Here is a 72,089-nt window from a genome sequence, read left to right on the forward strand (position 1 = left end):
ACTTGCAGCGGAATATAAACTAACAAGTTTTTCACAAGAGAAAAACCTAAATATGCTAGGCTCAACTAGTGCACAATCACCCTAAATAAGTGTGGAAATTACAATCCTAAGGTGACAAAAATTACTCAATTCTAGCTAGAGATATGCAATAAAACTTAAATTGAAAAAGGCTGAAAATACTGTTCATATACCTAGAATTACTGTTCATCCGGAGTATCCGGTGTAGTCCGGATACTCCGGTGTGTACAGGTCCGGAAACTCCGGTAAAGGCCGGATTCTCCGGGTTCTGTACAGAACTGAGCCCGAAACTGAATGAAATTAATGAGTAGAGGGTTCTAGCTCAAACCAAGTGATGTCGTGTGTTCCCGGAGATGATTTCAAGCAGATTCACGAAGAACCTACACTCAAATACACACAAACAAGTATATCGAGCAATATGCACAAAGATTTGAGTAAGAACTTAAAAGTAAGGAAACAAGAGAGGAGACGCAAAAATTTGTTTCCCGAAGTTCGGATTCACCACCGTGAATCCTACGTCTCCGTTGAGGAAGCTCTAACGAACCGGGTCTCTTTCAACCGCTTTCCTCTCCAAGCTCGGTCACACTTGAGCTCGGTTTCCACTAACTTGATCTCTTTCCTTCCGGAGGCGAGATCGACCTTCACAAACTTTCCGCGGCTCACCACAAGCACGGGAGCTCACCGGCGACACCTAGCCGGCTAGGAGGCTTCACCTCCAAGAGTAACAAACGCTTCGAGAACTTCTTGTCAAGAACTCAAGTGCTCAAGATTGAATTTTAGCTTACTTGCACTCAATCTTCCAATCTCTCAACCCAACTAACTTTTCTTCTCAAATCACACACTAGAATGGAGTGGGAGAGGTTCTTTTGGCTCTAAAAATGTGTTCTTTCGTGCCCCATGCCGCAGCCCCAAAGGATGGGGTGAGTGGGGTATAAATAGCCCACTCCAAACAACTAGCCGTTACTGTTTTTGACAGAACTAGCTGGAGTATCCGGTGAACACCGGAGTATCCGGCCCTAAATCCAAATACGACGTCAGAACGATCACAGAATGTGTCAGAACTAGCCGTTACGCTCTTTTCTGGACTTTTACCGGAGAATCCGGCCTACACCGGAGTCTCCGGTCGGCACTTAACCCAGAAAACAGCCCCGGAGACTTCCTGGAGTCTCTGGCCACTCCAGGTACCGGAGTATCCGGACTTCACCGGAGTCTCCGGCCTTTCCAGGTACCGGAGAATCCGGTCTTCACCGGAGTCTCCGAGTACAGCACAGCTGACCTCCGAAAAACGGCGATAACTTTTGATCCCGGAGTCCGATTTCGACGATTTTGGACTCTATGGAAAGCTTATTCAGAGGGCTACACATCCCAACTGAATTCATGACCTAAAACACAAAGGATAAAATTAGGAACACTCCAAAACCCATTTTGGACACTTCCCCACTTTCCGCTCCGGACTCTTAACAACAAACTCTCACTTTGGGTTTGGTTGGGAACTCTTGAGCACTGAGACGCGACAATTATCTCACGTTGCATCCCTCTTAATAGTGCGGCATACCTATACACAAATTCAAAGATAAAACTCGTTTGAACCACTTTGAGCATTTGAAAACTTTCAAATACCGCTTCTTTTTCTTTCAAACCTTGAGGGTTGCCAACTTCCATATATTCTTCACTCCATCTCTTCTTGATTCTTCATATGATTGATGTGAATCATCCATAGCTTCACATAGCCTCGCACGGTCCATCGGCGCAAAGCCTTCACTCGCTCTTCACCACTGCCTTGGTCCTTCGGCGCCAAGCCATTTGCTTGCCCTTCACCACGGATGGTCCATCGCAGCCGAGTCTTACTTGCCCTTCACCGTCTTGCCATAGAAAACCACTTTGTACTCGACATCTTCAAGGAATTCATTTTTTCATATATGGAGTCCACTCTTGTTCTTCACTCTTGGCATATATGATTTCAATTCAACTTATGCCTTTTTATGGATCCTAACCCCAACTCACTCTCAAGCACAAAGTACATGGGTTAGTCCATAAAACTTAAATGACAAAATTTATACCTTAAGTTACTTAACCTCCACAAGTAACTTATTAGCCTTCATGCATATTGTCAATCTTCATATAGAACTTAACCCCACTCATTCTTAAACACATAGCACACGGGTTAGTCCATAAAACTCTATTAACAAGTCATACCTTTAGTTACTTGATCTCCACAAGTAACTTAGCATTCAAGCTTATTGCTAATCTTATTGAGCTTCTTCTTCTTCTTATGAGCATCACTAAAAGCTCATTTATTTAGATGCCTATTTCTCCTCCATGCATCACATCCGAGCATCACCTAGAGCTCATTCATCTTGATGTACTTTCAATCTTCCCATTCACCTAGAGTTCATGCATGTCTCTTCTCCATGCATCACCTATTGAACAACCTACTAACAATCTCAACAACATTGTTAGTCCATATGTATTGTCATTAATTACCAAAACCACAAATAGGGGCTAGATGCACTTTTACTCCCGTACGGCGAGATGACGCTCACACTCGAGGACGTATCTCTGCCGATGGACCTGCCTTGCGCGGGTGTCACTGTTGGAGTGAGGGACGTGAGCGTGGAATGGCACGACGAGTTGCTAAGATGCTTCTGTGTCCTCCAACAGAGGGATGACCTAGCCATGTTAAGGGCTTTTTCAAGGTCTGAGAAGCATGGCTTGATGAAGGTATTTCTCGTTTAGTTTGTGGTAAGTTTGTCTTGTACTATTTTCTCATCTCCTTTACGTTACTAATCGATGAATACATTTGTAATTATTTCTTCTTTGATAGGTGAACAATATCCACCTACTGGCAGGTGACGAGGACGTCTCCTGCCACTTAGAGGCGTATCTTCTATGGTTGTTCGGGCAGATCCTATTCACCAAGACCCACGGTAACACGATCTTGAGGAGCATGACCTCCTACGCCAGAGAGATTGTGAACAACGACTCGGGGGAGGTCCCACAGTGCAGCTGGGCTTCTGCTGTGCTGGCTATTATGTACCGTGGTCTGTGTGAAGTTTGCATGAAGACCGATGACAACGCGATTCTCACCGGGTGTCCCCTGCTGCTTCAAATGTGGTTATACGAGCGTTTTTCCATTAGCAGGCCCCTTATGGATCATAGCATGTACCAGTTCCCTGCCAACGGTGTCAACGTCCCAACCATGGGCTCATTGTGGTTCAGACGTAGGATAAGAGATCTGAACTATGCATATATTTGTTCATTACTTCCTTTGTTGGTTTGTCTAACTTAGTTTGGTTGCACAGCCGACTTGGTCCAGTGTGTAAACACATCGTGCATACCCGAACTTCGTTCACTAGTTCGATGAGCTGACGATGAACGACGTCCATTGGAGGTCATACATGGAGGAGGATGTACCTCAACGCGCTCCGCTTGGACTTTCGGTGTTGTGCTTACAGGACCAGGAGTATTGATTCATGCAGTGCACTCTCGTCTGCGACATCTATGTCGAAAAGTACTCACCGCATTGCGTGATGCAACAGTTTGGAAAGTTGCAGGCGTTCTCGCTCACGCTGACTATGATGGTGCCTTGCAACATACACATGTGTGTAACGTTGTAATTACTTTTTAATTGGAGACACCGTTGCACCTTTTTTCATGTGCTTATGTTTTTGCAAGTTGATGCACAAGGGGGCTTAGAGCATGAACACGTTTGTGTCTTATGTGCACACGTGGGTTGACAAATAGACCTAGAGCACATTTAGATAGAATTTGATATAGATTTATCTTCTGAAGCTTTTAGAGCCAATTAGGTTTTAAGTGACCTAATTCACCTCCCCCTCTTAGGATGTCTCCGATCTCCCTTCACAAGCTTTTTAGAAGTAGTCTTTTTAGCTGATATGACCACGCCTTACTGCAGAATCAATTGCTTTCTCAGGACCAATTTTAGTGGACTTAATTAATGCACCAACACGAATCCACTATATAAATAGATGATCTCCTGGCCACATGTACAACCAAACGAATAGCCTCAACCTCCACAACTCTGGCGAAAATGACATCTGATCATTTCCCTAAGAAATACTTGGCAAATAGTACGCCTGATGGGTCAAAGTACCTATGTGCTGATGTGGAGATCTTTGTAGGGCTATGAAGTATTCTGAGTTCTTCTACACCTACGGAAGGAAGTTCTCCATGTGTTGTAACTACGAGTACGATCCACTGTATGGAAGCACCAATGTTGGCTCCCGCCGCTATTTAATAACTTTTGGCCAAATTACTCTAAAAATAACTAAGATTTACCATTTAATATTTTAATCTTCATTGCAGTCGCCGCCACCATTATGTGACTTCTCACAGTGGCTGGATATTGAGTAGTTGGAATTCGAAGTGTTCCTCCTCCACACTTAGCACCGCGCCGCTTGGAGACGCTTCCATGAGATGGAAACCAGCAAGAGGGGAGGCTATGCGCAAGCAAATTCAGGAGGAGCAATAGAAGATGAGGGAGGACCATAACCATATAATGGCAGAGGCATGGGAGGTGGGGAGGGAGAGGAAGCATGGACGCGTGAGGCAGGACCGAAAGTGGTGAAGAAGGGAAGGTACCCACGTTGCACTCAGTAGATCAGATGTTGTAATTTTGTTGTTTACATTCCTTAAGGCATGTTAGGTTTAGACACGGAATTTGTTTAGGTTATAATGATCGTGTACCATGCATGCTATTATTTGTGTATGTCGAAATTCCTATTAAATTTACTATGTTTAACTTTCCGTTTCCATAAAATCCGGGTATCCAAAAAATCATACAAACATCTAATGGCACTGGACGATTCGACAAAAAAAAAATTATGACGCACATATGCCTATTTTGCCACAAATAAATTTAAATTCAGCTACAGAAAGGTGTTGCCCGTTGACTGTATGAGACCAATGTGTTGCTCGTTCACCGGGCAATAGCAATGTCTTGCCCAGTCAACGGGCGACACGTTGTACGTCACCTGATTTTCTATTACCTGGTAGGCAGGGCCCATAAAGAGCTGCTCATTTATGGGATGAGATCTTGCTCTCGCCCAATGGATGAGCGACAGTAGCCTATTGTTGCAAATATTTAAAACGGGTGTGTAATTTTGAATATATATGTATATATATATATATTCCAATATATGGGTGTGAAGAGGGGGTGCCCTATTAGGGGGTCCACACTGGCAAAATCCAGTTTTCAGTTGATATTATCAAGATCATGACCCCACCGCGTGACCAGTCCCCTGGTTGCAGAAGGAAACTCTACGACTAGCCCTTGCTGGTCGCAGAGCAGGTACTCACATCACCAGTCTAATCTCATTTAATATCATCCAGTCAAGTATTTTTCTTTCCTATGCATCTCCTGTCAGCAAGTAAAGTCGTGACCGACACAGAGGGAACAAGTTCATCCAAGTCGTAAGAAAATACATGTGATGTAGGGTTGTTATCCCATAGGAAGTCTGAACCTGAACCTGGGTAATTTCTTATGTTCTTGAGTTTCCTTCGACACATACATATCCATCGAAAACATTGATCATGTACCCGTCGCTCGGTACATTCTAGAAACATTATCAGAGATTAACCCTCGACACAATCGATAGAGTCCAGTCGCCCAGTGGGCGAGCTATGTCGATTATGGACTTATTTGGATCAGCCGGCTATAAAGGGTTCTGTCATTCCGTGAACAGAGGGGTGCAACAGTAGACCGACAGAACAGGAACAAAAATTGATCTATTTTTCTAGAGAGAAAATAGAGAGGAAAATTAGGTTTCATGGGAGAAACTTTCAGGATGCTTTGGAGACACATCTTATAACCCATCAATACAATATAGTGCAATTTTCATAAGTTTTTTCTTCGTGCTTTTCGTGTTCGTTGTTTTATGGTGATTTTTGGTGGATCCTTCTATCATCGTGATTTGTATTATTTGATCCCCCCAAAATCATCCTAAGGCATCAAGTTAACTGTGTGAAGAGTTTGATTGTCGAATTTTAGTAATTATTGCACTATTTACGTTTGATTTATTTTTATCATAGTCTGTTTGTGAATTTTATATATTTAAATCCATATATCTGATTACCTGATTCTTATGGTATTAGTTTCCCATTATTATCTAGTTTATACCCTAAAATGTTTAGGACAATCTAACGGTTGGATCTTTCGGCGTCGTTTTTAGTGACGTGATAGCTGTTTCTCGAACTAAATTTTGTGAATAAATTAAATATTTGATTATGATGATTTAAAATTTGAATTTATTTTTTGTAATCATTTACCCCTCTAATTTGGTAATTTGCGCATATTAGATCCTATAGCACTGGTTTCATGAAATAAGTGATGATAACGGGAGAAAATGGAAGTCCCTGCTAGAACTGAGCATTATGCAACTTTTTTGGGGCCCAAAATCTCCTGACAGGCCCATCCAGTAGTCCCACTAGGCCAGCGAAATTTGGGCTCGGCCTGGGCGGACCGCTTCAGTTTTTTTCTTCTGTAAAACACTATGTTGGCCCAAGCTTTCGTCGGGACTAAGGTGTTTAGGCCTGCTGTCCTCTGCCAAAATTCGTCTTGTAAGTATCATCGAGCCTTTATGGGTAAGCTTTTTTGGCAGAGCTTGGTCTGGGCAAAAATTGCTCAGTGAAGCGTCTGTTTGATTCGTGTCTAATTTTGTCATGTTTAAGGTTAAATAAGTGTGATCTACTATAAAAAACATATCTAATAAATTCTTAGCCATAAGTAAGATATAATTAATCAAAAAATTGAGTATATAAGGTGTATCTTACTACAATTATAACAACCAACCAAACAGTTGCCTAAATATATATGTCAGAGCAAATCATAAACATGATAAATTTAGACACGAACCAAACATATGCATAGTCTATACCATCAAATTTTACGACAACATAAATTGGTGGCTGCTCATGGATAACATCAACTGAGCTGAGTGCGTCTCGTGATGCTAAGATGTACTCTCTATTTTTCTTTTTATAGGATGTATTAGATTTTTAAAATATCTTTAAAATTATACTTTAATTATTAATTTTTTATAATATATTATCAATTGCTATATCAGTAATATCATATTAAAAGATCTACGAAATATGGATATATTTATATAACTTTTATACATTAAATAAGTAATATAATTTGATTAATTGTTAGTTAAAACTTACAAAGTTTGACATTTTGAAATCCTAATACGTCGTATAAAAAGAAGAGGGAGTAACATGCAATTTGTACTCTTTGAAACAGTTGCTCAATGTTTGTATGCCAAGTCTAGAAGTTATCAATCTATGTAAAATTGATAATTATCTGTATTTTTAAGTTATAGTTTTATGGATATGCTCACCAAAGGTAATGCCACTTTTTCAAAAGTTACATATTTTCCAACCCCAAATGAAAGATCAGTTAAAGAAACACCAGTATAACTGCAGAAGGCATTCGGAGGACAATCCAGTTTAAACGCGTCCATAATTCATTCAGTCGTTACCTCCCGGCTTGGTTGAGTTTGCAATAATCCGTTTGGATCATTATTACATACCTAAATTTGTTGTCCATAAGTAAATGCAACTAATTTTTAAGGAGAAGCAACCACCAATAATTTAAGCCTATTCGGCTATGTTCCAATAATTTTTTGCAATGGAAATAGCTGGAGTATTACTTGTTAAAGAGAGTATTCTCAAGAAGAAAAAATATTTCAAAAGAGAATAGAGGGGATTACGCAAAAGCCCATGTAGCACCATAGGGATAGAAACGGTTTGTTCGTGCGTCGTAGGAGGAGATGGCAGATAGGCAGGTAAGAACTAGGTGTGATCGACGCCTAAGGTATTCGTGGCCTGCGCCAAGCGGCAGCCATACGAGTCAGCAAGGTCGGCTTGTAGACGTGTGGGTAGTGCTTAGAGCAACAGGTGTGGAAAAAGGATTAGAACTATCCCTCGTACTGGCTCACCCATCAACTCTTTTAGTTATGATTTGTGAAATTTAAGAATTCATGTTTCTGCTAACATTAGTCAAGCTTATTCTTCTTGTTTTAATGTGGCTTCATAACTATGTTTCATGCATAAGATGCTCCATCCCAACAAAAAAAGAAGTAATGGTGATCTTTGTCGCCCTACTCCACTCGCGAACAGGTATGATTTTCCAAGTTTAATTTTATCTGAAATGAGGGGGGGGGGGATAAAGTAGAACCCTGACATCTTCCGCCCCCTTGATCTTTACCAGATGTGTTGAACGCTTGTAACTTCTTTTCCTTCAAGTGATTTATTCACTCATAGTCACTTAGATTTCCTTGAGTACGATATATTTACAAACTTTTAGGTATCATGAAGAATTAATAAGGAGTGTATTTATTTTTTCTGGGTCAGCTTACATGAATTAATTGGTGAAATTGGTTTTGTAGCTCTAAAGTAGTTTGAGATAGCAATAGGTTAAGCAAAATTCTAATATGTGGATTAGCATTTTGGTAAATTGAAAATGTCATTTATGCCCATTTTTAGTTACCACTTTAAACTTTTTTCTCTTTAAGTTTGCAGGTTGATCCTGAAGATGTTTCAAATTTAGTCGAGTACTAATTTCAGCTTGAGCTGTTTTGACTTTTTGATGTGTTCAACAGCTGAAACAACATTCACTTAGCAAAAAGTTATCTGACTGACAGCTTAAAAGACTTGATATGATCTTAATTAGTTTGATTATCTTCTTTTCAAAAAATTATTGTGTATTATTTGTCTTCCTCGTGTTTAACCCAAATTTTCTCTTGGGTTTTGGGTGCCACACTAGAAGAAATCAATTGCATTAATCTGAAATACACCAAATTTAAATACCTGCAACTCAACCCTTGGTGTTGATTGTTTTCTTATGTTTTGTGATTGAAATATGCTATTACTTCTTCCTTTTTCTCCTACTATATTATCTATAAGAGATTAGTACTTATTTCCAGGCTTATATAGTAACAGTGTGCACAAAACAATTCTTTGATCGGTGTGAGCATTTCTGACTTATTTTATCAATCATATATTTTAAAAGTCAAATTTTATTTTTAAACTCACTTGCCTTCACCTGGTCTTTGTTTATAATTTAATTTGCATCTATTTTAGTGTCAATGTGTAAGTTTCATGGTTGGCATGGACAAGCTTGTATGGAAGGTAGGAAAATGATGCAATGGTTTTTTTAGTCCTAAATATTTTTATTTTTATTGTAACATATGAGTATTTAACTAATATTTTAAAAGAGAATAGGAGGCATTTCACAAAAGTCCATGTAGTACCATGGGGATAAAAACGGTTTGTCCTATATAACTATACATAGTGATATCGTCGTTGATAAAAAATTGGCTTAGGTATCAACAACCACATCACGGTGCAGAGTTACAGATGATCTCCTTCCGGGACGGGGGTGTATCTGATCAAGCCGATCACAATCCGACGGCTGCCATCCACACCTCGTAAACCCGTGCTAAACCTCTCAGCCGCAGCTCCTTCCCTTCCCCAGTGCCGAATAGCTTCTAGGGTTTCCCCGTCTCACCCCAGCCCGCCAACTGCCGCCGCCTCCGCCTCCAGCTTACCCTCCTAGCAGGCGCGCCGCGCGGGACCCGATCCGTCGTCGTGGGGATTCGATCTCGCTGGGGAAGTGGAGATGAAGCCGGTGGTGGGGATCGTGGTGTCAAACAAGATGCAGAAGTCGGTGGTGGTGGCTGTGGACCGCCTCTTCCACAACAAGGTGTACAACCGCTACGCCAAGCGCACCTCCAAGTTCATGGCGCACGATGAGGCCGACGCCTGCAACATCGGCGACCGGGTCGGTAATCTCACCTCCCCATCGACCCCTCTCAAGCCCCTGCCCTACGTTCTAATATTGTATTCCTGCGACGTGATTCGTCAATCGATTAGACTGGTGCTGATTCGTTATTGGGTCCTCTTATTGCGACTCCTTGGTTGGGATTTTGGTTTCAGTTCAACTAATTGATTTAGTGGAAGTTACATTTCTACGCTCCCTTGTTGAATCCATGGAAGGGGGATAGAAATGAAAGCAATGCTAGCGTTCCTGTATACTGCACTGTTACAAGTTTTAGACAATCTTCCATTTGGCCTTGCTGATTAGGTTGGACACCTCATGGTAATAATCTAGATCCGTTATCGTGTATTAGGGCCACTTAGATGTGTGGATGTGTGTGGCTGTTATCGTGTATTAGGGATCTCTGGACTGGTGTGCTTGACTGTTTGAATGAGGTTTGATGGATAATTTCAATTATATGGTTACTGGGGATGACACTTGATCGGTGTAGGTGGGCTAGGCAGGTATCAGGTGCTATGCTAAGCAGGAGGGTCGCCTAGCACCTAGGAGCTGCCTAGGCAGACTAGTGGCTGGCTTTTCAAACATTATCAGTAGACCATTTGCTATAAATGTACTAGTAATATACTAATGTCGGAACACAAAAACTACTGTTATCTGTGATGTTGACACTACTGGCGCTCTTGTAGTTATGATTTTGTGTTTTTTCTGTTCTGATGGATATAAATTTATCTTACACCTTTTGTTATTGCCATTCTAATTGCATAGTTAGGCGAACCTCTTGTAGTTTAGAAATGTGGGAATCCATCAAAACCATGAAGAGGACTTCTTCCTATTGTTTGAAGCTTTTCATGGCATATTCAAATTGAATGAGAATGAGAGCCAACGCAACAACAATTGTATTGATCTCCGGTGTTTATAATACAAAGTACAAGCACCAACGTGCGGCTAACTAACCGCTAATTGAATCCTAGTCTAACGGATTAGGTTAACAGAAGAGCCGTTATGTGGCGAGCGGAACGAGTCCATGGCGTGCACGAGAGTCTCACTAACACCCCGCTGCAGCCTCGACGTCGTTGGTGTCGATGCATAGGATGGTTCTGAAGTCCTGAAACGCTGCAGTTGGAAGATCCTTTGTCATTATATCTGCAAACTGCTACCCTGTAGGAACATGAATCACTCGAATGTGCCAAGGGCCACCTTTTCCCTGACAAAATGGATGTCCAGTTCAATGTGCTTGGTCCGCCGATGGTGGACAGGGTTGGCCACCATGTAGACTGTAGAAATATTATCACAATATACAATGGTTGCCTTTTGAACAGTGCAGTGTAGCTCACCTAGTAGTTGCTTCACCCAAACACACTCAGCCACCACATTTGCAACTGTCCGATTTCAGCTTCTGCACTCGATCGGGACACCGTTGCTTGCCTCTTTGAAGACCAAGAAACCAATGATTCACCAAGAAAAACGCAGTAACTGGACGTTGATTGCCGAGTGTCAGGGCACCTAGCCCAATCGGTGTCGGAGTACACTGTGATGTCACTTGACGAAGATGTTCAGATGTGAAGGCCATGTCCTGTTGTGCTGCGAACATACCGGAGCACTCGCTTGATCATTGCTAAGTGACAGTCCCTTGGATCATGCATGTGAAGACATATTTGTTGGACTGCATAGGCTAAGTCAGGTCGAGTTACCGTAAGGTATTGGAGAGCTCCGGCCATGCTCCAGTAATGGCCTGGATCAAAGGGTTTTTTGCCGCTTGAGCTCGAGACCTTCGGCTTAGTATCCATGGGCATTGAAATCGGCTTGCAATTAGCCATGCTGGTGTGCTCTAGAAGATCTTCAACATACTGTGATTGACAGAGGAAGAAGCCATTCTTGGAGCGCTGAACATCGATGCCGAGAAAGACCCGAAGAGGTCCCATGCCCTTTAGCTTGAATTCTTGTTGGAGGCGTTGAACGAGGTGGTGAAGAAGAGCGTCAGAGGAGGCTGTCAACACCATGTCGTCAATGTACAATAGTAAAAATGCCGTTTGATTCACACACCATAGTACAAACAACGAGGAATCAGACTGCGTCGAGACGAAGCTGAGCGTGGTGATGAAGTTGGTGAAGCGGAGGTACCAAGCGCGCAACGCTTGTTTTAAGCCGTAGAGGGACTTGGTGAGGCAACACACTGCATCGAGTTGAGACGGGTCGACGAAGCCAACAGGTTGTTGACAGAACACCTATTCGTTGAGCGTACCGTGAAGAAAGGCGTTGGACACATCAAGTTGATGTGTCGGCCAATGTCGAGAGGCGACATGGTGAAGCATAGTCCAGATCATCGCTGGTTTGACGACTAGACTAAATGTCTCACTGAAGTCTATCCTTGGCCACTACGAGAGTCCACAGATGACCCACCTTGCCTTGTAGCGATCAAGGCTCCTGTCCGGTTTCAGCTTATGCCGAAAGATCCATTTCCCACTGACGGCATGACGTGAACACCGCATGGTCGTTGCACCAAGGTCCAAGTCCCGTTCGCACGAAGGGCATCGAACTCAGCTTGCATAGCGCCTCGCCAATGTGGATCCTTCAGTGCAGCGCAGACAGAGGATGGTATTGGTGAGATGGTGTCGGTGGTGGCCATGGTGGCGTACCGAGGGTTAGGCTTGAAAACCCCAGCTCTCGCGCGGGTCACCATGTGGTGTCGCAGCTTCGAGGTGCTTGACGAGTAGTCGTCACGGGAGGTGGGCATGCTGGGCCGGAGCTAGCTGCGATCGTCAACGGATGTGGTACGACGGTTGGCGTGTCGTCGAGCACATGAGGTGTGTACGATACAGGTTGCTGGCGCGACAGGCCGGATGCAGAAGCTGGCGAATCGTAGAACACTAGTGGTGCCCGCGGGATTGGTAATGGTGATGCTTGTATAGGAGCAGAGCCTGGTGAAAATTGCGATCTTGTCAAATGCGTGCATGGGGACGAGGCACTTGTGGTCGCTGGTGCAGGACCATGCACTGCTGGTGTAGAGCCTTGTCGTGGTTCGTCACACACACTTCCACTAAGTGCGCCGAGATGCATGCGTTGGAGAGGTAGGTCTTGCAGATCGTCCTGAGGCGTCGCTGGGTAATGGCGTGCTGCGAGCCCTTGTTGTCGGCCGTTGTACAGTCGGGTGCGCCGGCATAAGGACGATGTCAATCTCAGCTAGCCGTGCATCAGCCGGAGGTGATGAGCTTGCCAGTGGACTGCAAGCGCCGGCGATGTTGGGGAAGGTCGATTCGACGAAGATAACATGCCGTGACGTGATGACGCAACCTGTAGCTGGATTGTAACACCTGTATCCTTTTTGATCGGGTGAGTAACCAAGAAAAACGTAGGGTACAAAGCGTGGTGCCAACTTGTGAGGTGTGGTGGCAGTGAGATTCAGAGAGCACAAGTATCCAAATACGCGCAAGTGATCATATACGGGAGGTGTGCCGAGAAGAGTTTGGTAGGGAGTGAGGATCCAGTGAAGTGCACGTTCATCTATTGACGAGGTAAGTTGCCATAGCGAGAGCCTCAACCCAAAATGCAAGTGGTAGAGATGAATGGAAAAGCAGAGCACGAACACTATCGTTCAAAGTACGTAGAATGCGTTTGGCCTTACCATTTTGAGGGGAGGTATAAGGGCAGGAAAGACGAAGAAAGACGCTGTGCGTTGCAAAGAACGATCGCAATGCCGTGTTGTCGAATTCGCGTCCGTTGTTAGTTTGGAGTGCGAGAATTGGGTGCTGAAACCGAGTGGCAACAAACGCATGAAATGACAATAAAAGAGGCAAAACTTCATATTTACGACGCATAGGAAATGTCCATACGTAGTGCGAGTAGTCATCCAAGATTTCAAGGTAATAAGTGTATCCAAATGTGCTAGGAATGGGTGAAGTCCACACATCAGAATGCAATAACTAGAAAGGAAAATGACTAACAAATGTGGAAGAAGAAAAAATCAATCTTGTGTGCTTACCCAATTGGCATGCATGGCAAATATGAGTAGCAATTTTATTGCATGCAAAGGGAAAAGAAGCTAATGCCGATGAAAGAGAATCACGTCCAGGGTGCCCAAGCCTTTGATGCCAAAGGTCGTTGGAGAGTGCTTGGGCGGAGAGATTATTTGGTGGTGATGCCGCATGAGGAGATTGCCGTAGTGGATAGAGCTCGTCGCTGCTATTACATCGGAGGATCACCGCTTGAGTGTGAAGATCCTTGATGGAAAATCCAAAGGGGTCAAACTCCATAGAGACAAAATTATCATGAGTAAGGGCACAAAGATCAGATTCTTGATGAGCATGGGAGAGTATAAAACATTGCGAAGAGAAAGAGGTAGAGGGAGTGGAAATGGAACTGTTACCGACCTTGGTGATGGGTATGGTCTCACCACTGCTGACAACAGTGTTAGAAAAAAGAGAGGGGTGGATGGATTGGAATATACCAGAGTTGTTTATCATATAGGATGAAGCTCCGGTGTCGAAGAACCAATCTGATGAGGTGTTGGCGGAAGACTGTGTGGCATAGTTGAGCACGGCCAACAGGGCAGACTGTTCCCAAACAAGTGGCGTGCCTTGGATTTGAGAGCTTGGTGGGAAAGCGAGCAGCGTGCCTTGGTTTGGATTCGAACCATGGGCCAGGTAGGCCCGTTAGGTGGGTAGCTGAGGTCGGGGCCCAAGAAGACCAGTACCAGGAGCACGCCAATTCATGGGCCAGACCTGAAACATGCCAGTCTAGGGATTGATGCCCGTTGCCCATGAAGCTGCATCAGGTTGTTATGGTGCAGGGTTGTCGTCGCTGCCAGTCCTGATGGAGCGGGAGTTGGAGGAAGAAGCGCCACCACGTCCCTTTTTCTTCTTGTGCTTCTGACGGGACCCACCAGATGAGGAGCCATCAGAACTAGAGCGAGGAGTGGGCGGCTGGGCGGAGCGGTCGGCGTACATGACCTAGGCGGACGCTAGGCGAACCTCCTGTTCCTTGCGATACTCCATCAAGAGGTAGGTGCGAGTCTTCAAGAATGATGGGAGAGGGTCCTGCGAAGTGATTGAAGTAATGGATGAACTGAACGTCTGGTTCAGTCCGCGGAGCATGTTTAGAACCTGATCCATGTCGTCGATTGGCTTGTTGACATCGCGGAGGTTGTTGGCGAGAGTTTTGAGTCGGCTACAGTACTACGTGATGGAGAGATCACCTTGTTGCAGATTGTGGAACTCCGCCTCGAGGTAGACAGCCCGCGTCATGGCGTTGTCGTGGAAGATGCCGTGGATGGCACGCCAGACATCATGAGCCATCTGCTCCGGCTCCATGAAGATGGAGAGCAGCTCAATGGACATAGTCATGTAGAGCCAGTTCACGATGCACTCGTTAGTCATGACCCAGTCTAGATCATTGGGACGAGGGACTCCATTGTCGGCGGCGTGATGGCGAATGCCAAACTTGTCGCAGATGGTGTCGAAGAAGCGACACCACTGTGTGTAGTTGGAGTCACCGAGATCCAGCGTCACGGGAATGTGCGCTCGAATGTTGACCATCTGGATGGATGCCGCCGTTGCGAGGGCGGCGGTGGGTGGACGAGCTGGCTCGTTGGCGCGACATAGGATTCGCTCAAGCTGGTCAAGTGAGGAGGCTGGAGAAGAAGTAAGGGAGGAGGCGTTGGAGAGGTCTATGTTGGCTTCCATGGCAGCGGAAGAGTTGGAGGAGGATCGTTGAGCAAACGAATTCGTGAAAGAATGCCAAAGCTAGTCTGATACCACGAATGAGAGTGAGCCAACACAACAACAATTGTATTGATCTCTGGTGTTTATAATACAAAGTACAAGGACCAACGTGTAGCTAACTAACCGCTAACTGAATCCTAGTCTAACGAATTAGGCTAATAGAAGAGCCGTTGTGCGGCGAGCGAAGCGAGTCCAAGGCTAACATGAGAGTCTCGCTAACACAGACCTGCACATTCTTAGCTTTTGATACCAATCTGTAGTCACCAAACCTTATGCTTGATGTGCCACACTGTGATGGGACTATTTGACCAATATACGACTACATTTTTCCATAGCAGCTTGGGAGATTTGGAAGCAGAGAAATGGCCTTATCTTCAGGCAAATAAGACCTTTCTAGCAATGGAAGTCCTCTTTCATTGATATGTAAATCTGCACTTGCACATAATGAACTCTTCTCTTAGCCTCAGCTTCTCTTATTGGTTTAACCATAGTTGTTACGGCGGTGTGGTGAGGCACGGTGACGCACCACCTTCACAACTTTACAGCGCCTATGGCGCGCGGCGTGACGACGTAATACACACATCGGCGTGGCGAATACACATACTATAGTCTAGGATTGTACGATGATAATCTGTAAAAAAAATTTAGAGTCAATAAAATAATAAAAGATAGAGCTAAACAATGGATTCGAGTGCTCTTTGCTATCATCTTGGCTCGTCCTGGCTTCGGCCCACATGTATTCCTCCCACCACCCATGCGTGTGCTTCCATTTCCTTGGCCGGCCCACCGCGACAGCCCTCTCCCTCTCCTTGCGTCTCCACGCCACAAAGTCCAAGTGTCGATCTCATCTCTTACCTCCGGATGTCGCCGTTTTTCTCGCTCACATTCCAATCCCGAGTCGTTCACAATCCTGACGGACTAGGTCGCATGAGGCGGCGGACAGACAAGGGGTGCAGGGGCGGGACGCGGTAGCGCAGGCATCTCAGGGAGCAGGGGCGAGAGCGGAGGGGTGGGGGCGTAGGGACGGTGAGGAGCACGAGTGGTGGACAAATTTCAGTCTCGGCAGCGAACGGATCTCGGTCTCGATGGTGATGGCGATGGCGGCCAAGGCTACGGTTCAAGCAATCAGGTGTTGTTCCCCTCCCAAGGGCGGGTTCTTACACGTTACTCACCCGTTCGCCACTGGAAACACCACTTCCCATTCGACTTGCATGTGTTAAGCATGCCGCCAGCGTTCATCTTGAGCCAGGATCGAACTCTGCCCAAAGAGGTGCATATGGTACCCAAATAAGGATAGGATAGATATGTCAAAAGCAAATCTGATTACACCTATTCCTAATCCTAAATAGAATGTAAGGACGTAGGGATTTCTATGTAAACAGAGTATTCTATTTCCATAGGCTCGAATGACCACTTCTCATAATAAGAATGTGCACGGTCTGGTTCGGTATGGAATGAACTTATAATCTGATGATCGAGTCGATTCCATGATTATAAGTTCATAACCCTAGCACCCATTCCCATTTTTGGCGGCACCTAATGTTCGATCTGCAACCTACTCAAACTCAGTCCCCCTCCTCAACCCCTCTACCGAAGGGGAATGATGCCCGCCACAACGAAACTAGTCGCCATAGGACGTCGTAACGGCGACACAACGACGCCACGCCGATATGGTGGATGTCATAAGCGCTTGCGCAGCGTCGGCGAGGTGAGATCCACATTTTCGCCATGCCGATATGGTGACGCCATGACAACTATGGGTTTAACTCTTTTGTATAGGTTCTCTTGCTCCTTTGTGTATATTAGTTGTCTGTTGTCAGGTTTGTTCTTTCCTTCTTGTCGTGGTTCCTTAACCATGCTTTGTACCTTTTTCCTTTTTGTTTACTAATATAATACCACAGGAGGGGCTTCCCCTACTGTTTTCTTTTCCCCTAAAAAAAACTACAACTGAAGCTTAGTCGAAACTTGGAACTTCTTTCTTTGCCTGTCCAATAAGCTAAACCCTTCCATGTACTAGGGGCTCCAAATAAGATGAAACTAGCCATGCTTGTGAGGTTGATGAGATGAAGTTTCAATAATGTAGCTATCGTACTGGAGAAATGGAAAACCTAATCTAGGGTAGAAAGTTGAACAATTTATCCACAGAAAATGTACAGCAATAGTGGATATTCAATTAGTGGCTTATTTTTTGCTTCTTAGTTTTCTAGGATCCCATGTGTTATGACCCTCAAACTTAGATGTGAATGTTCTGAATTTCTGTGAGAAAATTCCCATGTGTTTTGACCCTCAAAGTGAGAGACAAATTTGCTGAATGTCGGTGAGACAATGTAATGCTAAGGACCAGTGGCGGATCCAGCCCATGCTAGGGAGGGGGGTGCTGGGCCTCTTGCTCCTGAGCTTCCTAGGCTGGGCCCGTGCTATGTGAGAGTATCAAATGGATGTATGATGCACTTTTTTCTAGATTTTCCCCTTTATTCCTCCTGGGCTTCCTGGGCTGGGCCCGTGCTGCAGCCCCTAGCATGGCCATGGATCTGCCCCTGCTAAGGATGTCGTAATATTATTTTTAGACCAAAAACTATGGTGTGGCTTTATTGAAAGCTTAATAAATGTACAGTTTTTTGCTGGGGATTCTAGCTTAAGGTACAAGTCCAAAACATAAACATTAGCATCTCAACTAGAAGTGTAAAGTTAACTAGACCAATGACTACATCGTAATAGTGTTAACATCTGATTTTCCTATTATTTTCTGCTCAATGCAAATGCTATGATAATGTCAAGTGTTAATATTATAAGATGCAACCAGTTCAATTGTTTTTGCTTTATGCATTTCCCGCAACACTGAACAGACCTAAACAAAACTTTGTCTGACTGTTACTCTCAATTCCTTAAAATGACAGTTTTATTTTACTTTATGATTTATGATGATTGGGAATTTTCAGAATTTTTTTGGTAGCGCCTCGTTTTAATGTATCAATGAGCTTAACTAGTTGCATTACATCTAAGACTCCTATTGACATTCTGTTTATCTGCTTACAGGGGGCTAATCCCTTTGTACTATGATTATGTCAATATGTAACTTACGTTACATTTGTTTTCTTCTCCAAGAACCTTTTTTATATAATGGCTGGATTATTTTAATTCAGGTTAGGCTGGACCCTTCTAGGCCCTTGAGCAAACATAAGCATTGGGTTGTTGCTGAAATTCTTCGCAGAGCTAAGGTGTATGTACCACCATCTGCAACGGCATCCAGTGAACATGATACCAAGGCTCAACAGGCTGGCATTGCTACCAAATGATCCACCTGAAGTTCCTATGAGGCAAAGACACAGTTATCGATTGGTTTTCACTGTATGTTCGTTTCCTTGTGGATGTGATGTTTAATCCATGGAAGAAATAACACGGCAGCCGTCATTTCTGCTGAATTTGGTTTGTTCTTCTGTAGCCCCTCTTTTGAATGGCAGCCAACGTGGATGTAATTACTGGCATTAACGAGACCAATGGATTCATGTCAAGCATAGTACTCTCCACTTTCGAGATCCACTGTCTTTGGACTTTGCGTGTATGGTTGACAGTTCTGTCTTTGTGGTTACCCTTCAGTAGTCAATTTGATTCTGCTAGGTCTTCTAATACGGAAATGGGCATGATAAATAGCATGGACGAGCAAAAATGACTTGTGAAAGTTGGATGGTAAGTTATTGTAAAATAAGTTCATGGTGGTTTAAGTCCAGGGTTCCATCTCACCGAATTTACTACTGCTGCTGCTGGTGCTGCACTGGTTGTTTTTGCCGTGCTCATATTCATGCTGTCAGGATGCTAAAAAAAAAAAAAAAAAAAAAAAAAAATCATGCTGTCAGGTCATCTGCAAGTAAACAGTCTTTTTCTGCCTTGTTTGCTGCAGATAATTCTAAATTCATGGAGATTTTGCGATCAGGATTCAGGAGCTAGATCCCGAAGCACTTGCGGTGCAGGGTCAAGGTTTGACTTACCATTTGAGGCTCGGTTACCGAGCTCGATCGGTAACTGAAAATGTGCGGTCATCACGATAACCGTTTGAAATTTAGTTGAAATTTATATAAAATTTATTTACTAAAATTTGAAATTTAGTCAAAAATTTGTTAGAATCGTTTCTCAGTAACCGGTCGAATTAGACTGGTTATTGAGTGATTTTTTTTTGATTTATCGAGTAATTTTCTTAAATTTTTCGTATTGTCGGTAACCGTTCGATTTTCTCGATTTTCGTTTAAGTTAAAAAAACCTAAAAATTAACTCAATCTTGTAAAATCAATAACTAATTCATCTGAGCTTTAAATCAAGTGAAACAAATTTTGTTGGTTTCCTTACAACATGATCTACATGATAAAAGTATTTATACTCATAAAAAAGGTGAAAATTTTCTGTGAGAAAATGTATTTATTAAACCAAGTTAAATGCATAGTTTACTTTTTGCTAATCCAAAAATCATGAAACTAATTTTGTTAGTCTTCTTACATGATCCTATATCTTTTAAAAATACATAAACTCATGAATTAGTTATTATAGCATGCAAGATTGTGTAAATGTGTTGCGACTAGATTAATTCATAACTGATCCATCACACCTTTAAAATTAGTTAAACCACTTTTATTAGTTTATTTATACTATGATTTATGTAGAAAAAATAATATTATACATGAAAAAGTTAATTACAGTATTGTTTCTTAACATATTCACTTTATGCTTGTGAACTTTGAAAAATCGTAGAGAAATTAATAAAACTCTAAATGAAGTGAAATCAATTTTAAAGATCCTCTTAAGATACGTCCTACGCAAGAAAAATATATGTTTATATGTTAAGTTTTTTCTTAATATGAGTTAATAACTGAGTCGCGCGCCTAAACTTTTTTTATTTTTTTTAAACTTCCTCCCTCTAGAATATGATGCAAACGGGTCCACTTGTTCTAATCAACACATTTTTAGTGTCGGGTCAAACGATCTCCAGCGATTGGGCACAGATAAATGAAGCAGGAATTCCAAGAAATATCAATACAAACCGTTCTTAAAGTAAAGGAACGAATGATCTCCCACTTTGCCACTGTGGTTTCGAATCACAACTCTACCTCTTAAGAATTCATCAACTGAACACAGCCCATGTGAAAAGTACATAAACAGTAGTACGCCAGATTTGCATTCATATATATGTTTACTTCGACAGTCAGTGTATAGCAACATTATTCTTCATTTGTCACCTTTAACTTATTTATAGGTACATATATATGATTACGTCGGCCATATGCATCATGTGACGTAGGGATTGAATAATGATTGCGCAAAGAACAAGCTATAATACCATCCCTACACGCATCACAGCTCACTTGCCATGCCCACTGCCAGCGTATGAGCCCGCTCGGGACCCAGCGTACGAGCCAGCACTAGATCCCCCGTGCGGGCCAGCGCCAGACCCTGCGTACGAGCCGGCTCCGGAGCCCGCGTATGAGCCGGCGTCGGAACCGGCGTACGAGCGCGCGCCTCCGGCGTTCGAGCCTGCGTATGAACCGTCGTGTTAGCCTGCGTAGGACCCTGCGCCGCCGGGCCCGGCGTCCGACCCGGCTCCTGACTCGGCGTGCGAGCCTGCACTGGACCCGGCCGACGACCCAGCGCCGGACCTCGAGCCCGAGCTTGCCCCGGACCCCGAGCCCGAGCTTGCCCCGGACCAGGACCCTGAGCCAGACCCGGAGTAAGACCCAGATCCTGACCCGGACGCAGCACCGGAGCCAGAGCCGCCACCGCCAATGCCGATGCCGATCCCTGAGCCGATACCCAGGCCGCCACCAACGGCAACCCCCAGGCCGCCGCCACCGCCGAGGCTGACGCCCAGCTCCTTCCGTGCAATGTGACGGCTCTCAGCGGCGAGAACGAACGCGGCAACCACCGCGACTCCAAGGACGACTACGGCGGCGGCCTTCGTGTAAGCCATCGCTTCGTGCGCGCAAGCCGTGAGATTGCACTGCACCGACGCTATGTGTGTGTCCGAGCGCCTCAGGCCGGAGTCGAGTCGAGGCGAGTACGCGCTTCAGCTAGCTCTCTGCGCGATCGATCGACGCGGGGACGGTGGGGTTACGAGGTGGGCTATTTATAGGATCCAGGGGCGCGACACGGCAACGCGGCGCGGTAGTGGGCTTGGATTTGTGGCGCGCGCTTGTGGCGTTGGCCGGCTGGAGCCACTGCTGTAGTGGAGCAATGCTGCCGCGCAGATTGGCCGATCTTCCGCGCGCCGCTCGACACGTTTGGGCGCCAAGGTCGTCTTGGTGCATGCGAATGCATGGTGACCAGTTACTCCATGTAGCAGCTAGTTTCTCAGGCAGCGGTGTTTGATTGGATTAGCTGTGTGATGGTGTGATACGAGCATTTCGGCTTTGGAGATCGATCGGGAGGTTCGACAAATCCAATCAAACTCGTGTCAATTTTACCCCTGATATATCTGCCTTTGCTGGAAGCACGACTGATTTATTGATAGGCTTCTGCAATACTGCTAACAGCAATTGTCTCGTGCTAGCGCTCGTCATTCTCATTCGTCAACCCAGGAGTTGGCACTTGGCAGCAGCAGTGCCTTGAGTCGTACCCTTCGCTTTTGCGAATGAGCCGAAAGAAACATGCGACCAGGCTGGGCTCCAGCTTGTAGGTGACGGCGCGGTACACATATTGTGGTGAATCTGGCATGGTTATAATATAGCGCACGACAATAATCGATTATTTAATCCTTTGAACAGTTTTCTTTTGCTTCAAAATTTTTTCCTTTGATTTTCAGATTTAAGGACCATTGAGATTACTTCATTTTCCTTTTTTTTCTTAAAAGATTTGCCTAAGTTCTTAATGACCCATTCAATTCCATGTCTCGTTTTTATTCTATTTTCTATATTATCAAGAATTTTAAGATTTCCTTTCATGTCCAGGATTTTTCTAGCTCACTGACCGTCATCAAAGCTAACCTTCCATATGATTTCTACATTATCTAACTGTTATCATATGTTTTCTCTAAATTGAAAAAAAATATTGACTTTCTAAATGTTGTTTAATTATTTTACTCCTGCATTAAAGTTTGCATAATATAACATATATCTTGTTTGTTTATATTTTTGTAACTTGAAATTATAATCTCCGTGATTTTATTGAACCTGCTTTTTTAGATATTTACTTATGTTGGTTGCTGGTAAATTGTTTTTAGTTGGTTTTCTTCATGTTTTGAACATGTACTTCAGTTGATTATTGCCAAATAGGTCATATTTATCCACCCACATCGCCCTTGACTAAGCTGGTTGTCGGTAAATATTACTTCAAAATAACTTTCTCTCAAGCTACCTATAGGTGGAAAAGGCTGCATTAACGATGTGACATGGATCCAGAAGGATCCCCTTGACATAATTAGATCTCGAGCTTCAAGAGATGACTATTAGTACTGTGGGAAAATATAGAATTGATGACGTTTGCTGAGAGGTGTACCCGCTTAGGAAAAACTAGGTTTGGAGGAGGTACCTATAGGATGTAGTTGATAGAGGTTGACCACTTATGTTGCTTGTACAATAAAAGTACAAGGAGGGGGTTGGGGAGATGCAAGGTGGAGGGGATGTGGAGGAGGAGTTGATTGATGAGATAGTAGAAGAAGAGGTTGGAGAACTAGATGTCGAACAATCATCGGCTGTTTCGATGGAACCTACTGCTGAGGTAAATGAGAGGGAACACAACACTGGTTTAACTGAATAGATGGAGCGGGAGGATCAGGAGGGTGAGAAAGCTCTTGAATATGACATGTCGGATGATGAGGACGATGCTCCTATCCCTATGGATTGAAACAATCCGAATTTGAACAACCTAGTGGTGAATGAAAGGAATCAGGTGACGTGGGAGTATACTCAGAATGAGGTGACCTAGGGGGCGAGGTATCCTGCGAGACATGCCATGAATGATATTGTGGTTCAATGGGTGACATCGCTTCGAATGTAGTTTGTTATTGTGAAGTCCAGTAAGAAGGAGTACGATGTGAAATGCGTGAAAGATGGTTGCGTATGGCAGGTGCACGCCTTTTTCAAGGGAATGTGTATTGACTATTCGGAACTGTCGACTATGGTGGACCACAACTGCATGCTTGATGAACTTGAGCCGAGCCACAGGAACCATATATCAAACTTTGTTACCAATATTATGTATGCTCAGATTGTGTACAACATCAACTATGAATCAGAATCCATAATCAAGGCAATTGAGGAGCAGTACTAGTACACTATCACTACAACAAGGTTTGAAGGACGAAGAAGAAGGAAATTGAGACGAGTTTGTGACCTACAAAGCATCATATGATAATCTCCTATGGTTGCTTTGGACCATTGCTCACATGAACCTTGGGACTTATTATGTCATTGATCACTACCCATCGGTGGCTGGAGCTGGCAAGTTGGTCCTAAAACACATATTTTTTTCCTTTGGATCATGTATTAAAGCTTTCCAACAATGTCACCCTATCCTTTGCATCGACATGATCATCCTTACTGACATGTATAAGGGTAAGATACTAGCTGATATTAGGGTTGATGGAAACAACAAATTGGGACCGTTATACATTAGCTTTGTCGTCAATCAATGATTGCTCGTATGATATATGGGACTAAGACCACTCAGTACATGGCAGACAAAACGGAGAAGGTAAAAATACACCAGGTGAAGCCCATGTAAACTGCACAACATAGATATGAAAGGATGTCGATGTCTTTCAAGGTGGACACTTCTGTTAGGAGGTTATTCATGTGTTCAGACATTGATGATGATTTTTTGGTGTGTCCCTCTTTTGCACTTTGTTTATACCTCCCAACTATATATTGCGTACAACACTACTAACGTCATGTTTATCAGATCTACTCAAGATTGATTTTTGTTTGCATTCAACATGACTCCCATTCTCTTTTCTGGGCATTATTTGTTTCCGTTTTCCTATGACAATTTCGACATGCTTTGCTTCAAATGGGTTGTGGATGAACAAGTCTGTTCCATGGAAACTACGGACAAAATGATGAGCCAATTGATTTTTTTCCACCGTCAAGGGCTTAGACAATTTGCCACCATCAACATGCAACACAAATTGTCTCTCTCTTAATTGCCACACTGATGTTTTTGCCATTTTGGTCTATTTTAATTTTTCATTTTCTTTTCCACTCTCGTGTGAAATGACCAGATTGCCCCTATCTAGTCTTGCTCGTCGGCATCCTTGTTTGGGTAGCTTGAGGTCTGGCCACTCCTAGCAGGAAAAATTGATAATTTGCCATCCAAAACTTTGATCTCTTTGATTATAATGGCATCCAAGTCAATAACATATGGGACCATCTGAGTCTGTGGGCCAAGATGGTAAATAAGTGAAGCTCATTTCTAGCGGTGACAAATCATCAATGGGCTCATATATATATATATATTGAAGAATATATACCTGTTTTTAAAAAGGATAGGAATAGGTTACTGTCACTGTTCATCGAGTGAGATAAAAGGTCTCGTCTGTTTATCGGACGAGACCTTATGAGCCTCACCGCTCAGAAGATTAAAAAACATGAAAAAGACGGTCATGCCATGTATTGCCCGTTGAATGTGCGAGATCTTAGTCCGGCTGTAAGTGTGTGTTTGTTTTTCCATTTAACTCTCGATTTTATCTGGGAGAATAAGAGTGGACCAAAATTCTAAATATTTTTTATGAGAAAACTAAAGCTCACTAGCAAACCATTTTAATTGGTTTGGTAAAAAAAAACTTAAACCAATATTTAATTAAAATTCTCCAAAGAAGCCTACTTTTATAACTTCTAGCAATTTTTAATGCCTCAAATAAATTCCCAAAAATCAGGAAAAATCACTTATATTCTTCTCATGTGATATAATAATTTATAATTTTGTCCAACCCTAAATTATTTTGGTGAAAAAGTGAGCACTTTATAATGCTCTATTTATATGTATTTTTATCATTTCATACGATAGTCTTTTTTTAATTCAAACAAATTTATAAAAATAGTGGCACAGAAATGTCACTATTTCTCCATCCTAGTTGATGTCCTGCTTACATTAGTACCCTGTATTGTGATAAATTACTACTAGCTACTACTCTTCGGGAGTTTTTAATAATCTTAGTTCTGCTGATCAGCCTTCAGAACTTGCGTGTAGGGGTGCCAAACTACAGGGATTATTGGGGGAATATCATGAGCCATTGCCATTACTCAGCGAATGACACATCTGCTGAAAAAGCTAGTTCTTCATCTTCAAATTAAGCATAGTAAAGAAACTCAATTTTTCATTAAATAACTTAGTGTTAAAAATATTTAAAAAAATACAAAGTACATTTAAAATGAAAAGGTTAGTTCTCATTTATATGCAAAGTACGTCTCAAATGAAAAGGTAAGTTCTTCATCTTCAAATTGAGTATTAGAAAGAAACTCACCGTTGCACCAAATAACCTAGGTTTGGAAATATTTTATAAATTTGTTGGAATTAAAAAGAGAAATCACATTAAATGATAAAAATGCATATATATGGAGCATTATAAAAGAGCTCACTTTTCACTAAATAACCTATGGTTGAAAATATTTTTATAAATTAGTACATCACATGAGAAGAATATTAATTTTTCCTAATTTTTGGGAATTTATTTGAGTCATTAAAATTTTCTAGAATTTATAAAGTATGCTTCTTTGAAGAATTTTAATTAAATATTCACTTAGGTTTTTTTAATCAAATTGATTAAATTAGGTTGCTAGTGAGCCCTATTTTACTCATAAAAATATTTTAAAATTTTGAACCACTCTCGTACTCCCAGATAAAATCGAGAGTTAAATGAAAAACAAACACACACTTACTGGCACTTACAGAGGGCAACATATGAGCACGTACAGACGGATCAAGCTCCCCGTTTAGTGGACAATACGAAAGTCTGGACATCACCTGCTAAATAGGTGATATGTAGCTTGACCATATTTTTTTGTGTTTTTTAATCTTTTGAGCGTTAGGGCTCAGAAGTTCTTGCCTGTCAATCGGATAAGACCTTTATCTCGTTGGATGAATACGCGATGGTAGCATATTCATATTATTTTTTCAAACTAGCGTGTATTCTTGAAAATATTAAGAGAAAAAATATATGTATAAAAAAATTCAAATTTGGGCAAGTCAGCGTGACACTGGAAAAGGCCTCGTGAGATGTGACAGAATGAAGGCCTGGCCCAAGAACGAAAAGCAAGCCCCTCATTAAGCCCAACTACCAACACCGACCGTTGGGCTCGCTGAGGCTCGACTGCCTGGTCCGTTCCTCGGTTCTTCTTCCCCGGAGCCACCGGCCGCCACGCGTCGCAGGAAGCATCCGGAACGCGGCACGTCGGCCTTCTCCGCCTCCACCTCTTCCCACTCCCCTTCTAGACGTTCCCGCACCAGCCCGATCAGCCGAAGCGCCAAACATCCAAACCCCCGCGGAGAAGAAAGGGTACCCCGAGCCCGAGCCCTCAACCCGGAGCGACCCGATGGAGAAGAATGGTCTGCTCGGCGTCCGCAAGAAGCTGCCGCCGGGGAAGCGGCTGCGGAGCAAGTTGGTGGCGCCCGTGCCGGCCGGCGGCGGCGGGGCCCTCGCGAAGGCGATCGCGGACTACCTCGCGTCCGATTCCTACATGTACGCGCCGCTGGCCTCGGCTCCACCCCCTCCGCCACCACCGCCGCAGCCCAAGGCGGCGCCCTCCGCGGCGGTTCCGTCCGCTCCTCCTGGTTCGTTACTCCTCAATTCCCGTGTGCGCTCTAATTTCCTCCCGCATGTAATGTCTGCCTTGCAAATTACCCGATGTGTGCGAGGTGCGGTGCTTGGTTAGTGATTCTGGGTTTAGTTTCCGGTGCTAGTATGTGGCGATTAAGGGGGCCTTCTGCGCTTTGTTCCATGAATTCTCGATGTGCTGCATTAGTTCCACGAATCCTCACAGGACGTGTTAATGCCTAGTGTAGTGATGCTATTCCAGTAGGGGCCTGAATTTTGCGACGTGAACCATAATATTTTTTAATGATGAAAGCAGGGTTTAGTCCAAAATTGAGATGAATAAACAGACACTTTAAAAAATTATCCCCTATAACACTACAATAACATCATCTAATACTATTATATTATTCTCTATTTTTTTCATCTCGAGCGGCTACATTATATTTTACATTCCATTACTTTTTTTTTCTCTTTTAGAATCCACATACAGTAATACGACACTCTCATCTCCCGCAAAATTGTCGTTCACGGCTTGTTAAATGCTTCCCTGTAGCACACAAAACGGGCTCCACTGAAGCCGTTTGTGGACGACATCAATCGGCAAAACACGTGTGAACAGGGATACGACCTTGTTTGTTGGCTCCGCTGAAGATGTCCTTAGGGACTAATGCATTCACGTGTTTGCTATAAGCACTTTGCATGCACACCCTTTTTTTTTTGGCAAGTATCCTTCGGTAAGATCATTTCTAACCATATTTCTTTCATTTTGTTTCTTTCTTTATTCTCCTCCTCGTTCCTATTCTCTTTATTTTCTCTTATCTTAAATAGGTTCCTTTCGAAAGGATTTGTGAAGGAAAAGGAGAGAGAATTCCGTTCTGAAGGGAATGATCTTGGGAATCCATTCGTGATGGGAACCGTGAAGGAAAACCGTTGGAACGTTAAAGGGAACGAAAATTCATTCGTGAAGGGATTTTAGACCTCGACGAGAATCGGTTGGGGATGGTCTAACACCAAAAAAAGGCAATAGAATCTACAGTTTCTTAGATGGCTCTCCAGTGCAACCATTTTAGTTCCTCTCTCACACGCTTACACAGCCGGGTAGATAGATTAATATAAAAAAAATCAATGCCAAATACATTAACTTTTTTTAAAGCAATTCAGGAGATTTAGAGCAAGTAAATAAGAATAATCTGAGAAGCCAATAAGTATGATTTGAAAGGCAAATCAGGGTGATCTGAGAAGGCAAGTTAGAATAATTTTGAGAAGCAAATTGGGATAGCTATAGACAAATTGAAATGCAATTCGAAACAAATTAGAAGTATTACATAGGTAAATTCATATATTTGGGTTGCAATAAATAGCAATTTGGATGTATCAGCTAGGCATATTTAGAGCATTATATGGGTATTTGGGTTACGAATACTAAAGCATTTATATATTTTAAGAACAATTCTCTAGTTTTCACTTAGTTTCCAGTGCCCAAAGGAACATGACAGTGATAAAGACTAGTTTAATGTTGAATGAAATAACAAAACATGTGTTTTCACTAGTTCCTCTCTAGATAAATTTAGTTCTCCAGAATTGTGTTTGTCATATCCAACTCTAGTTCGGCATCACTAAGGTTCATGTTGGGAATAACAACTTATATACCACGGAGGCCCTGGACTAGTATATATAAACATGTACATGAGACAATATGTAAGAAACCCTTTATAGACTGGGGATATTACATAGGGTAATATATATCTAACACCCCTCTCAAACTCACGAGGGATCAACCACACTGAGTTTGGAGAGATAGAACCTGTGCTGAGCTGTACTCTATGCCTTCGTGAAGAAATCAGTCAACTGAAGCTCGGAAGGAACATAATGAGGAGCAATCATCTTATCATGTACCTGTGTCCGTGTGTAAGAAGCATCAACACCAATATACTTAGTGAGCTCATGCTTCATCGGACTCCGAGCAATATTGATAGCACATGTACTGTCTGAGTAAAAGATGAGTAGGTGCAGGAAAAGAAACACCAAAATCCTCAATTAACCACTGTAACCTACTGAGCTCTACTGTCAACAGTGCCATGGCCTGTAACTTAGCCTCTATGCTAAAATGATAAACTACGGTATGCTTTTTAGTCTTTCATTCAATGAGAGAACCACCAAGGAAAATATAGTAGGCAGAAATAGACCGACAATCAGAAGGATCGCTAGCACAAGTAGCATCAAAATAAACACGAAGCTATAAAGAGCTTCGGTCCTCTAAGCGCAACTCCGTAAGAGCATCCACAAGCATGGCATCATCGTCTTGGTCATATTTGTGGATCGCGTCTGTCTTTATTAGTTCGTTGTGGTCTTTTAGGATCTTTTTCAGGAGATGCGTCTTTAGATTGTTAGGGTTGTAAGCTTTATAAACATATTCAGCTTCCTTATCCTTATAGTGAGTCTGTCTCACCGTTTTTGACATTGTTCATTCAGATGTATGGGGTCCGACTCCTTTCGTTTCAAAAGGGGGTCACAGCTACTATTATCTTTATAGATGATTTCTCTCGTCACACTTAGATTTATTTCATGTCTTCTCATAGCAAGGTGTTATCTATATATATATATATGTCTTCTCATAGCGAGGTGTTATCTATATATAAATGTTTTGTATGAGGAACCGTTCAAATAATATTGTAATTAATCATTAAGTTGATTATTTACATAATTATAACTTCAATGATTAACCAGAATATCATACTGGTAGTCCTGGCATGTGTTTTCTACCCAAGATTAGAACACATGTCTTACCAACATTTAACATCACAACACAGCTTAATAAAGAGCGAGTAATTAAGCTTATATTATAAGTTCTTAAACATTTGCAAATTCTTATAATTTACGGCAAAAGAGCTAGAAGGATACTAAAGCTAATCAAACCCTAGACAAAAGAGAAACTATGCAACGGAAGCTAAATTTGTAAACAACAAAAGGAGGATGAAGCTATATACCCTTATGCTCCATCACAAAAGCATGATCTCCGAGTAGTTGACTACTCATACCTACCACCTCCCTTGGTAGGCGTGAAGTAGCCAAAGACCAATTCCTCCTTGCCGGTAGCACCTGAAAGAGCAGCATGAATACGAATGTACTCGTAAGACTAATACATAATGAGTACTTATAGATAATCCAACTCTAAGGATTATGCATTTAGACGTTAGTAAGAATATGGCCACATGGTTAAATAAATTGATGCAAAACGCAATTTGACATAAACATGTGAGCTACTATACTATACCCAAAAGTATTATTCTAAACCATAACCACGAACATAAACATAGATACAACTGAAACCATAATGTACATAGGTGTAATAGAACAACTCAACATATCCACCACATCATCTCAAATTTGAAACTCTAAGATCGATACGGATGGACAAAAGTATGCTTATGACTGAGAGAGTGGCAATTCAAATTGATTTTATACCCTGCAGGGGATGCTTCTTTACCCACATGACTTGAGGACCATACGTCTTATGTGACGACATAGGTCCACAATATGGGTACTTATGTCAACCTTTCTAATACTCGAAACTACCCACTTGCACATGTCCCTATGACACCGGGGTTACCACAAGCGTGTCCCAAACACCTCCGATTCCCCGTCACCTTGCTTCTCCTATTCTTTTTCTCTTACGCGTCATAGGGATGCACGGCAAACGTTAGCACAGCGTATGCTACTCGGCTTATCTTATCATTAGACCGACATGTGATGAGCATGAAAAGTGCTAAAGCCAACGACATTGATGGACGGTGTTTAAACAATTTAAGCGATTTATGGCATCCGGGTTCCTCTCCCGACCTACTCCGGAGAACTCCACATCGGGTAGGAGAAAACACTCATAACACCGTACATATCTCGCCTCATCCTCACTACTCGTTCAACCAACATCATAAGCCTAACATTGTTATCATTGTGATAGTAATTAAAGTCTGCTCATGAATAATGAATTCATTTCACCACTCGACTTCTACCGAAGAACCTAAGTATTGCTAAGCAATTCGGTTAACCTTTGAATTAGACAACATCAAGTTAAATCCCAATTATAAGGATATGGATCATCAATATCTCAAGACAGGGGATGCAATGCATCAATATAGATTCTACCAATACCAAAACCCGACGCCGACTCGATTACATGCAAACATACATAAAGCATTTGTTATCATATTAGACACATATAATCCAATTAATGGGAAAAATATGTTTAGATGCTTGCCTTGCTACTTCAGTGACCGCCTAATGCTACCCACGCAACACTCGCATAATTCTGGTAGATTGTTTCATCTTTGCCCACACTCGCGTCACGCTCTGGTTCTTCGTTCACTAAAGAAGAACACATACAATGATGAGTATGAATGAGGTGCAACAATGTATGCTACAATATGCATAACAACATGTTAAGAGTGCAAGATATGTGAAAGAATAACAAACTTTGTGATCTAAATAACGCCGAAAAACTAACAAGAGGTCGGAGACTCCGGGTTGAACTCGGAACATCCGGATTCCGGAACCTCTGGGTTGTACTTTGAACGGGGGTTCTCGGTTAGCTATTTCTGAATTAACTCGGAAGGTCCGGGCTGAGTCCGGAACCTTTGGGTTAGGCCGGAATGTCCATGTGGGGCTTCGAGTGAGGGTGCTATGCTAAATCTAAATTAAATTAACCTAGAACCTCCGAGCTATACCTGGAATCTCCGGGTTGGGCGGATTATCTGGGTGAGGTTCCGAGCAAGGGTGCTCGGTTAAAAGTATAGTGAATTACCCGGACCCTCCAGGTTCAACCCAGAACATCCGGATTAGGCCAACTTGAACTTCTCGATGGTTTTCCACGGCCGATTCGACTCGCATGTTGAATTTATCCTACATAGACATGTATATACACTATACAAAGGTTTCTAGACCCAAAACGCACCCTAAACCCTAACGATTTCTGAGGACAATTTAGCGGGGGTTTCACTGGGCTACCCGAAACCCTGGGTTCTACCCGGACTATCCAGGTTGCTGCAGAGAGCATTTCTTCGCGGGAGAAATGGCCGATTTGATTTGCGAGCTTCCTCGATCCAAAGAGAAAAGGTTTTGCACTAGATTATGGACTCTAAACTTCATCTAAAAAATGGCAACTCAATTCCATGGCTTAAACTCATCCAAAGCATCGAAATCGCTCCTAAGCATCAAGAACACGAAAAGCGTTGCAACTTTGCGACCGAAGCTCCAAACTCGGAATTTATCCAACCAAAACGCACATCTTCGCAACGGGAGCCTAGGAGACTCACCCAAGATGCTTTGCCGAGGTTGGTGATCGTCGGGGAAGGTGGAAAAGCTCGGGAAGAACGCTAGTGCTTCTCGTGCTTCAACCAAAAACACCAAAACGAGTCAAGAACAGCTCGAATCCTTCGGAGAAACGTAAATGAATTGGATGGATGAGGAGCTTAGAAGCTAAGGATCACATTAGTAACATATGCACACCTTTTCCTTCTTTTGAGGTAGGATTATAGGGAGAAGGAGAGAGTGCTCGAGAGAGGGAGGGGCTCCTTTGGCTTGGCCAGTTGGAGAGGAGAGGGAGCTCGGTTGGGAGTGAGGGAGAGAGAGGGAGAAGGTTGGGCTGTTGTCCAAGGGAGAGAGGGAGTGGTTGACCACCCATGTGAGCCCCACATGCTAGAGAAATAAACCCGTTTCAACTGTGAATTCATATCTTCTCTTCCAAATTTCTTTCTCTCATCTAATTGACTTAAAACCAATTGCTCTAATGCTCATAAACAAAATTACTAAAATATTTCATAATGCTTATGAAGCATGATTATGCTTAATTATGTGATTACGGTTTCGAGATGTGACACTTTGCCAATATGATTCACACTCAATTTGACATTCCTATTCCTATTTTTCGTGTTGACTCTGCTGGTGAATTTCTTTCTAGGCATATTAGTTCATTTCTTGCTAAACAGGGTACGTTGTCTCAGTTCTCCTGCCTTGGAGATCATGCTTAGAATGGTGTTGCTGAGCGCGAGTGTTGGGGATGATCTCCCGCCCCCCACTTCGGAGGGAACCGCGAAGTCTACTGGAAATGCTGCGTGCTAGCTGTTGTGGTTTTGTTCCAGGGACTTCATCTGCAAGCGGCGAAGATCGTAGAGCTACGTTGGTCGAAGGGTGTAGGCGCGCCCGCACCTTCGATCTCCCATACCGTCGAAGTCGAAGGAGACCTTCGGCTGACGAGCGAAGCCCAGACCCGTAGTTCGCAGCGTTCGCAGTGGGCGAAGATGCAAGCCGACCTTCGCTGAGGGACGAAGGCTATCCAACGGACATCCGAGCGGGGGAGGCTTCGATGCCCTTCGGAGATAGGAATCGCCTCGACATAGTGGGCTCAATTTCGATCGCCCGGGATACTGCTGTAATTATGTGATTATGCTCATTTGTACCATAATACCCCCGGATATTCTGGGAATGTAGCAGGTGAGGGGGTAGGATTTGTAAACCGCACCTGTGGTTGCCGGGTACAGGCTATAAATAGAGCCACAATGTACCTGGAAGAGGTATAAAAAAACTGTTTCGCCTTCAACACGTGTCGCCTTGAGAGCCATTCGATATCTCCATATCCGAAGGCTCACCTTGTTTGGGATCCCGGTCCCAACAGTTGGCGCTGTCCGCGGGATCGAACCCACGAAGACATGTCACCCAAGAAGAAATCGAAGCCAGCCGGAGCAGTGGAAGCGTTGCCGGAACCTCCAGCCACGGCTGGGCCTTCGGCCGATAGACCCCCTTCGGCCATACCAGGATCAAGTAATGCTTCGGCCGGGGGAACTTCGGGCGGACGAGAACAACATTGCGAAGTTGAAATAGCACCACAAGGACCCAGTGATGACCGCTAGGACGAAGCAGTCCGGGTTAACGCGGAGCAAATGCGGGTCATGGAACCAATAGATCGCACGCACTTTGAGCCTCCGGAAAAAGAAGGCGAAAGGGTGCGAAATGAAGAATGGGAAGATCTTGAAGACTTCGCAGAGTTTGAGAACGAGGAAGAAACAAATGAAGAAAGAACAGCAAGGCTAGAAGCCGAAGAGTTGGAAAGGCAGCTAGCGCAGAAGAAGCGCTTGTTGGATGGTCTAGCAGCAAGTCGGAAAGCCGCAGAGTACCGCAGGCGAGCGGATGAAGCTAGGAAAACATTGGAGAAAATCCAGGAAGAAATCGATATGCTCCACAAAGCGGAAGGCATGTCTCGCTGGCCAACGCCGCCGGGAGACATGGTACGAGCTTCGCAGGAGCTTCGGTGAAGGTCGTCCACGGGAGACCTGGAGTCCCCTTTGGCCATGGATTTGCAAAATCAGCCATGGCCGCCAGGGTTCAAGATGCCCATGGTGGTTATGTTTGACGGAGAGTCAGACCCAAGAGAATTTGTGATGAGTTTCGAAGCAGCTGTGGAGTCTGCCGGAGGGGATGGTACAACCTTGGCGAAGGCCTTCGTATTGGCCATAAAAGGGATAGCAAGATCCTGGTACTCCGCGTTGCCCCCGGGATCCATATATTCATGGGAGCAATTACGTAGTGCACTATACAACAACTTCCAGGGGAATCGGGCAGACAAAATCACTGCACCCGACCTCTTCGCGCTGAAACAGCAACCAACAGAAACCTTGCAGAGCTACATGCGCCGCTTCGTACACATACGTTGTCAAGCGAAGGGGCTGAGCGAAGATACAATCATCGATGCCGCAATACAGGGCATCAGAGGCGGGCTATTAGCAGGAAAGCTCACGAGAAAAAGACCCGGAAGCGTCCAAGAGCTGCTCAATAAGTTGGAAGAGTACTCAAGATCTGAGGTCGATCATCTTCGAAGGAAAAACGAAATGGCAGCTTCCAAAGTAAAACTACATGCACCAGCTAGAGAGGCAGGCAACAGCAATCCTAGAGACAAACTGCACCATCCAAGAAAGCCCGAAGGCTCTGACTATCCAAGGCAAAAAGAAGTCAATTAGATTAATCCCAGCCCGCTCGAAGCCGCTCAAGGAGTAGGCGAAGCTTACAGTGTGGCCAATAGGGGAGGCCGAGCCGGTAGAGGAAGAGGCCGCGGAGGCCGAGGAGGACGGGTTCCGCAGGACTCAGCAACCTTTTACTGCAAACTGCATGGCGAAGGAGCCGGCCACCAGACCAAACAATGCTCGCAGGTTGTGGCTATGAAAGAAAGCTTGGCGAAGCAGTCTCTTGATCACGCAGGGACAGTGCACCATGCAGCAAGCTTCGGAAGAAGCGAAGGGTGGCAGAACCACAATCAGAACATGGCGTTTGCGAACCAATGGCAACAAATTCCTGCACCACAGTATACACCTGCAACTTCAGCTCAGTTTGATCAAACTAGGCAAATGAACCTCCAGGGGGACCTACCTCCGCCACCACCGAGACCTGCGATCGAAGCACCACCAGAAAGTAACAAATCAGTTAGCACGATAAATTGTGGGTACAACGTGATGTTGGCCATTTCAGGGGGATCTAACCAGTAGACAGAATCTAAGAGACAACAAAAAGAATATGTGCGAAGGGTTAACCACGTCGGAGTGGGACCAACGTACATTAATTCAAGGTGGTCAAACATTCCCATTACATTCTCGTAAGAGGATATGAGGGTCTTAGACTATCCACACAGATGCCTTCGTCATTACAGCAAACATCTCGGGAAATGAAGTACACAGGATCTTGATCAACGGAGGAAGCTCAGCGGACATCATCTTCGCTGATGCCTTCGACAAAATGGGGCTGCGACGAAGTGACTTAAAGCAAGTTGGATCGCCATTGCTAGGCTTCAGCGAAAACACAATTAACGCTCTGGGAAAAATAACAATCACAGTGTTGTTTGGAGAAGAGATGAATTTCCGCACAGAACACATTACCTTCGATGCGGTGGACATTGATTACCCATACAATGCGATATTTGGAAGGGGAGTTCTCAATACATTTGGAGCAATACCGCACCATGCATACTTGTGCATGAAGATGCCTGGCCCGGAAGGAGTCATAAAGGTATTAGGAGACCAGCGAGTGGCTAGAATCGAAGTGGGAATAGCTCCAGGAAGACGAAATGTCCACATGATAACAGACCCTTCGACCGATCAGGAAGAAAATTGCAACCAGCCGAAAATAGGCAAGGTAGCGAAGGCTGCACCAGAAGGAGCGACCAGAATAGTACAGCTACATCAAGAAAAAGAAGATAAAAAGGTCACTATAGGAGCGGAGGCTCCGGTGGAGGACCAGCAGCAACTTGTAATGTTCCTCCGCGGTAACAACGATGTCTTTGCTTGGTCTCCTAAGGACCTGCAAGGAGTAAGTCGGGAAATCATTCAGCACAACTTAAATGTGGACCCTAAAGCGAAGCCAAGGAAGCATAAGCTTAGGAAAGCTTCAGGTGAAAGAGAAGAAGCAGCGAAGGCTAAAGTGGAAAAACTGCTCGATGCCGGAGTCAGACGCGAAGTAATGCACTCAGAGTGGTTGGCTAACCCGGTGTTAGTAAGGAAAAGTAACGGAAAATGAAGAATGTGCATCGACTTCACAGACTTAAACAAAGCTTGTCCCAAGGACGACTTCCCATTGCCTAGAATTGATCAGCTGGTAGACTCCGCGGCTGGTTGCGAGATGTTAAGCTTTCTAGATGCATATGCAGGGTACCACCAGATATGGATGGCGAAGGAAGACGAGGACAGGACAAGTTTCAGAACCTCCTTCGGCCTATACTGCTTCATGAGGATGCCATTCGGACTCCGAAACGCTGGCGCAACCTTCACCAGGTTGGTGCAGACAATATTAAGATCACAGCTAGGACACAATGTCTTGGCCTATGTTAATGATATAGTGGTCAAGAGTACCAGAAGGAGCCAACATCTCGAAGACCTGCGGGAAACCTTCGGAAGCCTGCAAAAAGTAGGCTTAAAGTTGAATCTAGAGAAATGCGTCTTCGAAGTATAATCTGGAAGACTACAAGGGTTTTTGGTGTCGAAGAGAGGCATCGAAATGGATCCTCAGAAGATACAAGCAATTTTAGATATGAAACCCCCACAAAACAGAAAGCAAGCTCAATGCTTGGCAGGAAGATTGGCGGCATTGAACAGGTTCATTGCAAAATCTGCAGAGCGAAGTTTACCATTCTTCAAAGTGTTAAAAAGCTCCGACCCTTTCAAATGGGATGCGGACCAGCAAGCAGCCTTTGATGAGTTAAAAAGCTACATGACGAAGCTTACAACACTGATCAGCCCGGATCCAGGCGCGGATTTGTTGTTATACATAGCGGCATCCCCTTCGGCAGTCAGCGCTGTACTTGTGCAGGAAAAACCCAAAGACAACAGACTACGCCAAGTACCAATATATTATGTATCGGAAGCTCTAGCAGGCCCAAAAAAGTCGTACACAGAGTTGGAAAAAGTAGCGTATGCACTGGTAATGGCATCCCGCAAGCTTTGCCACTACTTCACGTCTCACAGGATTACAGTACCAACTTCCTTGCCCCTTCGCGACATGTTTGAAAACAAAGAAGCCATTGAAGAGTAGCGAAGTTGGCAACGGAGGTCGCTCCATTCATGATTGTTTTTTTGGCAAGAACATCATTGAAATCGCAAGCATTGGCAGACTTCGTGGCGGAATGGACGCCCTTAACCGAAGCCCCAAATGATGAACCGCTAGAACCTGTCTGGACCGCATATTGCAACGGAGCTTGGGGAGCTACCGGAGCAAGAGTTTCGGCAATATTATTCTCACCTTCGGGGACAAAGCTAAGATATGCCGCTAGATTAGAGTTCCGCTCTACAAACAATACGGCGGAGTACGAGCAGTCCTCCTGGTACTTCGCAAGGCGAAGGCTTTGGGCGCCCGGAGAGTGCTGGTTAAGACAGACTCGAAGGTCATAGCAAGTCAAATTGACAATACATTCCAGGCAAAAGAACCAGAGCTGATTAAGTACAGAACAACGGTGCGAAGAATGGAAAAATACTTCCTGGGATTCACAGTCAAGAGTATATCAAGAAATGATAACTTCAAAGCAGATGAGCTAGCGAAAGTGGCTTCGCAGAACCTGCCTATGCCTTCAGACGTTTTCTATCAGAAGCTGAGTGAACCAGCCCCTGAAGACACTTTGAACCAAACATGTCTCGTTGTGACAATCGAAAGTGAAGATTGGCGTTCTCCAATATTGGCTTATCTTCGCGGTCAGAGAAACATCGAAGATCATGTCAGGACAAAGCGCATGGCCCAGAGAGCCAGAAACTACAAAGTTATGGGAAATAATTTGTACAAAGCCGGGGTCTGCGCACCATTCTTGCGATGCATATCCCAAAAAGAAGGACAGAACCTGTTAAGAGAAATTCAAAGCGGGTTGTGCGGTTCTCATGTCGGCACAAGGGCTCTAGTCAAAAAAGCATATAGGCAGGGCTTCTATTGGCCGACGGCTGTAAATGATGCGGATCAAATGGTCCAAAGTTGTCAGCAGTGTCAGTTCTGGGCGAAGGGTCAAACAGACCCACGACGAAGACACAGCTCATTTCGCCGATTTGGCCACTAAGGCGGTGGGGAATCGACATTGTTGGACAGCTGCCACCAGCCCCAGGAAATTTGCGATATGCTGTAGTTGCGGTAGAGTACTTCTCAAAATCGGTTGAGGCAATGCCACTCGTAAGCATAACATCAAGAAACATACAGAAATTCCTATGGCAAAATATCGTATGCCACTTCGGAGTCCCAAGCGAAGTAACCGTGGACAATGGCACTCAATTCGATGGTGCCGGTTTCAGGGATTTCTGCAATAGACTGGGGATAAAAGTAATTTTTGCATCCGTATACCACACACAATCTAATGGGGCAGTTGAGAGAGCGAATGGCATCATCTTCGCTGGTGTCGCGAAGCGTCTTCAAGGGTTGCCAAAAGGGAAGTGGGTCGAAGAATTGCCCAAGGTGCTATGGTCATTAAGAACAACGGTTGCAAGACCGACCGGGTACACGCCATTTCGCCTCCTCTTCGGCGAAGAGGCCATGACCCCAGAGGAATGTAAAACCAAATCATTCAGGGTCAGAAACGAACCAGAGCAAGGCGAAGAGTTATCATCGAAGGATGCCCTTGAAGAACTAAGATTGCAAGCCGTAGAAAATCTGGCCAAGTATCAACAGGAGACAAGAAAATGGAGAGATAGGAATATATCCGAAAAAACCTTCGCCCCTGGAGATGTGGTGCTGCGAAGATTCGGAACAACATCGGTGGGAAAACTTCAGAGTAAATGGGATGGCCCTTTCTTAGTCAAAAGATCGTTAAGACCTGGCTCATATCATTTAGCTAATATGGAAGGTGAGGAGCTTCCGCACACCTGGAACGCAGACAATCTTCGCAAGTTCTACGCCTGAAAGCTGGCGACCAAGTCGAAGACTTCTATCTAATTTTTCTTTCGCAATATTTCTTGTAATCAATTTGTAAAGGAACTGCACTCTTTTCCTCACAGGGGGACCCCTTCGTTAGGGGGTGAGGTTTTTAACGAGGCAGGAACCCATGTAAACGTTGATATAGTAGTACCCCCAGAAAATACTGCTCGTCTCGAGTATTAGTAGTTTATCGTCAAAGCGCGGCAACCTAGGGGTGGATTGGCGCAGCAATCGACGACGCGAGGGTGGTGCGAAGTGTAAGCAAAAAGACGTACACTTTCGACCTTTTTTTAAAAAAAATATAAAACAAAAAAGAGAGAGAACGGGAGTACAAAAACCATCCGGGGGCTAAGAGTGCCTGCCCCCGCACCGAAGGAAAAACAAACCTTCGGGATAAAAACCGAAGTGTCGCTTGACCTACGAAAAGGCGGCGTACTTCGAGCAAAAGCCGGGCGCTAAGAGTGCATGCCCCCGCACCGAAGGAAAAACAAACCTTCGGAAGAAAAACCGAAGTGTCGCTTGACCTACGAAAAGGCGGCGCACTTCGAGAAAAAGTCGGAGGCTAAGAGTGCCTGCCCCCGTACCGAAGGAAAAACAAACATTCGGAAGAAAAAACGAAGTCTCTTAACCTACGAAAAGGCGGCGCACTTCGAGCAAAAGTCGGGGGTTAAGAGTGCCTGCCCCCGCACCAAAGAAAAAACAAACCTTCGGAAGAAAAAACCGAAGTGTCGCTTGACATGCGAAAAAGGCGGCGCACTTCGGGCGGAAGTCGGGGGCTAAGAGCGCTTGCCCCCGCACCGAAGAAAAAGCAAACCTTCGGAAGATAAGTCGAAGAGTTGTCCAACCTAACAAAAGGCGGACCAAACGACTAACGCAAAATCGTTCGATCAACGGCATAAATCTCTACAAGCCGAAGTTACCTACGACTAAAAATGGGGGGAGGGGGGGGGGACGGCGTTTAAAAAAAAACTGTGCAATCGCAGGAAACTGCGGCAAAAATCGGGGGGACGGTGTCGCTCGGTACGTTGTGCCCGAAGCCCCTCCCCTCCGTAAGATTTGGAAATGTCTCAAATCGCAAAAGACGCTTCGGGCGCGATGTCGCCGAAGTGTAACAAAAGAAAACAAGTCATAATGCAAATACAAAATTTATTCCGCAGAGTGATCAATATCTGGATGAACAAAATCCTTGTACCAACGGCTGAAAGCAAATTGAAAAGCAACGCCTTCGCTTGTGTGAAAATGCGTTGTTGGGGCCAGTGGGGCCCCAACATGAGTCGAATACGATGGAGATGCTCGAAGATTATCTTTGCCGCCGTCGTGCTTTACTACTTGCGAAGAAGGGCCACGGCGATAGCAAAGTTGCGGCCGGCGCAGAAGGGGCTCTTCGTCTTGAGGCTCAACCTTTGGCTCAAGGAGCACAGACGGACCTTCGACGTCTCCTCTCGCCATACGGCGCAGATCGCGTTCAGCTCGGCGACTAGCTAGCGTTGAAGGACTAAGGGATTTCCAAAACGCTTTCATCCTAGCATTCATATCATCATACGATCTACACTTCGCATGCCAATACCGCTCCAGCTCGATATCGGCATGATGACGGTGAAAAGATTCCCAGCAAGACTAAGACACATAAAAATTATCCCTCATCATGGTAAGGGGGACAGCTTCTTCGGCTACCTGCGCAGTGTCTGAAGGAAGGACCTGCGCAGGGAGCGCAACAAGTCAAAAACACTTCAAAGCAAATATAAGATATATTACGCCACCAATGTGTTACATTGCCAAAATCACAAAAGCGAAACCAAAAACAAAACAACGCTTCGCGCTGAATCAGCCCACCTTTCCAGTATCTTCGGCCGTCGCGGTTGTCGCTTTGGACGAGGGATCATCCCTCGCCTTGGCCTGGAAAAAAGATATTTGATTACAAATAATTTATTTATGAGCTTTGACCAGATAACAGAATATGGAAATCAGCGTACCTGTTTTCGGTTCATCTCCGCTTCCCGAAGAGCGAGCTCGCGACCGTGCTTTCACCAGTAGTTGGTGGTAAATGATCGAGCGGTGCTCTTCGACACCTTCGTAACGGCCGAAATCGACAGGTCCATCGGATACTGGAAGGAGGGCTTCTGAAGAGCAGTATGATGGTCACAACCCGTCATCTCAGTAGACTGCACGAGACTTCAGGCAGCAGCCATCGCGCAGAAGTCGCCATAGAGTTGAGCAGCAGGCAGAAGGCTTCCGCTGGTCTCGTTGATCCAACCTATGAGTCCCCCCAGCCCGACAAGATCTATTGTTGGGGGAGTCGCCGAGGCACCAATACCTTCGAAGGTATGGCTGATGGCTTCGCATGCGGCAACTGCCGTCGGCTCGAGCTCCCCAATAACATTAAGAGCATCTTCGGAAAAAGCCTTCGCCTCGCTCAATTCGGATTGCAGCCGCTGCGCTTTTGCTTTGTCCGACGCACAAAGTGCCTACAGGTCGCACACTTGCGCCTCGGAGGACTGTAGGTTTTGGCGCAGGTAGTTCACTTCGTCTTCATCAATTTGCTTCTCCGAGCGAAGGGTGCTGAGCTCTTTTTCAAGCTATTCCAGGCGCGATTTAGCATCCCTCGCTCGACACGATAACTCGCGTTTTTGGTCTTCGGCTTTTTCTGCCCGCTTTTGTAACATATCAATCTGTGCATGTGCACTCTGAGCCCGGGCTTCGTATTTCTTAGCTTGCTTACGCTGAGCCCGCGATAGAAGCAACGCCTGGAATGTCGAACACAAGTCAGCAAAATTCTAAGTACAATAATATTAGAAAATAACAATATACCTTCGCAATGATCACGTCGGAGGCATCGAGCAGCTCGTTAGCGGGTCTCTGGCCGAGAGGGATTTCAAGTTCGGGGAGGACGAAGGTGCTAAAAATCATCTTCGCGTCCTCAACCTCCCCGGCGCTTGCTTCAACGCCTCAGGCGCAATGGCCTTCGCGTCAAGCAGCCCGCCGAGGCCCATCAATCCTTTCCGCCGCGGTGGGGAGCAATCGGTGTCGATGTTTCGGTCTTAGAGGACGAGCTCGAAGGCGAAGAGGGCGAAGAATATGCCACCACTTCAACGTTATCGGTACCCTCGGCTTCGGGCTCCCGAGTGGTGGCCTTAGGTACCATCCCTGCCTCTGTCAACTCTTCATCATCGCTCAGGATCAGTGTTGGAAGATCAACGCGGGAGTAGAACAATGACTTTGAAGCCTGGCCCTCCTGGGTGCCTTCGGAAGTCTCCCGCCGGGGCATATCATGCGACACAGCGGAACCCTCCGGAGATGTTTCTGCATGGGCAACTTCGGGTGCAGCTTTGCGTGGCCTCTTCCGGAGGGTGAGAGCTTCCTTTGTCCGACCTCACTTCGGCGATTGTTCAGGGTGTTTTCTTTTTGTTGAAGGGCCGCCGGCGGCCTCTTCGCCCGCGTTCGCTGCCGAAGAACCTTCCCTGCCACCCTGCAGCACGGTGGTGACCTTCGGCCGTTCAAGATAGGATAGGCCTCGATATTCAAAGACTCTATTCAATCTTCGAATGAGGCCTTGTTCAGCACACAGCTGTGCTTCGCCTGGTGTAAACTTGCCGACCAGCATTGCAACCCTGGTCTCTACTTCGGCCACGACAAATCTGGAAAATGTCAAAACCGTTAAGCAAGGACGAAGACATAAATTGTATGAATGACTATGGATAAGCAAGTACCTGCGAAGCCATGTACAGCAGGGTGGGGTCGGCAAAGCCCCTTAGGCCCTTCTTCCCCGAACTTCGGAATAGCCCAATCCCGGCTCAGGGGCCAAACTTCGGCAGCTATGAACTCCTCCACCAGGTCGCGAGTTGAAAGATATTTCGCGCACCTGGCGAAGGCCTCGAGAGCCGTCTGTTGCGACGACTTCAGTCGGACGTGCGTGGTTTCCCTTCACCTCTTCGCATTTTGATACGAGAAATTCCTCGGTGTCCATCTTGTGGTAGAACCACCATTGGGTCCAGTCACTGGGCCATTTGTTCTTATACACCACGACGGGCGTAGTTAGCCCAGCGCGGTACGCGAAATTCAAGCACCCATAGTGAGCTTCGCTCTAAACTCCACGAGCGAAGACTGGTTTGGGTTGGTGATGAAGTCGGTGTGCGGCAGCGAAGGCCCTGGCGGATGCTTTCACACCTTCTGAACGAGCTGCCCAGGCGAAGAGCCCCATCCTCACTATTGCGTTGGGGGTCAGTTGATGGAGATAGACTTCGAACAATTTCAGTACTTTAATGACCATCTCATCGCACGGGAGGCGAAGACCTGCTCGGAAGTAATGCACAAACACAACCGCTTCGTCATCGGCCGGCTCCGGTGTCTCCTGTTGCCCGGGGAGCCGGACCTTCGAAACATCGCTAATTAACCCTTCCCTCACAAGGCCGGCCAGCACTTCGCTGTCCACCTTGGACTGCCCGATCCAGTATGTCTTCGGGCGAGAGGATCGAAGCTTCGGCGCCATCTGGTCCAAAGAGATTGCCTCGAACATCAGATTGCGCGAAGAGTTGAAAACCGGGGCTTCCTCTGAAAGGCTCGAGAAAGTTTAGTCGACTTCGTACAAGAGCGACAGCTTCAGCAAAGGCATGGTAAAAAATATTGGCAGCAGCGTGATATTTATAGTGTAAGGCGGTGGCGGTTACAATTGCCCACGTCGAAAATTGAACCGGCGTTGAAAACCATGCTTCGGTATACATCAAGAGCATTAAATGCAGGCGGTTACTGAGACCTTTCGGCAGTTACCTAGGAGCCTGGCAATCTATAAAAAAAACCTAATGATAATAATAAAACAAATTTTTTTCCCTTATACACAACAATAATACTCAATGACATGCATTGACCCCAGTAGACTTCGACAGGCCGAAGGGGACGGCGTTGAGATATCTCGCAGGCTACAGGCTCGGCCTATCGAAGATAAACCTTACCAGTAGGGGGCTACTGTTGGGGATGATCTCCCGCCCCCCACTTCGGAGGGAACCACGAAGTCTACTGGAAATGCTGCGTGCTAGCCGTTGTGCTTTTGTTCTAGGGACTTCATCTGCAAGAGGCGAAGATCGTAGAGCTACGTTGGTCGAAGGGTGTAGGCGCGCTCGCACCTTCGATCTCCCATACCGGCGAAGTCGAAGGAGACCTTCGGCTGACGAGCGAAGCCCAGACCCGCAGTTCGTGGCGTTCGCAGCGGGCGAAGATGCAAGCCGACCTTCGCCGAGGGACGAAGGCTATCCGACGGACATCAGAGCTGAGGAGGCTTCGATGCCCTTCGGAGACAGGAATCGCCTCGACACAGTGGGCTCGATTTCGGTCGCTCGGGGTACTGCTGTAATTATGTGATTATGCTCATTTGTACCATAATGCTCCCGGATATTTCGGGAATGTAGCAGGTGAGGAGGTAGGATTTGTAAACCGCACCTGTGGTTGCCGGGTACAGGCTATAAATAGAGCCACAATGTACCTGGAAGAGGTATAAAAAAAATGTTCTGTCTCCAACACGTGTCACTCTGAGAGCCCTTCGATATCTCCGTATCCGAAGACTCACCTTGTTTGGGATCCCGGTCCCAACAGCGAACATTCTCATCTCCTTGAGATTGCTCGTGTCTTTATGTTTGCCTCTTCTGTTCCACCTCATTTTTGGGCTGAGGCCCATGTGGATTCATGCGCTTCCAAGTTCTTCGCCATCGGCTCATCCTGGTGTGCCCCTAGTAACTACCACCGCAGTGAGATTAGGGTCCATGGATGGGCGGATCGGGGAGCACGACTCCAAAATTAATGGGCCCATGCGGAGATCTGGCAGCAGCAGCTCTCATAGTGGCGGTGATCCTGGTTGCCTGTGAGCTCTGCCATTTCCAGATCAAGAATAGCAGAGAGAGAGAGGGGCATGTGACAGTGTGAGGGAGATGGGGGCGGAACATGGTGGAGTGTTGCCAAGATGGACTCGTCTAATCTTCCCATGTGCGTTCCCTTAGATTAGAATCCGACGGCTTGTGGTGGTATGCGGATAGGAGCACAAAAGGCTCCATGTTTGGAATCAAGTCTTTACCTAATGAAATTACGAGGTGTTTAGTTTGAGGAACCAACTCATCCTAGAATGGATTGGTCTGTCATGCGTTCATCCCATAATTTCGGTGGGACCACATGTCCACATCATTCCTTAATTTCATGTCCTTATCTGGACTGAGGTGGCGAACCCATTCCATTCCTCAAATTAAACATGTGGGCTAGGTTTGGAGTTAGATTGGATAGTCCATCCATTCCTCAAACAAACACTTCACTAATATACAGAATTCAATCATTTCTTCCAATAGTTTATAGTGTGTTAAGTCATTCAAAGGCTCTTTGGAGCATCACTACGGCTTGCATGCTGCAATTTTGTTAGTGTTAGAGCAGAGTTACCGAGGTAGAGTTGTGAAGACAACCAACCAATTGGCCATGATTAAGGAAGATTTGTGAACTATCAAACTTGCCATTGATGTTGTGAACTCTTCCCTTTTCCTCTGATCTGTGCTGATTGAGATCCCCTTGTAAGATAAATGAAATTACTAATGACGACACGCCTAATTTCATGCACCATAATACACACTGACACACTGCCAATGCCACATAGTGATGGGACGGATCTTACACATCAAAATCACTAATGAGGATACGCCTCATACACCCAACACACGTTGACACAATGCCAATGGTGCATAGTGCTGGAACAGGTCTTATAGAACCATGATAAACTTCTATGAGTACCTCTTGGTAGTACAATAATATTATATGAGTATATATCATAAAAAAAATACTATGGCCATAGATGCAGAAAACCACATGTTTCTTGGCTAGTTGCAATTAATCCCACAGTATTTCACCGTCGCTTAATGTTTAGTAGTGCAGCAAAATTCTATACTGTCTTATGCTGTCTTCAGGGCCTTGAATAATCTCATGGCGTTTTCTATTTATTGAACCCTGTAGCTTACGGGAGTTTGTCTTCAGAAACACTAAATTACTGATTAGTTTCAATTTTTCTTAGGCATGTAAGGTGTTCACGCTACTATATGTTGCCATGTAAATTTTGCAGAGAAAGAAGTAACATTGGTGCAAAATACGGAGGCTCTTGGCGAGCTACCTTCACCGCCTGCTAGAAAGCATTTGTGGACATCATGTTGGAATTGTGTCCTTCTAGCATAAAGCTCGAACTCTACCACTGTTGTTTCTTCACTCTGCTATGTTAATGCCTAAACACTGTTACTTAACAAGCCTCCTTTCTTATGGAGTTCGCGTGTGAGGGCCCACGTTAATGTGTAGCATAGGTATCTAGCTTTAGCTTATCGTGTATGTTTACTAATGCAGCCTCACTGTTCAGTATATCCTGCCCATTCTGCTTTTTATCACTGCCATAGCATTTTCTCTCTCCTTTTCTGTCCTCACTAATATGCTTTTAGATGGATTGTGATTTTTACAACATAAACATAATGATAGACAGCTCTCCCGCCGGTTTCGAGAAAAAAAAACAACAATTGGGATGTTGCATTCAGTGTTTATTGCTATGCTGTCCACTATGTCACACTTCAATCACCATTCTTTTTTCTAATAGTAAATAAAGGGACAGAGTGAGCATTTTGGTAACAGCCATCGGAATGAGCATTTTGGGAAACATGAATGTAAGTATGTATCTGTCACTGTGGACTGAGTCTGGTGCAGAAGTATCATGTTGTTCTTGTTTTACTCTGCTCCCCTTGCTCTGTGCTTTTATTTTGTCTTTCTGAAAGGCATTGACTGTAGTGTTTACGAAACACTTTAATGAGCTTGAAACACCTTTCTAGTGGTTGTTGGTAGCATAGAATTCTAGTTCATGGGCCACTTTCATCATTGCTCTTCAACGTAACTTCTGTTTGGGTCTAATAAGGTTAAGCCGCACAGAATGATGCGCTCGTGGGGGCAAGGGCAAGCATGGACAATCATGAGATCTCGTCCGATTTAAACATGGTTGAATATGATCACCTCTTATGTTGGACCTTCTCAGAGAAGTACATTTCCATGGCCATGGCTGAGATTTTTGTGGTGTTAAGTGTGGGGATAAATGAGAATTAATAAGTGGTCCAGAACGGCATGAGAAATTCATATGGAAGAAAGGAAGGTAGCCAATCTGAATTAGTTGGAACAGAAGAACAGGACCAGCCACATGCGTGCACATGGCTTAGAGCCCCCACATCTGCATGACCTTCCAACTGGATTTGGATATGCATGTACCTGCAAACAAAACTGGATTTGCTTGTGTTAAAACTAATAGAAAGGTTTCCTGTACACTGAAAAGGAAATGAGTTTTCATAGTCGAGGAACTAGTTCTTGTGCATGCAATTCGAACTTTGAGCGATTTTTGTTGGATCTGGCAATTATACTAGAGATAGAGATTTCAAAGTATGATGTTTTGAGTCTTTTTTCTGTTAACCTTTGCTCTGAAGTGTTTTGAGTCCTTTCCTGTGAAGCAGCACCCAGATCAGAAGTTCAGTGAGACAGTCAATGGAGATACTTGAACTAATTGCGCCGGAATAAGGCTATTAGCTTTTCTTTCTTGCAGGACATGGAGAAGCTACCGGTTGGTCTAGCTGCTTAAGACTCGGGAATAGTCTCCTGATGATTGTATACTTTTGCTTTCTTCTGGTGAAGCATCCACTTCTGCATTGCTACCTTGAGCACGGCGCAGAAAGCCTGCCTTTTTATGGTTGTGATCAAGGATGCTGACCATGTTGGGCAAAGTGCTGATGCTTGATATTTTGATGGTTCCAGGTGCGTTCTACTTGACCGCAGTTTGTTGAATTTTAAGTGTATACCTTAATTAAGGATCAGAATGCTGATGAAAACCTAGAGAGGCGCATCGTGACAATTATTGCATGTCAATTTTCTGGTAGATTCTGTGTGGAGGCCAAAAAATTCATTATGAAGTTGCTTTTGGGGATGCAATCCCGGCCCTGCTACATGTGAAGAGAGATGCACTTGAGGCCCACATCATTAGTAATCTATAAAATAAGTTTTTGTCGTTGCCTCTTTTTTGTCTCCGAGAGAAATGAACAATGAAGAATCATACAAACCATCTTCTATTTTTCTGTTTTTCTATCTCCTGAGGGGCAGAATCATACAAACATGATACTGTAGCAGAGGTTTTCTGAACTTTCCCCTAATGTTTCTTTTAGAAGGGATCTTATAGGGCCAAAATTAATAATGTGGAATGTTTTACTTCCTCGATTTGTTAATATTTTATTTACTTAGGAGCAAGATGAGTTCCGCTGGAACTTAACCCCGAATAGACAGTTCATGGTGAAATCTCGCTATCTTGCCTTAGTGCATAGCGATGTTCCCAACCTTAATAAAAGCCTTTGGAATCTGAAGGTGCTTCTTAAAGTCAGAATCTTCCTGTGGTATCTATGTAAAGGTGTAGTTTTGACAAAGGATAATCTGGCTATACGGATTTGGTAAGGTAGTAAGAAATGCTATTTTTGTCACAAAGAAGAGACAATTAAACATCTTTTCTTTGAATACCGTCTTGTCTGCACAGTATGGTTAATCATACAATCGGCTTCAGGGCTCTTACGGCCCGTAGTGTATCACATATGTTCGGTACTTGGTTACGGGGTATTAGGAGGGGCTTGAAACCAAAAATCCTGTTGGGGGCGGTTGCTACTTGCTGGTCGCTTTGGTTATGCAGGAATGATATGGTGTTCGATAAAAGAATTATCTCATCTCCTTTGCAGGTTATCAACATTTATACCCACTGACTCTGTACCTAGGCTATATTGCAGAAGCTGGATTCTCGAGATATGGTTACAGTGACGTGTCAACATTTGGAGAGGGTGGTCAGGGAGTGTTTTACCCAGGTTTATGGGTAGTGATCTAATCGGAGGATCAGAACGCCTTAACTTTTCCTGTTGTCACCTTTGTCACTCTCTACTTATGCTTTTCCCTTTTATTTCTTTGGCTGTGTGCATCTTGATTATGCAGAGTCTGAGAGTGTTCTTAGTGCGATTGCACCAATTTAATGTAATTGTCTGAGATCAATAAAACTTCCCTTATCTTAAAAAAAAAAATCTCTTGAGGGGGCATTCTTAACATCTTATTGGCGCATGTGGATCATGCAGCAAATCTCTTGTTTGATGGGTCAACGATTGGTGAACCGATGATCTTACGAATCTATAGAAATTGTAGGAGATGCTTCAAGTAGACGAATCAAACAGTGCATGTACGATCTTATACATGTTCAAGCCTTTTTTAGGATAATAGCCATACGTCATGCTGATCTTGTTTTCTCTAGGACAGTTTACAAGGGGGTGCTTGCTATCCTAGATGGATCTAAAACCTAGTCAGAGTGATCTCTTGTATGTAGTCAGAGAGATAAGCTAATACATATCTAAGTTGCAAAGGGCTTAAGGGTGCAAAGTTTCTGAATGCTTGAATGGCGTTAATGGAGTTGTGCTGACTTCTAATGATTTGTCCTCCGCAAGGTCTCTTTAATCCATATATATATATATATATATATATATATATATATATATATATATGTATATGGGGTCATCATACGATTTTTGGAGTCTTTCTTTATCAATTTTGGAGATAAAATTTTCTAGTTATGAGATATCTTAAGTATCTGTGGGCAGTTTCATATGTCCAGATATTTCTTTCCTTGGGATAGAGATATATTCGAAAATGTAGGAAAATCCTAGGGTGTTCGGATACAATAGTTTTACACTGCCCATTGTCACGATGGTTACTTAAACAACATTAGGCAGACCCCATGGCGACCTATTGTCTTCATGCCATCTCCAGTAGTTGCAACTTCTGTATTACTACCTCCACCATTTTTGTTCATGCCATCTCCAGTAGTTGCAACTTCTGTATTACTACCTCCACCATTTTTGCATCATGTAAATATTTAACGTGAATGGTGTGATAATTGACGTGGTGAAGTCTGCTCATGCTAAACAAGACTAAAGTTAACTTCGTGCCTCATGCTAAATAAGATTTGTGAGTTTTCTTGAAAGAACTAGCTCCTGTTGCTAGCCTTGGTGGTAGAGCCTTGACTGGTATTGCTTTCTGCGTTGTGCTATTGTGGTGGGTGCTCCATATAATGATCAGCTGCTCCCAAATCTATGAGCTAAGCACTGGTGCCACTTGTTATTTGACCCCGTGTTAGTGTATAGCATGTGCGATTCTACTTTTCACAAAGACAACTTATGTAGTGTCCTAGTTTCATACAGCCTTGTCAGGTACTCAGGTTTAGTGCGTTCATGGCTTCATGCTCTTAACATGTGTTATAACTATTATGTTAATGTAACATGTGTTATTACTTTTTGTCATCTCTGGTTCAATGGATCACAGCCATGTTATCTCTGGCTCTTACCCTAATCCAGCACTGTTTCCATTGTGTATGGTTGTCTCATTACAGGCTAATGCGAAGCACATGCTACTTTGGCTGCGACTTTTCTATGGTGGATAGTCCAAATCATAGCATCGCAGAGACACATGCTCACACATGGATGGGCTCCAGGTGCTGTAATAAAGCCACGCAGCCCGTCGGAGCTGTATCATTAAGGTAAAGGTACCTTGACGCCAGTATATTATCATGGACATATCATTGTATGCACACTAGGTTGTCCATTGATCTCAGATTACTTTTTAAGATACTTTTGGTTGTTGAGTAGATTGTTTAGTGAGCTTGCAAAAGTTGGGAGCAGTGTGATGGCCGTTCATGATTCTTGCCTGGCTTGGCTGTGTCTTTAGGCAATTGCATGGCTTGATGTCTCTGTTATACATGCTTGCTAGTTGGATTGTTAGTGTGGAGCTAAAGTGGTTTATTGCCACAGATCCTGCTTCCGGAGTGTTTAGAAATTCCAGTTTTATGGTCCTGAACTTCTGTACAGTACATGTTAAGTAGATTACCCGACTTCTGCAGAAGTCAGAGGTTAATAAAATCGTAATACCCATACAGCACCTAATCGCGCACACTAATGTGGTCCTATATAAAATGCCACGTTTGGAAAGCCGCCAAGCAGGCATAGCTGTGTTGGCAACATGAAGGCTGTAGCTGAAATGCTATGGCAATAGCCCATAGCTGTGGTCTGGCTGTGAACAATAAGCTCAAAGAATATCCCACATGGCTGTGCTGTAAATTACAGAATCTTACTGTCGCCTTCAGCTTAGCACGCTGTTCCAGTGTTTTTTCCCCGGTGCCCCCTGACAGGAAGCCTGGGCTGGTGGAGGGCACTAGTCTTTAACTCTCAAGGTTGAATTTAATGTCACCCACTGAAAGACACTCGTTAGATTTAGATTTATGATCACTTCCTTCCTGAGGGCTGCATATCTCTGCTTCCTGAGGTTGAAAGGTAGCATTATGTTATGGCTGTCTGGTTGGGAATCAATACTCCTGCTAAAAAAAGGAAGAAGATCTCAAGGTTAATCTCTTTTTCGTCAAGACAATCTGACCTTGGACAAGAAAGATCAAAGACGAACAAAATGTGCCATTTGATGTTAATGAACGCATGTATGTCCCTGTTAAGCAAATGAGAAATCAATTAATGGCTCTTAATTACTGGAATTGTTTCACCTGAACGGATAAATTGGTGATTGGGTGGCAAGAGCCAAGAGGACAAGGCTTTCCAATGATGTGGAGCAAAATGCCAGAGAGCAGAGCAGTCTTGGCATGCACATTCTTGGACGCTTCCTCTGGTATCCCAGCTGCTATCTATCTGGTCAGCAGTACATTTACGCATGAATTAAATCCCCGCACGTACTATGTGATCTATCTTCATCATAGCATCCTTTTCATGTAGGATTGTAGATCACCAGGTGATGTGACATGTTAGCATATATTCTCCATGGGTAAAAAGGATCCAATCCTACAATATCCATCTACCTGAAGAAATGGACTTGACAGAAAGAACTTCCCTTTCAGTTGCAACACCCCATTTTTTGGGGACTAAACTATATTATACATTTACATTTTTAATTAGTATTCATTTTATGTTCTTGTCCGTAGGGAGACCATGGGATGCAGCAAGTTTTGAGGATCTTCACCCCTACAATACGATTCTGGATGGGGGAATTTCTTGTGCTACCTGTACTTGCCTCACAATCTTGGCAAGATACAGCGCTGAGGATCCTACTTTGATCAATTGATTGATTAGTGAACACATGGACTGGAAGGAGGATTGTTTCTCAATTATTTTGTCAATGTTTTAGTTCTTTATTTGTTATGGACGGTTTTAAGGGTCTGGTTTGGTAGGTACACACAAGTACGGGCCCTTCTAATGAGTAGTACAATCACTCAATCATTATTCAGTAGTGGCTCCATTATTCATAATGCGACAGATGCTGCTATCCAAATGATCCTGTATCCGTAGCGGTCATCACACACAATGCTCTTTTTTTGGTAGTTCGTTGCCGACTGGACGTGGTTGCATGTGTTTTTACATGTAGTCTAATCGATCATGACAATCACTGGAGGCAAGAAACCAAATTTTAGTGTGAAGGTTTGAACAGAACATGAAGAGCTAGGCAAGAATTCATTGTACATACATACACATACAAACAAATACTTGAACCATGCATGCAGAGTTCTTCTCCTAGTCTATTGACAACAACCAGTCTAAGCATTTTCTCGCAATCGGCTGAAGAAATGGCTGGCCTTTCCAGCCAGATTTCAGTAATCAACATACTTCCGTATGCGACCAACCAATCACATAGAGGAGGCACAATATGCTACTACTTGGTGGGTGGTAGGGAAGAGATGAAGAGAGGTGTTCAGGGCAAGAAATGTAGCCAGGTTCTCTCTTCCCTCTTACATGTGCAGTGGCAACTGGCATGCAGACGATGGCTACCTCCATGAGAGCTCGCTACACGCCGTAGACGGCAGAGAGCCTCCGGAGGACAGCTACCTTCAGCTCTAGTGCGCAGATGTACTCGGCGGTCCGACGAAGCAGCGCGTCCACGTCAGCCTCGCGGCGAGCACCCACGGGCACGATCTTCTTGAGCTCCCGGAGCCGCCTCAGGACCATGAGCTGGAACGGCCTCCTCCTTCTCAGTGATACCATTCCTCTACTAATTTTGCTGCTCTTACCCAGTGTCACCATGAAGTCTCTCTCTCTCTCTCTCTCTCTCTCTCGTCGTGTGTTGTAGCAGGTCTTGAGCTGTGTTAAGCTTGTAGTATGTGTGGTGCGGTGGTGTAGTGGGAGGGGGTGCATATTTATAGGTGAGAGGCTGCGAGCAAAGGCAAGAGATTTCACTTGGCCATGTGGGGGAGAACTAGGTTCTAAGCTGTAGACTGAGCTGTAAGGAGGTATACATGGAGCGATAAAAGGCCATCAGTTTTTGTGAGCTTGCCCATATCTTATGACTGTGTGCAACTATTATTGGCTAGGAGTAGTGTGGCTCCTTGCTTATAGTTTAATCCAAAGAGGAAAACCTATAAAAACCTTCCCAACGCCTAGTCATATATAGTCCAGTACAGCTTTCTTCCTGTCCTGGTTTGTTTGATCTCTCTCTTGGTAGTTAATTACTACTGTTCTGGTATCTCATTTGGTCATTTCAGCAAGCAAGTCCATTTTGACCTGGGTCAAAATCTGTACTGCTCTACTTATGTAGACTTTAGCTGATTGCAATGGTGAATAAATAGGTCAAGCACAAAGCGCAAATGACAAAATATGATTAAATTTCAGTGTTCTGAATACATGCTACAAATGTGTATTTTTTCCCCTGATATCACTGCCGTCCAGACAGGTCCTGAGAGTATTATCAGAAGAGGACAGTTGCGATCTCTATGGCTGAGAGCATATAAGCAGCTGCTGGTCTTTTGAAGGGTGAACAGTGGCATGGCCGGCTGGGGTGGGGGGGGGGGGCGTGCAGTTGTAGCCAGAGGACAGCTCGATAAATTGGGTAATAATTGCTTGACGTCTCCACGTCTCGTGCACTTGTTTCTTCCTTGTCATGGGGCTCTGTCCTCTCGTGAATCTCAATCCAACCTGATGCCAAAGTAGGTTGTAGGTACTGCACAAATAGCTCATTACTGTTAGAGCTAACCACTTCACATAATTGCTGATCAGCTCACCGGCATAAAGGTTAGTAGGTAACATGGCAGTTCTCTTTAATCTCTTGATTTAACAGGCAAGAAATACGCCAACTAAGTAACATTTCGCTTGTTGAAGAAAGAACATTAGGTGTATTTCTGTTTGGAATGGAGGTTTTTTTTACAAAGAATGTTTTATTTCATCAAACGAATAAAAATATTCCGGCCTCTACACCATGATGTGAATTCAGCCACTTATTACAAGCATTCCGACAATGATGTGTCCTCCGTCTACCTCATAAGCCACCAAAACAAACGAGATGTAGAGAATTTAACAAATAGCTTATGTTCATTTAAAACACTTAATCTATTACTAAACCTTCACCCAAATTTTGTGAAGATGTTCACCATTGTAGTCTCTAACCGACGATATCCCAATTGCATTATTGCACAGTTCTCCTCCTTTTGAAACAACGACTAAAACCGGATCCAATACGTACTCCTATAGATAACCTGTATCGAAGAGTAAATATTTGTCTTGTCAAATACCACATCATTCTGTTAGGGGGATCGCCATCAAGGACCCCGGACACCCCCTATCTCCGTCAGCCTAGTTCGAAGACCATCATACTCAGAACCCCTCCAGAACCCATGGGCTCCGAAGCAACCACATAGACTCAAGCCTTTGGAGCCCCCAAACCCTTCGAGACTTGGGAAGAGGCAAGGGGCCCTAGTACGACTAGCGGGATAGGCCCACCGGCCATGTGGTCCGCCACAGCATGATCGGTAATTAATACTGGTATAGTGGTGACCGTCCTGACACGATGGTGCTAGTGGTGGCCACCCTGACATGTCGTGCAAGTGGTGGCCGCCCTGATACGCTGTGCAAGTGGTGGCCACCCTGACGTCTGGTGCAAGTGGTGGCCACCCTGACACGCTGTGCAAGTGGTGGCCACCCTGACGTCTGGTGCAAGTGGTGGTCGCCCCAGCACGGCGGACAAGACCTCCGTCGTCGTCTGGCGACCGACCAAACGCTGTGGCCACTTGCCACCATAGTGTCCATCGTTGTTAGGAGACGTCATAGGGTGTCTGATATTTTGATCTGTGCTTGGGCTGTATTTTACGAGATTAGCCCTAGGTCTCGGTGGTATAGTGGAAACTTGTATCACGACCCCTGTAGGGGTAGGATTGTACACTTACAGTTTGAAAAGCAATATAAATACAGACCATGGGCACACGGTGCCAGGGATAGATTTTGTAGGATCAAATATGCACAAAATACCCAATCAAAGGGGGGGGGGGGGTGAATGATTGCGGAAACCAAATTCAAAGATTACCTCTCAACTATTTTTCCCGGTGTCTATGAGTGAATGTGCCTCTCAACTATTGGTTCTAATAGGTTACTTTGAGCACTGAGATACCATCAAAGCTAACAATTGCATCCCTCTTGATAGTACGGCTATCCTAGACTCAATTTCAAAGATAAAACAAATTAAATCCTATTGAGTACTACAAACCGCTTCTCTTTTCTTTTCGAGGGACGTCAACTTCGTGTATCTTCACAAATGAGACTAAAACTTGTTCATAGCTTCAATAAACATATTAGTCCCTTAATCGTTTTGTCATCAATAAGCCAAAACCCACTTAGAGGGCCTAGATGCACTTTCAGTCGCCCATGTGCAAAAGTTGTTCCAGCTGAGCGTTATCCAGATGAGGTGGCAGCCCAGGTGGTGGTGGTGCACCTAAGGACGCATCAAGGCGTGAAGCCTAGCCTTTTGCAACATAGTCCACACGGGGAGCCCCTCGGGCACTCGACTTTAGATGATTTGCCATAAAACATAGCATCACGTGTTGGCCATGTTTCGCCCACACTCCCCGACAGAAGCAGTCCAAGGCTGCGTGGATCTCTGCCTGAGGAGCCACGAGCTGGATGTCCTCAACCACCTTGTCGGGGACCAGCTGCTCCAACTCATCGAGTTGGCGAAGCCCTGTGCGGTGTAGCAGTGCCAACTGGAACACCAAGGCCACTTGGACGCTCAAGTTAGCAAAGGCCTCTTTGGCGCTAGCTGCCAGCCCCGCTACAACCCAGAGCCAACGGAGCGCCGGGTCTAGGACATCCGGGCCAGAGGGCAGTGGTAGGCCCTTGGCCCTGAGACCAGCCAGAGCCATCTTGATGGCATGGGCTGCTGCCATCGCTCACTGGCCAACACTTGGTGCTCAACACCCAACACTTCCTCTACTGCATCAGCTTCCACCTGCTCTTGCTGAGCTACGGCCACCGCACGCCGGAGGTCCTGAGTTTTGCCTTCTGTTGCCTTGCGACTTGCATTGGCCTGGTCAATAGATGTCTCCATCACCTGGCAGGCCTCGGCAACCTCCCATGTCGCCGCCTCTACCTAATGGTAGGCTTCAATAGCCTCTCGACCCGCAGCCTTAGCATGCAGAGGCTCGTCTCGTCGCTCCAATGCCCGCGTCGGGAGGCACTTCGCGTCCAGGAGTACCTGCAGATGACCCTTCACAGCCTCTGCATGCTTCATGACCTCCTCCAAGGCATGACGAAGCACTGCCACTTTGTCATGAGCCATGTCATGGGAAACCACAAGGGCCCAGTGCTACGTACACTCTAGCGCCCTAGTCAAGAGCAATTGCTGCAAAGCACATCAAGAGAGAGATAAGGTAAGTAGTCCAAATTCTAGGACCAAGTAAGCCTCGGGCAACGACATACCTACCATGCCGCCGCCTCTAGACGCACCACCACTTCTTCCGGAGGCCTCCGAGCCATAGATAGCTTGATCTTGCCACTCCTTAGGAAAGACAAAGCAGAGGCAAAGGCTCTCAATGCCTCTGGCTAAATATGAAGTCGTATGGAGTTAGGGCCTCGAAGCTTATGCCCCACTCTGAGAGTGCGGAGGTGGCCACTATGGAGGGTCCATCTCCCCCAGACCCGGCCATAAGAGCTAGGTCCTGGACCAAAGGGACATCCCAAGGTGGCGAAGTTGTGACCTCCAGAGTAGCCACCCCACTACCTTCGAAGGAGTCATTGTGTCCTCCAAGTGAGCCAGAACCCCCGGATCGGAGGCCAAGGATGGCTCCACTGTGATGATCCCTATACCTAGGAAATACTATGAAGTTAGGATCCTTAGGTGCAAGCACGACAAGAATAAAAGAGGGAAACCATAGCTCACCCCAGCTAGTAGGCACGACCTTAGGTGGCCTCATGTCATCTTCATCGTAGAAGGGGTCAGCAATTGCCCACGCCCTGTGAAGTTGTTAAGGGAGGCCTCATGAACCCCTCCATTCTGGCCGTGGCCAGCCGGATCCAGGAGGGCCAGGCCCTTTCCACGATGACCTCTACCGGGTGAGGCCTCATCTTCAGCTGCATTGAATGTAGCCCTGATGCTCTTGGCAAGCCTCCGACGCTTCGTCCCATATGACTCTACCTCGGAAGACTTAGTCATCAAGCTGGCACGTGAAGTAGGAACAAATACGGTGACTCGAGGCTTCCCGGTGACCCGAGGCTCCACAGGATCTGGCCACGCCGAAGCAGCTAGTCCAAGGCAGGAACAGATACAGTTGTGGCACTCCCAGCTCCGTACCAGCTCCAGACGCTGGTCCGCTCTACCATGGAAGGCTGCCCAAGAATTTCTCCATGATCTCGTCTGCTTGATCCAACAAGAGACAATTCTCTAAAAGGAAAATGCATCTCACATATGTGGATTTGAAGCTGGACAATAGAGAGGACTCACCAAAGCTGTTGGCGGGGCTAGAGTATGCGTTCGGCTCGCCTTCCTCACCTTCTTCGAATACATGATCCCAATCCACCCGAAGATGCTGGATGCATAGCATCGTGAACTCCTTTGTGAGATCATGCATGCTCATTCTACGGGCCACCCTCTGAAGGACCACAACCCTTGAAGCCAGCTGAGCCCTGGAGACATCCGCCACTAGGGTCTGGATGTAATGGAGTCCTAGATTGGTGGAACCGAGGGGGGACCCCAAGCCTACGTTGTAGTAAAGCCACCCCTTAGTCCACCAGGTGTACCACCAGTCATTGATGGCCTTCATCAAGAACACCTCCTTGTACTCCTACTGGAGCTGGAAATTCGCGCTACCGAAGCTGAGGGCCTTTATCTCTCTGTCCTCCATTCGAGTCTTTGGCTGGCAGCTAGCCTCGTGGATGGTGACGAAAAGCTTCGCTCACCCCTCACAGCTCTCTACCTGCATGGCCCACTCGAAGATGACCGGACAGGCGATAGCGTTGGCCGAGAATTAGGGGAACTCCACGTAAAAAAGACCCATTCGATGAGCAACATGGTGGGAAAGCCAAGGCCTGTGTCAAAAAAGGCATCAAAAACCACAGTCTCATGACCCTACGGCACCAGGACCACTTCCCCTCATGGGGCCCGAGTGATGGATCTTTAGAAGATTTTCCCCTCCTCAACCATCCAGTCAAGCTCAACCTTGTCGACGGTGGACGCCCCCAATGTGCTAATCTACTAGGGGTACTTCTTACTGACGCGTTGGAGTTCCAAGCCCGATAGCAGCCCGAGCAGTGGCAGAGGGACCAATGTTGTCATGGCCCCCGTTGGCATGACCACATCAACGGCCCCACCCGACTCCGACATGCTCCAATAGGTAGTGGTGGAGGTCGTTCCCGGGTGATGGGAGGCGGTGGCCGATGTTGGCAACGTGGCAGCAAGGTCCCCTAATGTTGCATGGCCCCCACTAGGGAACCGTCTCTACCTCGAGCATCAGATTGGGCCATGAGTATTCCTGGGAGGTGGCGAGGAGCACTCGTTGGCGATGAAATATGGGAGCACAGTGGCTGACGTGCACACTAAGGCAAAAGATAAATGGTAACAAAAGTGCTAGATAAGGCCGCCACTTAGCCAGGGCCCCCGCCTTACAAAGCTAACAAGGAGTTATTGCTTCCTTAGGGTGCTAACGCACGCCCCGCCCCTTCATCTATGATCATGTTTTGATAGCACCACTAACTGTAGGTTGCATTTAATGCCCTCTCTTGCAAGTGACATTGGGCATTCGGCTCGACCGTTGGATCTACACTTAAAACAACTCAAATAATCGGAGGATTGTGGGCCTTGTTGTAACAAAACCAAGAAGCGCTCGAGGCCATGCTTCGAAGATTGCGAGGATGGCCACTCCACTGGCCATCCACTCAAGGGGTTGCTATTGGAGGGATCGCCATCAAGGACCCCTGACACCCCATATCTCCGCTAGCCTAGTCTGGAGACCATCAGGCTCAGAACCCCTTCAGAACCCATGGGCTCTGGAGCAACCACGAAGACCCAAGCCTCCGGAGCCCCCAGACCCTCAGAGGCTTAAGAAGGGGCAGAGCGCCCCAAGTACGATTAGTGGGATAGGCCCACTGACCACGTGGTTGGCCATGACATGACTGATAATTAATACCGGTACAGTGGTGGCCGCCCTGACACGATGGTTCTAGTGGTTTCCACCATGACATGATGGTGCTAGTGGTGACCACCCTGGCACGCCATGCAAGTGGTGGCCGCCCTGACGCCCGGTGCAAGTGGTGGCTGCCTCAACACGCTAGACAAGATCGGTGTCGTCGTCTAGCAATCGACCAAATGCTCTGGCCACTTGCCGCCACAGTGTCCACCATTGTTAGGGGAGGTCATTAGGGTGTCTGATATTTTGATCAGTGCATGGGTTATATTTTAGTTAATTATCTCTAGGTCTAGGTGGTATAGTGGCAACTTATATAACGACCCCCGTAGGGTAGGCTTGCATACTTACACTCTGAAAAGCAATATAAATATAGACCACGGGCACACGGTGCCAAGGACAGATTTGATGATCACTCTAGATGCTCCTGTCCTCGCTACTTCTTCCCTATGTTTCAGCCACTCCAGGGAGTTGGTTTTTGTCACACCTTGTTCGTGGAAGATATATTTTGTTTCACCAACACATTCAGGCTAAGCCATGTCACCAAACAAATGGCAGCGACTCCAATAAAAATTTGTCTCTTAAGCCCCTTCCCTAACCCATTTAGCCAAGATCCAAACAAATTGGATACACTACTAGGGGGGTGAAGGCCAAAAGTGACTTGAATTATTCTCCAAATGAACTTAGCAAAATTGGAATTGAAGAAAAGATATTGAGTTATCTCATTACAGTTGCGAAAACAATATTTTTTATTCCCTTGCTAATTTCTTTTCACTAAGTTATCTTTAGTTAAGATGGCTCCTTTTTAAGTACCATATGAAGATCTTGATCTTTAAAGGAAGTTTTAGTTTCCATAAGAAACGTTTATTAGCTGTGATGTTACCATTAAGCATTGCCCTATACATTGCGTTCACTGAGAACTGACCACTTTGGGTTAACAACAAAATGAGCCCATCAGATTCATCATTTTACTCAATATCTTTGATATTTGCCACCAGGTCTTGTCAAGCCTCAAGCTTATTTCTCGCCAGTGTTCTAAGGAAAGAAATATTAGGAGGATCATAACTGAGGACTTCAGCTATAGTTGCTTGCTTCCTATATGCAAAGTTATATAATACTGGATATTGCTCGCTTAAAGTGATTTTGCCTTACCATTTGTCTTCCCAGAATCTTATTTGAGTGCCGCTATGTAATCTGAATTTCCCATAACTTAGGAACTGATCCTTAATACTCAATAATTCCTACCAGAATTGTGAATCAGTAGGTCTCCTTTCCACTTGAGCTATTATTTTATTACCCAAACATTGCTTCCTAATTAATTATTGCCATATTCCATCCTCATTGATTAGTTTGAATAGCCATTTACCAAGTAGTCTTTTATTCTGGATGTCAAGATCTTGTATACCCAAACCACCCTGATCTTTTGGTCTACATAGTACGCTCCATTTAGCTAATCTATATATTTTTTTTATGATCATCACCTTGCCAGAAAAATCTAAATCGGTAATATTCTAACTTTTTAAGGACACCTCTTAGTACCTCAAAGAAGGAGAACATAAACATCGCCATACTACTTAGGACTAAATTAATGAGTACTAGTCTCCCCTGTACTATAAGTGTTTACCTTTCAAACTACTTAATTTATTTTCAAATCTATCCTTTATCATCTTCTAGTCCTTATCGCTAATCCTCCTATGATGCATCGGGATTCCCAATTATCTAAAAGGATAGTCCCCCGTATCACACCCAAAAAGTCGAGTGTATTGTTCTGCATAGTCTTTTACCTCTCCATAGTAGAATAATTCATTTTTATGAAAATTAATCTTTAGACTAGACAATTGCTCAAATGCACATAATAAGAGCTTCATATTTTTAGCCTGTTCAAGATCACGTTCCATAAAAAGTATTGTATCATCTGCATATTGTAAAATTGAAAGACCATTATCAATGAGATGAGGAATTACCCCATAGTTTGTCCATCATCCTTCACTCTAGCTATCAAAATAACTAACATACTCAGTGCTATATTGAACAAAATCAGGGATAAAAGATCTTCTTGTGTTAGTCCTTTTTTTATTTGAAAGAAGCATCAAACTTCATCATTCATCTTAACTCCTACACTCTCTCTGGTTACAAACCGTTCTATCCATGAGCTCCATTGCTCAGAAAAACCTTTCATTCGCAAAGTTTGTTGTAAAAAAGATCATTTAACCTTGTTATAAACCTTTTAAAAATCAAGTTTAAGGATGATCCCATTGAGCTTTTTTCTCTGCATTTCGTGGAGAATAACCACACCTTCCATTATATTTCTTCCTGGCATAAAAGAAGTTTGTGATGATCTAACAACATTATGTGTGGCCTTGTGAGCCTATTGACACCCACATTTGTAAAGATCTTAAAATTCATAATAAAAAGATAGATAGGTCTAAACTATTGAATTTGCAAAGCGTCTTTTTTTATTGGTAACAATGTGATGATTCCAAATTGAGGCTTAGAATTAAGGAGGATTTTGGAAAGTGATTTTTGTAATTTGTTTTCAGGTTGTGTGATTCGCGTTGTCCAAGCTGATGTATTGAAACCTCTTGACCTCTTAGGGTGTGTTTAGATGCAGACCAAAATGTGCCAAGCCAATTTTTAGCCTTGTCCGCCGATTTTGGCTGTCATTTGGTTGGATGCCAAATTTTGGCTAGCCCAAGAAAATTTTGGACAGCCCACGCACAGTAATCAACGAACCTGGCAAATTTTCAGGCGGCCGATTCGCTTGCCTGTGAATTGGCTTGGCCAGACGGGCAGCTGTGCTGACGTGTCAACTATTGATTGATACATTGTTTTTGGATTATCAAGTTTGTAACCACAATATTTGCTAAACTGTACATTTGATTACAAATCGGTTTGAAGTATATTTCTTACAATTAAATCTACAAATTAAGACACATCTTGAATATATTTTGAAGCTAAAAAGAATTAGTTACATATAAATCCTATATGTCATACTCATAACTTTCAAAATTTTTAGCATACCTTCAATCCAAACACCCATTTTTAACTCAATTTTGGCATTACCTTAACATTAGTTTGGTTACTAACCAAATATTTTTTTACTAAATTTTGGCATTAATCAGACTTTAGTCATGACCAATATTTAGTCAGGCTTTTTAGGTATGCAACCAAACACACTCTTAATATATATCCTATAGTTTTCTTATGTATCTAGGAAAAAGAGAAGAAAGCGGTTTCTATGATAACTTTGCTATTTCTTATACAGTAGCTACTCCAAATATTCCGAGGCATAACAGCTAGATTGGAATATGCTTGTAAGGACTCCTGGACGAGCCCATATAATTAACTATGCGGATGTGTAATTTTAGGTTGCAAACACAATTTTTTAGCCAAATGTTGGTGATCCATTCCAATAGGCTTAGCTACACTGTTAACTAGCGCAAATATTGTTGCCCAAATCATCATCACCGCATGGTTAGCAGTGCTTGCAATCATTGCGAACTTCCATGTGATGTTTGTCTAGTCGTGGCACTAACTTTGCCCAGAAGCTACAGCATCCCATGACAATCTTTTCACTGTGAGCAAGTGGCCAAGCAGCATCACCTCCCTGCATGCACACACATGGCAACTTGGGGCTTGAGTCAGTTAAATTGTAGGGGCACTGGTCCGAGAAGGCCCTCTTTCTGACATAGAATTATCAAGAATCGATATAGTAATGTAGATTTCATATAAAAAAATGATAGCATTATAGAAAGACTGAAGAGTGACTGTTCACTTGGTCAGTGCCCCAGCTAATTCAGTTTATTAATTGATGGCCAAAATCACGAGGAGATATGATCGTAGATCGATCAGACCAGGAGTTATTATCCCTCATTAGTCGTTATTAGCCTTGTCGGTACGAATGGCACGTGCTGGGTGTTAATATCGAGTGATCTGAATGAAAACAACATCTGTGGTCAGTCTAAAAGAGAGTTTATGCACCTCAGTTTCTCTTGGACCTTCATTTAATGAGTGGATGACACTTCTTTTTTCTGCACTTATTTTTTCTGCTCCTCAATTCATTCAGATGGCTGATTTTTTGTCAGATAATACAAGTGCTCAAGTTGCTATTGCAACGTGTTTCAATTAAAAGGAAAGCAATAATGCAAATAAGTTGGTGGGACAATACCTGTGACCCATTCAAGCATTGCTGGAGCTGGAGCATGTGATTTTGCGCAAGATGCTTTTGCAGGAACTGGAGCGAGGCCGATGTTGATCTCTCATTCTCTGCACATTTCGGGATCAAGTTTCAGGCAAGCGCTTGCGAGCAATGTGGAAATTGCATGCACCACCAGTTTCAGAAATTATCTTCTGCAAGACGCAGTCATGGTATGTTATTCTAATGGCACCTGTTACGGTACACCTTTGACCTCTTAAGAGGTAAGAGATTAAAAAGATCTGAGTCTTTGATTTTTATAAAAAAACAATTAAAGATATTAGAGAAAAAAAAACCCGGCTACATCCGGTTACGAATGGCGGTCGAAGGCCTTGCTCCGGCCAGCGTGAAACTGTAGTGCGCTTTGGCGCTTCACGGCCATCACGATGCCGTCCTAGAGGACTGCCTGTACGTGCTTCTGGACACGCCCTTCCTGAGCACCTCCACCGAGGCCTTGAGGAGGTTCTCTAGCCGCAGCTCCTCGTCGCCCGCGAAGCAGATCAGCGCACCGTTCTTCTGGCACCTCCACCGAGGCCTTGAGGAGGCTCTCTAGCCACAACTCCTCGCCGCCCTCGAAGCAGACCAACGCACCGCTCTTCTGCCACTTCTCATCCCTGTTCATCTCCTCGGCGAGCTTGTTCCCCGACACGTTAAAGCTCCTGAGCATCGGAACGCACAGCGCCACCAAGCCTCCATGGAAGCTGTTCTGTTCTGCTCTAAGAGTGATAGGGAGCTGTTCCTGACGGCGAGCACCCTGATCTGGCTGAGCCGAAGGAGAGGAGCCACGGCGTCGACCAGCGAAGCTTTGTCCAGGAAGCCCACCACCCAGTCCCTGTAGCACGGGTCCCGAACCTGTGCCGGAGCACGGGTTGGGGCCGACCCAGGTCTCTAGTCGGTGGTATTTGAGTTGTAGGCCTTGAAGGAGAGGAGCAAGGGAAGGTCCTGGTGGCCGCCATTTGGCAACTTCTCCATGAACAGATGGAAGGAGAAGACAAGGGCAGAAACAAAATTTTCCCTTATAGAAAAGGGTGACCTGTTACCTTTAAGAGGGTAATAGATCATTTTTTTAATACTGACCATCACGATCTAACAAGATAAATGAATCGTAAAATTTGAGATGAACTGTAAAATTTGTTTTGTACTATTTTTATTCTTAAATAGATGTCATTTTAATAATTTGATTTTATTTTTAAATAGATGCCATTTTAGGTTTTTAAGATGGTATTTGGAAAGTAGAATTTTAATTTAATGAGTGTGATAAATTAGTGGCTTATGTGTCGTTGATTGAATGATAAAAAAATTAAGAGGAGTAAATATGTTATGTATGAAAGAATTTATTGTAATCTTATTCTGTGTGTCAAAAGCTAAAATGTTATGTAAAAGAGACTAGAAATAGTAGTTGGTTTGTGAAATCTTGTGCTTCTTTTTGTGGTCTTGTTATTCTTATACATGAGAGTATGCATGAACTGTGCGTGGCAGTCAAAGAGATGTAATGATCAAACATCACCCTGTCACGATTAAGGTAACGATCGTTTTCTGTGCTGTAATCAAACAGTTCTGTCTACATAGCATGCCGACACATTCCTCCCTTCCACCCCTAAACGCATCGATCATGGTCTTATTTCATTTGCCTTTTTGTCCCCTAATCTACTGTGCATAGTACTTATTTGAAAATTGAGGAATCAAGTTGAGACGTGTCTTAGTTTATCTGCTGTAATGAGTGATGGACCTATTTGTTGATTTGGTTTGTTATTTTGCTTGGATTTATGTTTATGGCTAACCAAAATTGGAGTAGAGTTCTTGTCTCGGATGCAGGTAATTTTCATTCACCGGATAGTCTGGCGTGAGGGTCTTTTAACTTCGCTGGATAGTTTGGTGTTTGTATGAGCGCGGGAACACTTTTGACTTTGAGGCAAAAATAAAGTTGAGCACCGGATGGTTCGGTGTTTGGGTCAGAGAGCGCCAGACTAACTGCTGCAGAAGTAAATTTTTTGGGTCGGAATTAGAAGAATATACCGAATGATCCGGTGTTGGCAATGGGTGCACACCAGACTAATATATTCAGAGAGGTTGAAAACTGAGTTCCAGTGGAGATGTATTTACCGGATGGTTCGGTAATGAGCATGGTTGAACCCCAGAGGATTTACTGGAGCATATTTTTCAGAGAGCAGTTTTTCCAGGGCAGAGAAGAAGTTGAAGGCGTTGGATGGTCTGACGCTGGTAGTGTGAGCACCGGATAAGGTCGTCGGACTAATTTTTCCAAAGAGGAATGCAAAACGGGCTCTAATGGAATTGTACTAACCGGATGGTCCAGTGTTGCACTGGTGTGAACGCCGAGCCATCCAGTGTTCACATTTTTGTTATGTCTAATCTTTTTCAACTTGATTTTGATTTGGACTAACATGTCTGAAGTTATATGGTTCTGGAGATGCATGTTTGCTTGTTTCATGGTGTGCAGGTGATAGATGTAACTTGGCGACAGATGGTGGGGTGATCAGGGCTAAGCGAGAGGCTTAGTGCCAGACGATCAAGGAGGTCAGGCGGAGTCAAAGGGTGATCCTAGTTATACACGTGGAAGTCAAGCAAAGCATGAGGTGAAGGATGAAGATGATAAAGTTAAGCGAAGGTGATGCTGGTGTAAGTGATAAGACGGTCTCAGGGATCGGGAGTGGGAGAGACTTGTTGGCTGTCAAGATCGTAAGACGGAGGACGTGCGTCAATATCAGAAGACTTGCTTGAGGTCAAAGCAAGCAGCTGTGAGTCACGCTTTGAGAAGCGTGCGAGTCGTTTTTCCGGATTGGCCACAAAAACGTGGGCAGATGGAGTGCACGTGGCATCATCGCGAAGCTTGCGTCTAGGTGAAGCTAAGTCATGAAGGCACCATAGTCGTCCGATGGATGGAGGAGAAAATGAACCAAAATATTCTCGATGGTAGGTAGGAGTGTACTACTAGAGTGGAGTATTTTGGGAACAATAAAAAAAACTTGAGGGTCAAGTTTCCTAGGCTATAAGTAGAGGGGTTTGGATGGTTGGGAAATGGCCTCTTTTGAGCCATCCATATGAGAGTTTTGTGTTAGGGTTTTAGATGACAGGGAGAGGAGTGGTTAGCCTTTGTAATAGGTGAGAGTTTTGAGAGATAAATATTTGTAATCAGCCTAAAATAGGGCTGACCTCTTTGAATAATAAAGTTTAAGTTTTTGCATATACTTGAATTCTCCCCCTTTTAGTTTCCTTTTATTGGTTCCCTTGCAGTTTGCAAGTTCTTGGTGTTTTTGTTATTGATTTTCATTTTTCTTTTTGAGTTGAAATTTCAACACCTTGGGAAGTTGATTTGCTTGATGCTTGAGGCATAGAATTCACATACACATGCATATGTAATGGAGTCTTGAATTCCCTTGCCTCTAAACTATCATTTTGGAGAGTTTACTTGCCCGGTGATCTTGTCTCTGTTTCGGTCATCTTCAAAGTTATGAGCTTTTGGGCGCAAAGATACATGGAATGATTTTGAGTAGAACCTATAGTTCATATTCCATCCGTGGAGTCATATTGCCTTGAAACTTTTTATCTTCCTTTGTCTCTCTGAGTATTTTGCTTCCGCTCAAACTTTAAGGTGCATTGGGTGATTAAAAATAGGAGAATGCCATCTATTTTGCAAGAAATTGTTGAGGCACCTATTCACCCCCTCTAGTCGCCACTTTCAGTCCTACAATTGGTATCAGAGGCGGTTTGATCACTTATTGACCTTAACTGGCTTTGTGATCCGTAAGCGACATGAAGAGAAGTGGGAAGATTCTGTTGTTTGATGGATGTAGTTTTTCATACTAGAAGGTGCGCATGAAGGCTTATTCTTAAGCCAAGGAAGTGCAATTTGGGAGGTAGCTGATCCAAACTACAAGATCTCTGCTGCTCGCACGACTCAGGTTCAAATCGAACAGTATAAGGCTGTGCGTGAGTTGCAGGAGCTTAGGCCTAAGTATGAGTCTGTTTCTTCTGAGGTTGCATCACTTAGGTCTAGACGTGATGATGAGGAGTGTGAGAGTTGTTTGATGGTTATAACAAAACTTGTCGAGTTTTAGGCTTTACACGCTCAAGTTGGCAATCGCCTTGAGACTGCTGACAAGAAAGGTCTTTAGGGAGAGTCTAGGTCCACTCTCTTAGGTGCTTGTAAGAATTACCATTTGCTTGCAAAGTATGTTGAACTGAAAGCCAAACACATTAAGGAATTGGAATCTAGATTAGAGAGTGCTGGAAGTTTGAAGGATGTGTAACCAAATTGTTCCACCTACACCATCTTTTAGGATAAACTCAGCTGGTTTAGAGGGCAAATTGAGAAGCTTTTGGTCGAGAATGAGTGTCTCCTTTCTCTAGTGGAGAAATGCTCAGAGGGCAAAGACAAAATGAACTTGATCTTAGCCAAGACCAAGATGTGTGCCGATAAGGCGGGTTTGGCTCTTAGGTTGGGTTTCGAGAGGGTGTCTTACAATGGAGAGAGTAAGGTTGTGTTCACCACACCTACTACCCTAGAAGCTTAGAAGTCCAAAATCAATACCACATCACAAACCATCAAGAAACCCATTTCACAACCTACAAAGAAGAAGCCCGCATCACAACCCAAGAGAGCTCCACATCCCAAGATGAGAGAGCATGCGAGAGAGCCCTAAGTGATCGGCAGTCTAGTTCCCGAGAGACGCTACCACTGCACCTACTGCTAGAGAGAGGGTCACTTGGTTAGGTTTTAATTTTGCTGTAGGAGAGATGAGCGGCGGGAGTGGGAGTGGAGCACCTGAGACATGTACTGCCCCTCTGTTGGTATACATGAGCCTTTTCCTAGCTTCCACTCACGAGTCTCTAGCATTTTTCAGTCTCTGCCTGGAGGTGTTGCTCGGCGTGGATCCTACCATGACTCATATGGTTTTGGTTTACGTGTAAAAGGCTTTGAGTTGCAGCGCTTTGGCGGACCACACTCTCCTCGACGTGGTACTCGCCTCTAGCGTGCTAGTGCTAGGAGTGATTTGCATGCACCTACTTTTACTACCTCAGGGCGGATGATCCAGTACTGGATTACCAAGAAGTTTATGACTAACCCTAGTACTAAGTCATCCACTTACTACTCTTCTCGCATGTAGGTGACAGGCGGAGGCTTGGAGAACAAGTGGCTCGTTGACTCTGATTATTCGCTCCATATGACCGGAGATGCATCATGGTTCTCCAGCCTCACCCTGACGAAGCAGCTTGAGTACATAACTTTTGGGGATGATCGAAAAGGAAGAGTGAAAGCCAAAGGTATGGTAAGGGTGAATGAGAGTTTTACTCTAAAAGATGTGGTTTTGGTGGAGCATCTGGGATACAATCTTCTCTTTGTATCTCAGTTGCTAGATGAGGACTTAGAAGTGTGTTTCAAATGCGATACTTCTCAAGTTCTTGATTCGTCTGGCACTTTGATTTGAAAGATTTCCAGAGTTGAGAGAATTTTTGGAGCTAATTTTTCTGAGTCTCTTGGTTCTTCTCATTATTTGATTGTTCAACCTTCTTCTGAGCTTTGGATGTGGCATAGGAAACTAGGGCACATGAACTTTGATTTGCTTACTGGTTTGAGCATCGTAGGCTTGATCTAAGGATCGCCCAAAATTAAGTTCGAGAAGAATCTTGTTTGTGCTCCCTGTTGGCATTGCAAGATAGTTGCTTCCTCCCACCAACCAGTCAATTTGATAATGACTGAACGACTGGAAGAACTTCTCTATATGGACACTGTTGGTCCTTCCCAGCTTCGTTTGGCGGGTGGGAAGTGGTATGTATTTGTCATTGTTGATAATTTCTCTCACTACTATTGGGTCTACTTTTTTGTAAGCAAGGATGAAGTGTTCTCACACTTTCGGAGTTTGGCTTTGAGATTGTTCAAAGAACTCCCTAGTGCATTGAAAGCAATTCACAGTGATAATGACACCGAGTTCAAGAACTATCTCTTTGATGCTTTCTGTCTTGAGCATGGCATTGAGCATCAATTTTTCCCCCACGTGTTCCTCAGTACAATGGCATATAACTTCTAGGAAGTTTTGGGCTGAGGCCATTAGCATGGTGTGCTGCATCTCCAATCAAGTTTTCTTACGCTCAATCTTCAATTTGACTTCTTATGAGTTGCATTTTAGGAGGAAGCCGAAGATTTCGCATTTGAGAGTTTTTGGGTGTCGGTGCTTCATCCTAAAGTGTGTCAATCTTGACAAATTTGAGTCACGTTCTTTCAATGACATTTTCTTGAGGTATTCTCTTTATGGTCATTCTTACAGGACCTTTAATCTTGACACTAACACCATTATGGAGTCATATGATGTGACCGTTGATGAATCAACCCCTTGTACTAGCCCTATCTTTGAGTGTGCAGGTGATCAGGAGATGAGCGGAAGCATTTTTGTAGACAATGACCTTCCAGCTTTCGGGGATGAGGAGGATGATCTACTACTTCCTACTACTACACTCTCTCCCGAGCAGGTTCCTATCTCCTCAACACCGGCAGAGGGTCCCGCAGCCTCTACTTCCACTTTAGCTGCTTTCGAGCCTAAACTAGTAGTGTTTGAGGGGAGGTCATCTCACAGCGTGAAACCCTTCAACACATTAAACGACGTCACTCCCCACAGCTGATGATCGGCGACCTTGGTGAAAGGGTAATACGGTCCAAATCTGTTTCTCATGCTCATTTCACTGATTATGCATTTGGTGCTTCTTTTGAGTCCTATGATGTTAGACATGCTTTATTTGATTCGATTTGGGTCAATGCTATGCATGAGGAGCTTGAAAACTTTGAGAGAAACCAAGTTTGAGTCCTAGTAGGGTCACCCCCAAATGTTCACACCATAGGCACCAAATGAGTTTTAAAAAACAAACAAGAGGAGGATGTGTGTGTAGTAAGAAACAAGGTTAGACTTCTAGCTCAAGGTTGCACCCAGGTAGATAGGACAGACTTTGGAGAGACATTTGCTCCAGTAGCTAGGCTAGAAGCTATTAGGATCCTCCTTACTTTTGCTGCATCCTGAGGTTTTAAGTTGTATCAAATAGATATCAAGAGTGCATTTCTAAATGGTTTCATAGAGGAAGAGGTCTATGTCAAGCAACTCCCAAGCTTTGAGAATCCCAAATACTCTCATAGAGTATACAAGCTTCAGAAAGCTTTATATAGGCTTAAGCATGCACTTAGGGCTTGGTATGATAAGCTTAGGTCTTTCTTGCTAGGCATGACTATGTGATAGGGTCAACTGATAAAACCTTGTTCACTCTCAAGCATGGCAATGATTTCTTACTTGTTCAGATTTACGTGGATGATGTCATTTTTTGTTGCTCGTCTCATGCACTTGTGGTGGCCAAATTTGCAGAAACTATGAGCAGGGAGTTCGAGATATTGATGATGGGTGAGCTCAACTTCTTCCTTGGGCTGCAAATCAAGCAAGGTACATCCGTTCACCAAACGAAGTACACCAAGGATTTGCTGAACAAGTTCGACATGAGCGATGCAAAGTCATTGGCAACACCGATGGCTACCTCGACCGTGCTTGATCTGGATGTAGATGGTGAAGAGGTGGACCAACGGGAGTACAGGAGCATGATCGGCCCCCTCCTGCACCTTACGGCAACAAGACATGGCATCAATTTTGTCGTCTGCTTATGTGCTCGCTTCCAAGTTTCACCGAGGATGTCTCACTTCCAAGCGGTGAAACGCATTCTGAGGTATCTCAAGC

The 72,089-nt window shown here is 44.5% G+C and overlaps 2 protein-coding genes across 3 annotated transcripts; both read left to right on the plus strand.

Moving 5' to 3' along the window:
• The first annotated feature begins 9,431 nt into the window (after nucleotides 1-9,431).
• LOC133899544 (uncharacterized) lies at nucleotides 9,432-19,073 on the plus strand. Its single transcript, XM_062340539.1, has 2 exons — nucleotides 9,432-9,823; nucleotides 18,681-19,073. The coding sequence occupies exons 1-2, from the start codon at nucleotides 9,662-9,664 to the stop codon at nucleotides 18,831-18,833; spliced, it is 315 nt and encodes a 104-aa protein (XP_062196523.1). The 5' UTR covers nucleotides 9,432-9,661; the 3' UTR covers nucleotides 18,834-19,073.
• A 7,761-nt stretch (nucleotides 19,074-26,834) lies between these two features.
• Nucleotides 26,835-50,067, plus strand: LOC133898365 (uncharacterized). Of its 2 annotated transcripts, none has more exons than XM_062339035.1 (2): nucleotides 26,835-27,285; nucleotides 27,822-28,743. In XM_062339035.1, exons 1-2 carry the CDS (start codon nucleotides 27,048-27,050, stop codon nucleotides 27,881-27,883), a joined length of 300 nt encoding a protein of 99 aa, XP_062195019.1. In that variant the 5' UTR covers nucleotides 26,835-27,047; the 3' UTR covers nucleotides 27,884-28,743. The 2 variants fall into 2 exon arrangements, with proteins under 2 accessions (XP_062195019.1, XP_062195017.1); XM_062339033.1 differs by lacking the exon at nucleotides 27,822-28,743 and adding an exon at nucleotides 46,770-50,067 and having other exon boundaries at nucleotides 26,845-27,285.
• Nucleotides 50,068-72,089: the final 22,022 nt, after the last annotated feature.

This window comes from Phragmites australis, chromosome 18 (genome assembly GCF_958298935.1).
Source record: "Phragmites australis chromosome 18, lpPhrAust1.1, whole genome shotgun sequence".
Lineage (NCBI taxonomy): Eukaryota > Viridiplantae > Streptophyta > Magnoliopsida > Poales > Poaceae > Phragmites > Phragmites australis.

What these genes read in the sequence shown, in the direction of transcription:
- LOC133899544 (XM_062340539.1), top strand. Translation starts at nt 9,662, where the DNA reads ATGAAGCCGGTGGTGGGGATCGTGGTGTCAAACAAGATGCAGAAGTCG. An exon ending in CCTGCAACATCGGCGACCGG is followed by an intron (nt 9,824 to 18,680) that starts GTCGGTAATCTC and finishes ATTTTAATTCAG; the next exon opens with GTTAGGCTGGACCCTTCTAG.
- LOC133898365 (XM_062339033.1), top strand. Translation starts at nt 27,048, where the DNA reads ATGGAGAAGAATGGTCTGCTCGGCGTCCGCAAGAAGCTGCCGCCGGGG. An exon ending in GGTTCCGTCCGCTCCTCCTG is followed by an intron (nt 27,286 to 46,769) that starts GTTCGTTACTCC and finishes TAAATTTTGCAG; the next exon opens with AGAAAGAAGTAACATTGGTG.